A 72,089-nucleotide genomic window follows, 5' to 3' on the forward strand; every position below is an offset into this window, starting at 1 on the left:
TTATATATATTTATTTCTATAACAGCAATACATGAAAAATTGGCAAGTACACAAAGAGTAACACATGAGCGAGCAGCTCCCTAACTCTAAACCTGCATGTGATCTCCCCATACTTATCTGATTACCTGACCTCACCTCACTACAGGTCCCCCGCTTAGAAAATTTCTGGGTGTGCCCCTGACTCCTGCCCCTGTGACGGTGGGAAGAGGAGGTCGGATGAACTCTCCCGGCTCTTACCACAGCTCCAACGGAGCGCGCCCTCCTTCTGTAGGGGTTGGGATTCCTGTCCCGGTGCTGGTGGGAGGAAGAGGTTGGACGAACTCTTTCGGCCTTTGCCACAGCTCCGATGGAGCATGCCCTCCTGCCATAGGGGGATAGCAACCCTTGAGGCTCCTCCTGAGTCCTCTATTAAATAGGAGGCTGTTCCAGGGGACTTGGCATCCTAGGGTGTTCTTGGGACTTTGCCACTGCGAGTCCCACACCGATTCTGCTGGGTGTTTCCTCCGCTGCAGTGTAGTGTACTTTTACTGTACACTGCCCGGTGGTCTGGCTGCGGGGAAGAGGGGTGTAGGGTTACAGGGGAGGTAATCTGTTTACCCCCGGAAGGCTCGGCAGGTGAAACGAGCCTCTCTGTCATCACCTTGTGGGGTGGGGGTCACCTCCCTGTACCCTCCTCCTAATAATTAGAAAGTACTCAAAGAGCGCATAACTCCGCCAATGCAATTTCCATTAACCCTTTAACCGCGGGTATTGTTTTGGTCTGACTGTCCTCTCCCGCGGGGGTTTCAGCCAAATGTAAACAAACCTTTAAACCTTAATAACTCTGCACAGAATAAAGCTAGAGAAAAAAATAAGGTACCATTAGAAAGTACTAACCTTCAGCTTTCCATTGATGTAAATTTCATGACTTTGTTGACTTTCACAGGACGGGCAGTGCCGTTAGAAGTGAGGGGTGTAAAATCACTATTTTTCGCTCACACATCATTACCTTCGCTCATACACCATTACCAAATGCCAACCTCATTCTGATAATAATACTATAAACATATATGAACACTGCACATACGATAAACACCCACTCTGTGTTCACTGAGGCAGGTAAAAGGCACTGTAATTACCTGCACTTCACTGCCACATCAGCGGTGTTGTAATCACTATTTTTCGCTCACACACCATTACCAAATGCCAACCTCATTCTGATAATAATACTATAAACATATATGAACACTGCACATACGATAAACACCCACTCTGTGTTCACTGAGGCAGGTAAAAGGCACTGTAATTGCCTGCACTTCACTGCCACATCAGCGGTGTTGTAATCACTATTTTTCGCTCACACACCATTGCCAAATGCCAATCACATTCTGATAATAATACTATAAACATATATGAACACTGCACATACGATAAACACCCACTCTGTGTTCACTGAGACAGGTAAAAGGCACTGTAATTGCCTGCACTTCACTGCCACATCAACATGTGTTGTCACTCACACAGCTGGACAGATACTGATGCGCGCTTGGTCAGGGGTGGGGTGGGGGGCCCAGGGGGTGGGAGGTGGGGCCCCAGGGGGGGGAAGAGGGAGGTGGGGGTCGGCTGGAGTGAAAGAACTTAATAGCTACTCTCCCTTGAAACAATTGGCGCACGGAAAAAACGCGGGGTATTCAAAATATTCACAAACATTCGAGAATGACACCCGCGGTTTGGTCCAGTTTTTGCAATGTCATTCTGGAATGACACCCGCGGTTAAAGGGTTAAGAAAGGATCCGGATCCGGATCCGCCCCCAAATTTAATAAACTATTTTTTGGTCCATGGCCCACGTTTCCACAAAATTTCACTGAAAATCACTGAGAACTTTTGGATATACTGTGCTGGATTCTCCAGATCCGACTTCTCCCCAAAATTCAAACATATTTTCCTTGGCCCATGGCCCACCCTTCCACAAAACTTCATCAAAATCCGTTCGTAGTTTTTCAATAATTCTGCTAACAGATCCGTGGACATAGGATCCGGATCCGGATCCGCCCCGCAAATTTATTTTTTTCCCCTGACCCATGGCCCACCTTCTACAAAATTTCATCAAAATCTATTCATAACTTTTTGAATAATCGTGTTAACAGAGAGACAGACAGACAAACAACCAAACCAATGCGGGGTAAACATAACCTCCTTGGCAGAGGTAATAATAACTAGAGGGACACTCAGTGGAGCGCATCCCTCCAACAAGGGCAAAGTAATTTCTAAACCACTCTTCATAATGGGTTAGGTTTTCGCATCACTGATTAGGGTTTCACAAAAGGTGTTTTCCGGATCCAGAATCTGTAATACGATCCAGATCGATCCCAGAAGTTAATCGATTGTTCCCTGGGACATAGGCTATCAAACCACCAAATTTGGTTCAAATGTCTCTTTTATAAAGTTTCTGAGTAATTCTGCTAACAGACTAGCTAGCAATCATCGGTCCCAGAAGTTAATCAATTGATCCCTCGTATATGGGCTTTCTATCCACCAACGGTCCAAATCTCTATTTTAGTTTTTGAGTAATCCTGCTAACAAACAAACAAACTAACAAATAAACAAACAAACAGGGGAAAAAAATATACTCTCCTTGTTGGAGAGAGTAATATTAACGATAAATAGAAAGCGCTCACAGACCGCACACCTCCGCAATGTCATTGCCATTATAAGGGATCCGGATCCGTGATTATATGATCCGAAATCGGATCAGCCCAAAATTTAATCAATTCTTTCTTTGTCAATGGCCCACCATTCCACAGAATTTCATTGAAATTCATTTAGAACCTTTCGATATATTGTGCAAGTTACTTAGGATCCGGGTCTGGATCAACCTCTAAATTTAAAAATTTCTTTCTTGGACCATGGCTCACCCTTCCACACAGTTTCATTAAAATCCGTTCACAACTTTAATAGTTATTCCGGATCCAGATCCACCCCAAAATTTAATCAATTCTTTCTTGGTCGATGGCCCACTTTTTCCCAAAATTTCATTGAAGTTCATTGGAAACTTTTGGAGATACTGTGCTGGAAGCTCCAGATCCGGATCCAGATCCGCCCCAAAATTTGATATTTTTTCCTTTGCCTATGACCCACCCTTCCACAATATTTCATCAAAATCCGTTGATGACTTTTTGAGTAATTCTGCTAACAAACAGACAGACAAACAGACAAACAAACCACAGCAGGGTGAAACATAACCTCCCTTGGAGGAGGTAATAATAATAACTAGCAAGCTCTCAGAGAGTAATACCTCCGCCAATGATATTACAATTAAAAATGATCCTGATCCGTGAATATAGGGTCCACATCCGGATCCTGATCCTCACTCCAGTTTAATAAATTCTTTCTTGGTCTAGGCCCACCTTTCCATGAAATTTCATTGAAATTTATTACGGAAGTTTGGAGACATTCTGCGGGATACTGCAGATCAGGACCCTCCCTAAAATTTAATAATTTCTTCCTTGGCCCATGGCCCACCCTTTCACAACATTTCATCAAAATCTGTTCATAAATTTTTGAGTCATCCCGGATCTGAATCCGTGGATGTAGAATCCGGATCCGGATCCGTATCATCCCAAAAACTTAATCTGTTCTTTCTTGGCCTAAGGGGCACATTTCCACAAAATTTCATTGAACTTAATGGAGAACTTATGGAAATATTGTGCGGGTTACTCCGGATCCGGAGCTGGATCCAGCCTAAAATTTTATAATTTCTTCCTTGGCCAGTGCCCCACCCTTCCACAAAATTTCATCAAAATCCGTTGAGAACTTTTTGAGTAACCCTGCTAACAGACAGACAGACAAACAAACAGACAAATAAACTCAGGGTAAAACATAACCTACTTGGAGGAGGTAATAATGAAAGAATTTGATGATAATAATAATAACAACAACAACAATAATAATAATAATAATAATAATAATAATAATAATATCTAATGCAGCAGTCAGACAGCGCATACCTCCGCCACTGCTGGATCTGGATCGGCCCCCAAAGTAAATTCTTTCTTGGCCCATGGCCCATCCTTCCACAAAATTTCATTAAAATTAATTGAAAACTTTTGGAGATATTGTATGGAAGGATCCAGATCCGGATCCACCCCAAAATTTAAAGAATCCTTTCTTGGCCTTTGGCCCACCATTGCACAAAATTTCATTGAAATTCATTGAGCACTAGGAGATACTGTGCGTTAGGATCCACACCCTCCCACAAATTTAATCATTTTTTTCTTGGCCCATGGCCCACCCTTCTGCAAGATTTCATTGAAACTCATTGAAAACTTTTGGACATATGGTGTGAACAAACAAACAAACAGTTCTGGATCACAACCAAAATCTAATCGATTGTTCATTGGGCCATACCCTACCCCCCTGGAAAATTTCATGAAAATCCATACATAACTTTTTGAGTAATCCTTCTAACAAACAGACAGACAGACAGACAGACAAATAAACAAACAAACGCTCGGTAAAACATATACCTCCTGGTGTAGGTAAATAATGATACAAATAAACAAACAAACGCGGGGTAAAACATACCTCCTGGTGGAGGTAAATAATGGTAATGTACTCGGGTAAAAGATACTCGGTTTATGAACCTAAATAGGTAAATTCGTTTAACGTTAATGAAAGGTGTATGAAGAAAATATGTTCATTAATACAGTATCTGTCATCATTGTTTCATTTCATAGGATGGTACACATGGCCTATCTGTAAAATAACAATTATATTCCTGCAACTCATGTATAATAATGTGGCATTTACTGTGAGAGAAGACAAATTTGTCAGCATAAACATGAACTGGCTCTACACAGTACAAACTTAGCTATTAATGCAGATTTTCTAAAATATATTAATTATATGTGACACAAATATTACTCTCCATACCTTTATCATTAGCGACTAACTCGTATAAGTATAAAGCTGGCTCATACCTAGGTCACTCTTATGCAAGAGTTATCAATCACTCTCACTCCTTCATGTATGCAACAGGTCAACTTTGGAACCTTCTTCCTCTGTGTTTCCAACTGCCTATGATCTCCAGTCTTTCAAACGCAGTGTGTCCAGACAATCCGAAAATGAATGGATCATGAATTTGACTCTCTGTTATCTTGTTTTTTGTTTTTTCTTGGAAAGAACAATTTGCCGGCTCCTGGTCTTTGGTTCGTCCTTTCTCGCCAAAAAAAAAAAAAAAAAAAAAAAAAAAAAATCAGAACAAACATAATTTCTTCTGGGTGAGGTATGAATGGATATTATAGGTCACTGGGATTGCAGCTCATGTCACCTAAAAAGTGATTCAGCCTCCCGCTGAGGTTATGACCACGTGGAGACGTCTAAAAATAATGGCAAGCAGATCCAGACTCGACGGATACCAAACCTTACCCTCCAACACCTTACACTGCTATACATCATACATCCACATTTTACACTACTGGACCATATACTGCCACACATTACACTGCTGTACTTTACACTGTCATACTTACCATACCTTATACTGTCACACCCGACAGAACCATGCGTTATACTGCCACAACTTACGCCACTACACCTTACTTCACTACATCTTTCACTACTATTTCACTACTACACCCTACACTACCTCATCTTAGTGCTAACACACCTCCCAGCCAACAGTTTCCACTACTAAACCTAACTGAGTATCACATGTTACTACAACTCAGATTTTACACTTCACACTGTAAACATACACGAAGGCATTTAGTGCCGCATCTCATAAAGTTAGAACTCATCCCCTATTTAACAAATAGGGTGGCACATAAGCCCATCTCTTGTGGCACCTCCTTAGGGGTACCCCATCCCCATATTTTCCTCCAGGAACCAATCCTCACATTGACCAACTTCAACTCAAGGCCATATTTTTTCCCATGGACCTATTTTCAATATTGGTTTAATTTTACCCATGGATCATTTTTCCACTTAGACCTATTTTTGGCATGGTCCTATTCTTCCCTTTAGACCTATTTTCTTCCAAGAACCCATTTATGTCTATGGACCTATTTTCTGCTATACCTATTTAACCCCAGGAGCATATTTTCCTTCCATAGACCCATTATTCTTCATCAACCAATTACTCCCATGGACCTATTTCACACAGAATAGGTCATACCACCAGTCGAATAAGGCAGCATTGCCAAGGCGGATGGAAAGTTAGTGACAGGGAGAGCTGGAGAACCCGTTTCCTCATCCCTTGGAACTAGCTTTGTTGAACCTTTTCAGTGTTTCAGTAACACAGAGCGTAGGCCAGCATAGTCTTTTACACATATTCCTCTAACTGTGAACATCAAACTATGTGCATATTGCACATCACAGCTCCTATTCCAAAATCAGCAAAAATGGCATCTGAACACCCAGACAAGTCGCCGGGGGGGGGGGGGCATAAAAGCTCCCACCAACTGCCCATCTCCCAGTGACGAACAAGTAAGATGCATGGTATAATTGTCTGACTAACTTTCAGTTCATTTCTACAACATTTAAGGCGTTTCCTCTAATTTTCTCTCCAATGAACACCATATTTCTTCATGTAAGCCTTACCTTCTTTTCCTAACTGAGGCTCAACTCTCTGAGGGGACTGATAGCAAAACCTTCACTGTATCCTCCTTTAACTTCAAAGTCAAGGGTGGCTGTTGTGTCCATGTACACAGCAACATATCTTGCTCTCGTGTTCCTGAACTACAATACTTTGAATTCTCAACACTATGGCTTCAGCTATCCTGTCATTTTCTGACGAAATATATTTGTGCTGTATAATTATCCCCTAATTCTACCGACTATGAAAAATTCTTTGACTATCTTACTTCTGAGATTGAACACATTCTATCATTTTCTCTTTTCTCAGAATTATATCAGTTCTATGAGACATTAATGTTCACCATCACCTTTGGCCCTCCTTTCGAATCTGGTGAACAGCCTTGCATCTTTTCTATCTTTAATGACCTACAGCAGCTTGTGCAACATTCTACCCGTATCTCTGACTGCCTTGGAGTCTAATATACTTTATCTCTTTCTTACACCTAATCCTTGCGCTTACTGTGTTAATTTTTTCTACACTGAGCTCCTCCCATTACAAAATCACCTAAGCCTGACGTATCGTCCCAGCAAGGTCTGTGGATCATCCCAAGAAGCACCGGCTGTGGCACTTTGGAGTTGTTGATTGCAGGCTCTCAGACAGTCTTGATTTTCCCTGGAATGATTATTGCTTCCCTGTCCTAGAGTCAGTTATATGTGCCTCACACACTGCATTGGTTATTACATCTACTGGGAGCATAAATTTCATTTTCTTATCCTGTGACTGAAATAAAAAAAAAAGTTACGATTAGTTTAATGTTGTCCACAATAAAAAATTCCAGAGTCATTCCACTCCCGAATCTCATCTCTGCTATGTATCTGACCAGAACCAAGGTTAAGTCTGTTCTCTGTTCTGCTAAGAACAGTTTAATTGGTATCCTATGCTCTGAACTCTGCGACTAAAGTTCGTCCCACTCCTTCCGGCACCTTGCCAAGAAAACTTTGAACAACTTTTCTCCATGTTCCTCCTAGCTCATTTTCCATTCTGACTGTTCTGTAACTGCTTCTTCTACAGAAAGCAGAAGTCTTTGTTCAGACTGTCTCCTTCACGTCCACCTCAAACGATTCCAGTGCTGTTCTTCCATCTCTTCCCCCCCCCCCTCTGACTTCCTCAGTTGATGCATTATCTGTTCTCACTGGCCTCGGTACTAATGAGGCGTATAGGCCTGATGGAGTCCCGCCTGTTGTCATTAAAAAAAAAAAATGATTCTGTGCCTAGATAAACTTTTTTTTGCTTTTGACTGTCGACTTGCACCACTCCTTGCGGGAAGTTATTCCATTTGTCCCAAAGAATGGTTGCCATCCCCAGCCCTCTAACTATTGCCCAAATGCTTAAACATCCTGTGCTCTAAAGTTTTTGAAGGGTACCTTGACATCCGAAATTTTGAAGCACCATCCCTATCACAACCTTCTTTCCAATCGCCGGTATGGGCTCTGTTAGGGACGTTCCACTAGCTATCTTCTTACCTTCCTTTCAGAATCATGGTCATCGTCCTTTTGGGACTTTAGCAAAAGTTTTGCCGTTTGACATCTGACATCTGAAAGGCCTTTGATCGAGTGTGGCATAAGCCTTTAATTTCCAAACTGCACGTTTATTTTGTCCATCCTTCAATTTGTGCCTGGATCTCTAGCTTCGTTTGTGGTCGTTCTGTAGTTGCTGTTGCAGGCGGCCGCCATTCTTCTCCTAGAGCTATAAACAGAGATGTTGGTGTTTTTGAGGGTACTGACCTATCACCATCTCTCTTCCTTCTACACATTAATGGCCTTCCAAGCTGTACATCTCACCTTATCCACCCTCGTACTGATGAGCACCCTTCATCTTACCATTCATTTTCCACAGCTTCCATCTGAGCAGTTACATCAATAAAATGGGGATAAGGCTATGGCAGACCTTATGTCTGACTTGGCTTATATCTCTGATTGGGATAAAACTATCCTTGTTTTTAATTAATCAAAAACTCAGTTCTTACAACTTTTAACCCAGGAAGATTTCTGAAGGAGTGTGCTTTAATTATCTACAGTATCCAGCTCAATAATATATCATCTTTAAAAATTTCCCTCGGGAATCATATTGGAAACATTATATTACCGCTCTTGCAAAATCTGGCTCCACGAGATCAGATGTACTTAGCCGACTCCGTTTCTTCATTAACCCCATACAGTTTCTAAAGTTATTTACTTATTTAATTTGCCTCTGTGTAGAACTGTAAAACTCTCATGTGTGAGAATGCTCTCCACATACAGCTCTTCCCAACAAAGTGGCATCAAGGGCTTTTTGTATCATTAACTCTCTTCCTCTTAAAGGCTCCCTTCAACCTCTGTCTTTTTGCTGCACCATTGGATAATTCTCTCTTTTCTATTTGTACTTCAACGATTACAACTTATCTGAACTCTCTGCTTGCATCCCTCCAGTAGAATGATAGGCGCATAGCACCCATTTTATTTTTTTATTTTTTTGTATTTTTTGTGCTAGGAAGAAGGAACCAAAGGCCACGAGCCCGCACTAACTGCTCCTTCCAAGAGAAAAACAAAATATAAGAGAGAGCCAAACTCAAGATCTGATCATTTCGAGGTGCCTGTACACACTGCATTTGAAAGACTAGAGATCACAGGAAGCAGGAAATACAGACAGAAGGAGACAGTTCCAGAGTTGACCTATTGCATAAATGAAGGACTGAGAGTAACGATTAACTCTTGCATTAGAGAGCTGGACAGAAATGAGATGAGAGTTTGCTGCTAGACGGATGCTATGCACCCATTGTAGAGGTGGAGGAATGCAAGCAAACAGTTCAGAGGAGCAGTGACCATAGAAGTAGTGATAGAAAAGAGATAAAGATGCAACAGTGCGGTGAAGAGACAGAGGTAGAAGGGAGTCAGTAAGAGGAGGAGAGTTAATGAGACGAAAAGCCTTTGATTCCACCCTTTTGAGAAGAGCTGTATGTGGGGAACCTTCCCACAATGAGAGTTGTACTCTACACTGGGGCAGGTAAAACCCCTGTATAGAGTCAACAATTGTGCAGGGGTAAAGCAGGAATGGAGTCGGCTTAGAACACCAAATCTCTTGGAAGCAGATTTTACAAGAGATGTAATATGATCTTTCCAAGATAAGTCCCGAGTAAAGAAACCCCAGGCATGTTCAAGGATGATGCAGGATTAAGCTGAATATTATTAAACATTAGTGAGTACACCTGTGGAAGATTTTGTTGGGTTAATAGGTGTTAGAACTGAGTCTTTAATGCATTAAGAGCAACAAGATTATTTTTACCCTAGTCAGAGATACGAGCCAAGTCAGACATTAGGTGTGCCATAGCCTCATCCCTTGTTTGCTGAAGTATCTGCTTAGATGGACGTTGTGGGAACTGAATGGAAAGGTGAAGGGTGGAGTCATCAGCGTATGAGTGGATAGGGGTAGATGTACAGCTCAGAAAGTCATTGATGAATAAAAGGAAGAGAGTTGGTGACATAACAGAACCCAGGGGAACACCACTGTTGATAGATCTAGGAGAAGAACGATGGCCGTCTACAACAGCAACTATAGAACGATCAGAAAGGAAGCTATAGATGAAGGCACAGATGGAAGTATAGAAACCGTAAGAGGGCAACTTGGAAACTAAAGATTTATGCCAGACTCGATCGAAAGCCTTTGAGATGTCAAGTGTAATGGCAAAGCTTTCGCCAAAGTCCCGAAAGGAGGATGACCAGGAGTCTGAAAGGTAGGTGAGAAGATCGCCAGTGGAGCGTCCCTGACGGAACCCATACTGACGATCAAAAAGAAGGTTGTGATAGGAAAGATGCTTTAAAATTTTTCTATTAAGAATAGACTAGAAAACTTTTGAGATACAGGATGTTAAAGCAATCGGACGATAGTTTGAGGGTGTGGCAGCAAAGTCTTGTCATTTTTTCGTTCAACTCTCAACAGGGATTAACCGTTACTTCAGTCCTTCCGTATGCAACAGGTGAACTCTGGATCTCCTTTTCTGTCTACATTTCGTACTGCCTATGTCCTCCACTCTTTTAAACGCAGTGTCCAGGCATCCCGAAATGAACGGAATCGATCTCTAATTTGGCTGTGTCTTCTTTTTTTTTTTCCTTTGATGCAACAATTTTTCATGTTTCTACACTATGGTTTCTTCTTCCCTGAATAAAAAACGAGATAATTTCCTCTGTGGCCCTGTTTGTCCTCACGCTATTTTCATCCAACTGGAAATCACCGAAAACCCATAGGGACCTATTTTTTCTCATCGACCTTGTTTCCTCCAATGACCTATTTTGACCCAGTGGAATTAACGTATATTTCCACTTGGGTCAGTATCCTCAAGGGATCCTCCTGCTGCTGGTGGAGATTGATGGGCGAGTGAGTGGGTGGACACGTGGGATGAGTGGGATAGGTGGGCGGGGTGGTTGGAGAGGGCTGAGGTTGAAATGGGGGTGGATAGACTGGGTGGAAGGAGTGGATGGGTAAGTAGGCAGGGTGGGTAGGGAGACTAGGTAGGTGACTTTCATGGTGAGAAGGAAGGTGGGTGACTGGGCAGGGTGGGTTGAGCAGAATGGATTGGTGGGTAGGTGGGGTGGATAGGTACATGCGTGGCAAGATAAGTTGGTGGGTGGATGGGGAAAAATAAGTTCTGGGGAAATAGTTTCATGAACTGAAAAGCTTCAAGGATGGAATATATTCATGTAAGTAAATAGGTCCACATGAAGAGGAGACTAAAAAAATAGAAAGATAGCGAGAAAAGAGTGGATGAGAAGTTTGGAAGAACAATGAGTGTAAAGCTGAGAGAACATAAGAAACTGATATAGAAGCAGGTCAGTAAAGTTGAACAAGATAATAAGGGAAACACTAGAGGAGAGAATGGTACTAATGGGAGAATGCTGGTGGACATGGAAGAAAAAAAATCAGAGTGAGAGAACACTTTATCGAAATAATGAATATAGAGGACGGAAGTAGGCTGGGGAATGGCTGTGAGAAGAGATGCGAACTGGAGAGGAAGGGATCAGTAGGATGGAAGTATTTGAAGCAATGAAGAAGTTAAAAATGGAGAGAGCCCTAAGAATTGTGGAATGTGGCGAAATGGTGAAATACGGCGAAAAAAAGTAATAGAATGGGTATTGAAGAATTGGAAGAGGAGGAAGGAAGGGTTCTGGAGGTTTGGATATGACTGTTCCTATATGCAAAGGAAATGGGGTAAGTGAGGTGTGCGGCTGTCATAGAAGTATTTTTCTTTGTGTAATACGATAAATAATGGTCGAATAATTGTATATATTGTTGGAAATGTACTAATTTTCCAAGCAAAACAAGTGGTTACCTATTTCAGATATTTATTCTTGTATGTTCAGTGGAAATTATCAGAAGAATGAAAATTGTATCCTGCTTTCATTAATCGAAAAAAAAAAAAAAACAGAATAGATAGACATAGTAACTGGTAGTTATAAAAAGTATATGGAGTAGAGAGGAAGCTGCTGAATGCAGTAAAGAGTATGTATGAGGGCGCTAAGGCTGCAGTATTTGTGGATAGTGAATTTATTCAGTTCTTTGATCTACCTCACAAGGTGCGAAGATTTTTTCTGTGAATGACTTATTCATGTCTTCCACCTCTCCATTTGTTCCAGATCATATTTACCCCGCACCTCCTCCACTTCTCGCTTGTGTTCTGCTTTTTTTTTTTTTGTTATCTTCCCGCAGGTTTTCTACTCTCGCTACAGGAACTGTTTCGTCCCATCTTTCTCTGTCTTTGTCCAACAAAGCTTTTGCACTTTTACTTTGGACATGACTATGTAATGATCAGGTAGTCCACTCCCCAACCTCAATGCACTCTCGTGTGCATCATGCATATTCTCATTCACACATAAGAGCTCACTGCCTTCCGTTCATCGAACCTGCCAACCCATCCTCCTTATCACTCGCCATGTATACATGTGGATCATTTTATGACTAAAGAAGTTACTGTTATTGCTAAGCCCTTCCCTGCACCAAAGTCCACCAGTGGATGACCATTCCCATCCTCTTCAATGGGTACACCAGACTCACCAACCACCTCATCTAAGCTGACATTCCCCACTTTTCCATTCATATTTCCAATCAAAAGCTATCTCTCATTCCTCCCCAACTTTCCAGTGCTTGTTTTCATGTCTATGCTAAACTCATCTTTCACTCTGGCCGCTTGGTCCTCCATTGGGATATATACACAACCAGTCTTCCCAGTTATACCCATACAATCTGAGGTCCATTCGATCGATACTCCCATATATTCTCCTTCCATCCCCTGTATATAGCAATACTTACATCCTCTTTTTCTCTCTCTTCACATCTACTCCTGCATACAGTCATTTCTCGCTAAGCAGTAGGGTTGTGCCAAGTGAAAATCTATTGCATATTGATTTATTGCATAGTGAGGCAAATGTAATATAGGTTCAATGGAGTTACGGAGGGTGAACTTGACCCCGGAACCTAAAATGCCCCCCAAAACTCGGCCACCCACCTGAAGCTTGTCCTAGGCCGGTCTGAGTCGTTCCCAAGGGTCCTCCTTCCCAAGCTGGGGAACAGCTAGAGGGCTTGGACTGTCACTTCAGGTTCTTTGGAGGAGATGAAGAGAGATGGGGAGAGTGATATGGCAAAGCCAAAGGCAAGTAATGCGGTGAGGCCAATGTAGAGTGATGCAGTGAGGCCAAAGGAGAGTGGATTGATGAGGATGAGGGAGAGTGTGGCAGCATGGCATACGTTTGTGTCAGGCGGTGACGAAGACGAGACAGACATGCTGATGCAGAACTTTGCATTAGCATACCAATCGTTGATGGCACTGGTTCTTCCTCGGAGCTCTGGCAGGGGAGAAGGAGACGATAATGGTTCTTAGCTGCCAGGAGATCCCTGTGTACAACCTCACCGCAAGTGTTGCTCAGTGCAATGCGCTGCTGTGTTAATCCTCGCCAGGTTCGGGTCCTTATTCTTGATGAATGCAATGCCCTCGATCATTATCGCAAGCAACTCCTTCAAAGTGTTCATGTCCATAACACTAAGGTACCTATCCTCGCCACCATCCTCGCCACTTTCCTGTGCCTCTGCCGCTCATTTCCCGAGTTCAGCGAGTTCCTCTGTGGACAACTGCTTTGGGTGTGTTTCCAGGAGGTCTTGCATATCCTCTTGCTCGACTTTCTCAAAGCCACCCTCGTGGGAGAGGTCGATGATATCTCGACTGGTGTTTTCAACTTCTGGGAACCCCAAGAAGAAGTACACACACTTCAGCCACACCTTGTGTCACACGGCGTTTGGTTTGCCTCTCTGCACCTACTTCTATGCCACCCTAATACTGTCAATGGCATGTATGACGTTAAATTTCTTCCAAGAATGCCATGCCACATCGCTCACCCTAGAGTCACATGCTCTCACCAACTGCTCCATGGTGTGATGGAGGAAAAATGCTTGAGATCACAATGACACCCTGGTTCATAGGTTGCTGCAGTGATGCTGTGTTTGGAGGTAGGTGCACCACTTTAATTTTATCAACCCAGTCGTCCATGCTCTCAGAGTGGCATGGGGTGTTGTTCACTAACAGGAGGAAATTAGTTGCAAAGTTGTTCCTGCTGGCATAGTCACACAGTTGGAGGACAGGTACGATCTGCAAACCAGGGAGGTCAGCCAGGTCCTGCAGATACTTCTCCAAATGACCCCAAGTTTCTCCTTTAGGAACCCTGCTAGCACTCAGAGGTTCTCCTAATGATACACAAGCAATGGCTTGAGCTTCAAGTCTCCCTCTGCACTGACATCAAGGAGGGTGAGACAGTCCTTTGCGGCTTTGAACACAGGCTCACGTCATTCTTCCCAGCTGTAAAGCTTGTGCTGGCCTTGAACTCCTCCTTGTCCTCCAGACCTTCCTTTTCCATAAGATCATTCCACTGAAAGAAAGCCTTGGTGCAGATGAAGAAGCGATGAAGAGGCTGCTATGCTTGGTTTAGGATATCAACTTACAGAGCCACGATATATCCATTTCCTCAGTGATAGGCATCCTTTCTCTAGTTAAACGTTTTGCAGTCAGGGATGACACATTCTGTGATGCCATAATTATATCCTCAGATTTCTTTATAACTATTGAAACCACTGACTGGGGCAGCTTTAAGGCGTCAGTGATTTTGCTTAGTCCCTGACCCTCCTTATGCTGCTTAAGAATATCTAATTTCACGTCAAGGGATAGGCTATGCCTTGCCCTTTTAACCTTGTCATTGGCAGCATTACAGTAGTAGCATCACGCTTTCCACTGGGGGTAGCACCAGACATGATTGATGAGTTCAGAGTTTCATTATTTCACATTAAAAGTTCTCTCTGCACATCTGATCGCAAGCACACTATTTAAAGCATCCTTGCACAGTCAGGTTGTGTTAACAATTGCTTTGTGAGAGTCTTACACAAGCAAAGTATGGTTAACTCCGAGAGTGTGAGAGAGATGATCGTTGGCACGGGACACGTGAGTGAGTGGACAAACGAGACTAAAATGCTTCATGTGAAGACTGGTGTCTGCACAGACCCGAGATGAAGGTTCTGCTTATATACACGTTGGGCAGCCATCTTGGCTTTAAAGGCTGACTGCCGGCTCGCGTGTCACCTCATCCACGTTAGATTCTCTGACGGGGTTGTCGAAAACATTGTTCAAGAGACGTCGCAACCAATATTTGATTGTTATTCCAAAAAGCGGTAAATCTTTTGAATTACCAGTCTTGCAACCTATCACATACCAAACAGTCGTATAGAGAGACCAGACGGATATGCTCACTCCTTACTCTCACTCTCTCAGACACACTTCGCCATCTGTTCTCAGTTAGCCAACATATATCCACATTTCCTTCCTCAAGCACCAAAATAATCTCATTCACTTCATCGTTCATATTTCTCATATTCTTATTTGCCATCCGTATGTCCTTTGTCTACTTCATGATCGTCAATTGTACATCTATCCAGGTCTGAGTCTTGTCTGATGTATTTTTAGTTAGTATGTCAATAACACTCATCCACCCAGTTTGCTGATACGTCAGGAACACGATTGCGTAATGTATAAAATGTATATGAAGCTGATTTTTAAAAACGAGAAGATTATCAGGGGAGGGAAAACAAAAATGTTAACAATCCATATACAGACTACAGGTGTCCTTCATTCATCAGAAGTCTGTGACAGTTCGACTTGAAAGGCTGTAGGTTGAAGTATGGGGGAAAACTATTCTGGGGAATCGAGTTCCAAAGAAAACCAGTTTGGGAAATAAAGGAATTCTAAAAGATAGAAGTTCCGCAATATGGCAGTGTGACAGTCATGAGCACTACCATTTACCTGTGTAGCACGGGCAAAGGTGTTGAGAGATGCCACATTGGATGCAACTTCGTCTGAGCATTTGCCATAAAAGTATCAGTAAATAATTCCAAGGGAAGCAACATTCGGTCTGACTTGTAAGAGAGGTAGTTCATACGTAATTGCTGAGTTATTAAATATTTTTATAGCTTTGTTCTGAACTGTGACCCTGTTATTTTAGTGCAACCTCTCCACATCCACCCCACAGGGGTGAGCAATATTCGAGCTGAGAGCTCACAAGACTCTTGTAAATTATAGCTAACTGGTAGTCAGTGAAGAAGTTATGGATTCTGTTTCTTTGAGGTTGTATCAAGGGATCTAACATGAGAGTTCCAAGTGAGGGTATTGTTAAGCGAAAAACCAAGAATTTAAACACTTGTAGATATGTAAATATTGCTTGCACTGAAGGTAATATAGGAATCAGACAATATTTGTCTATTAATAAAATAGATATATTTGGTTTTCCAACCATTACGTGGACAATATTACTTTGTTACCCATCAGCGATCTTAGGTAAATCTTGATGTACCGAGATTACTGTGCTGAGTTGGGAGTTAGAGATCTTTAAAGGCCTATGTGAAAGAACTGTGAAGCGTTGAATCATAGACAATATTATTTTGTTACCCATCAGTGTTCTTAGGTAAGTCTTGGTTTACTAAGATTACTATGCTGAGTTGGGAGCTAGAGACAATTACACTTCGTGAATGTCAGACGTTCATGTATGAAAGAACGGTAAAGCGTAGAGTCATCCGCATGTGAGTGAATTGCTATGGTTGACAGACTAAGGATAATTATTATGAATGAGGAACAGGGTTGGAGCCACAACTGATCCTCGTGGTAAGCTGGCATCAATGGAGTGGAAATTGGAATATACATCATCTGCCTTTACTCTTACCATTCTGATGGAGATACGAGGAAATCAGTGGGACAGAAGGTGATAGGCCGTAGCAATGGAGTTTGGACAGCAGGGAATGGTGCCACACACTGTCAAAAGTTTTCGAAATCTCAAGGGCTACTTTATGGGTTTCTCCATGTAGGTCAGTTGACTGATGAATGGTATGAGTAAAGAGACTGAGTATATCAACAATGGATCTTTCGCAGCGAAAACCATACTGTCTGTCACTCATCACGCTGTACAGTAAGATTCAAGATGTTTTACTTTGATCGCTAATGATAGAGTCAAATACTTTACCAAAAGATCATGCGATAGCTATTGCTTTGTAATAAGAAAGATCAGAGGAGCTGCCTTTCGTTGGAACTGGGTGGTTGTTGGCTTCTGGCCAAGAATCAGGGGATGACAGAGTACGTTCGCATAGTCAGAAAAATTTAGTTAGAAGAGGAGCAAGTTCTGGGGAACACCATTTCCAAACTGTTGAAGGAATTCCATCTGCACTGGAGCTTTGTTGGTTTGCAAATTGTATAGAACAGACTTTATGCATGTAGTCTGCGTCTTTAGTCGAACACAGTCGGGAGAGTCAGGGGCTAGTTCAAGAACGTTTTGATTGACATCATCTAAAGTAGAATTTCTGGCAAATGTACTGGCAAGAAAGTTAACTTTTCCGCGAGATCATTTACAATGTTTCCATCTGAAGATTTTAGTGGGGGAATGGATGATATCTTGCCAAAGTTACTATTTAAAGAACTGAGAGTTGACCAGAATATTCTACTGTCACTGGGATTACTTAATAGTTTGGTAGCTTAGTTTTGAAGAAACCCTGATTTGGTGAGAATTAATACTGCCTTTGCGTGAGTTGTGGCAAATTTAAGGGATTAAGGGACTCAGTACTTTTTTGCTTTAAGTCTTAATTATGTGATAGATGGGCGCAGCCAACATTCACTCACTCAGTGGAGGGATGCCGTATGGTCTCTACACTGAGTGGCAAACCAAATGGTTTCTTGTACCCAGGAAACCATTTACTACGTTGGGTGGTAACCACATAACCGGGGTTTATAGTCAGGTTAAGTGTCCCCCAGATTCCCCTGTCTAAAATCACTTAATCATGGCTGTTGTTGCGTAGAGCCTCGGAGGGCACAGTGCCTGCCCAGGGCTCCAACCAAATGGGCAGATTCGTATGGCCATGTGGAATGTGAGAGGTGTGAATGAGGACAGCAAGAGAGTGGAGGTGGTGAATGTGTTCAAGAGTGCGAGAGATGCTGTGATGGCACTGTTTGAAACAAAGATGAAAGGGTGTGAAGTGGAGGAGTGGGAGAGTGTAAAATGTGTAAGGTCGGGTATGAATGGGCGAGGAAGATGCAGGGAAGGAGTAGCTTTCTTTATGAATGAGGTGTGGCAGAGTGGAATGACAGAGTACAAATGTGTCTGCTCGAGATGTATGTATGTCAAGTTCAAGTTTGAGAAGGAAAAAGTGGCTCTGATTGTAGCGTATGCACAATGTGATGATTAGAGTGAGATAAAGACAGGTTCTGGTATGAACTGGATGATGCAGTGGGAGAAATGCCCAGGAGCTATAAAGCGATCGTAATGGGCGATGTGAATGGAAGAGTAGGCACTGGTCCGGAAGATGACATAATGGGTTGTAATGGAGTACCAAAAGAAATAACAATGGGAAGTGACTGAAGGATATGTGTTAGGAAAGGAGATTGTGCATTTGTATCTCACATTTCAAACATAGAGATTCACATATTTGTAACTCATATTTCAAACATAAAGATTCACATAAATATACATGGTATAGAGGGAACAGGGATCGTACTGAAAGAAGCCTGATTGATTATGTGCTCTCAGAGAGGTCGATGCTGGGAATGGTTGCTGATACGAGGGCCGCGAGAGGACGATGTGGAGGTCTGTCAGATCATATGATTGTGGCATGCAAGATCAAGCTGAAAGGAGTGAGGTGGACCAGGAGAAAGAGGAGCAGTCATGGAGAAAGACAGAAATCGAGCAACTGAGGATCAAAGAAATGACAGATGGATACAGGAACAAAATAGGGGAGGAATTAGAATACGTGAATTGGAATGAAATGGATCTGGACAGCCTGTGGAATGAATATAGGGACTGCTTATTTAAGAATGTTGAAGCGGTGTGTGGCGTGGCAAGAGTAAGAACAAAGAAGAAAAGTACGGCATGGTGGGATGAAGAGATTATGAGAGCAGTGGAGGAAAAGAGGAAGAAGTGGCTAAAATTGTTGCAGGACAGGGGTTCAATTGAAGTAAGAACTGAGTATATTGAGAGCAAGAAGCACGTAAAGAGACTAGTGAAGAGGAAAAAGAATGAGGTAAATGATGACCTGGGAAGAAAAAAAGAATACACATTACTCTGGAAATAGGAAGTTATTCTGGAAAGATGTGCGGAAATGTAGAAGTGACAGCGGAAAGAAATATGAAAGTGTGAAGGATGTAAGTGGTAGTTTACTCGTATTAACCCATGCGGATGAAGTAAGGACCAGATGGAAAGAATATTTTGAAAGCCTGATGAATAGGAATAGAGAGAGCAGAGCCACTGTAAACATGATTGGTTTTGGGGGTGTGCAGAGAAGGAATGGATTGCCAGGAAATGTGACACTTGCACTGGTGAAAAGCGCTGTGAAGCGGCTGAAAAACAGGAAAGCAGCAGGGGTTGATGAGGTGTATGCAGAGATGATTAAGGCTAGTGGAGAGAGCGGAATGAACTGCTTGTTAGAGATATGTAAAAATGCATGGATGAGTGAAACTGTGCCAGCAGAGTGGAAAAAGGCTATGATTGTACTCCTGTACAAAAATAAAGGTGAGCGAAGTGAGTACAAGAATCATCGTGGCATAAGTTTATTGAGTGTGGTAAGGAAGGTATATGGATGAATTAGTTTTAGTGAAAGTAAGAGAGATATCAGAAGTCCTAGTGAGTGATGAACAGAGTGGCTTTAGGAGTGGTAGAGAATGTGTGTATCAAATATTTGCCACAGGACAGATAGTGAAGGCGACAGGGAGATTATGGAAGGTTTTCCGCATGTCTGATGTAGATGGTAAGCTGCTAGGTGCCGTCAAGAGTTTTTATAATTGCATCTGTAAGGGTAAATGGGCATCGAAATGAATGGTTCACGATCGGTGTGGGCGTGCGAGAAGGTTGTGTGATGTCCCCATGGATGTTCAATATACTGTATATATGGATGGGGTGATGAGAGAAGTAAAAACACGAGTAATGGAGAGAGGAATGGCGTTGGTAATGAATGGTGATGGATGGAATATCTCAGTATGTTGTATGTTGATGATTCACTGCTACTTGGAAATACCGCACAAGAATTTAGTAGGCTAGTGCAGAGTGTTGCTAATGTTTGTTAGCGTCGTGCCTGGAGAGTAAAAGTATAAAAGAGTAAAGTGATGGTTATTGAGAGAGAAGGTGAATCCCAGCGTGATGTTACAGTGAATGGAGAGAGACTGGAACTGGTGAGAGAGTTCAAATACCTGGGTACAGTGACAGAAAAGAGAGGAAAATGTGCCAAAGAAGTTGAAAATATAGTGAAACAATGAAGGAAAGTAGCTGGTACCATGAAGGCCTTGATAAGAAACAGAGGCTTGAGTGTTGCAGCTGCTCGAGGCTTACATGAAGGGGTGTTAGTGCCAACTTTAACATATAGATGTGAGACTATGGTGTGGCATGAAAATGAAAAGTCAAGAGTAACAGCAGTGGAGATGGGACTGCTGAGGAATGTATGTAGAGTACAGAGGGTGGATTGGATAGGAAATAATGTGATTCGTGAAAGATGTGTGGCAAAGAAGTCTGCGGACACCAGAATCGAAGAGAGTGTACTGAGATGGGATGGTCATGTGGAGAGAATGGATAACAATAGAGTGGTGAAAAAGGTATATCTGGGCGAATTTGAAGGAGGAAGGAGGCGAAGTAGGCCAAGAAGAAAGTGGAAGGATATGGTGGATGAGTGAGTGGGGAAGAGAGGTATGGAAGTCAGTGAGGCTAGGGAACTGACAAGAGATCGAGCTAGCTAGGTGAATGTTGTGAGGAGTGCATGATCAGGGATTTGGCACCCATTTTTAACGTGACAGCGTCCGGATTGACTCTATCGGATACTTGTATATGAAGCTAATGAATGTGGTGAATGTTTCTGGCGTATCAGATAGAGTCACGATTTCAGGGGCTTGAGTAATGAGTGAATGGAAGCCTGGGCCATTGTACTTGGCAAATTTAGGATTTCTGGACGTGCTACTCCTCACCCTGCCATAGGATGGGAAAGGAGGTCCGGATGATGATGGTATGATGATTAATTATAAGTTAAAGACTTTTGGGGAAATGCTTTGGCACATTGCAGTTGAACCAGTTTAGTAAGTCTGATCTTTAGTAAATTGTAGAATGAGTATGAATTATTCCACACCACCTTGTATGAAGTCATTTATGAAGGATTGGATAGAATCGATGCCAGTCTGCCCAATCAAAGTGCCTCTGGTCACCCTGACTGAATGTGGAAGTTTGAGTTGTTGAGAAATGTCAAGAAAGTGTAAAAGGGAAGTATAGCTGTCGTGCATGTGGACAGTGAATTAAGTGAGTTCTTTTATATGAATGTTGGTCTGAAACATGGATTTGTTAAGTCACCATGGTTGCTCAATTTATGTATGGATGGAATTATTGAAGTCATAACGACGTAGGGCAGTGGACGTTGCTGTGCTCCTAATGGGAACGGGAAGGGTTGGAAACTTTCTGTAATACTGTTTGCTGACGATACTTCACTGTCAGGTGAAGATTAATTGGGGCTTGAAGGGTTGGTGGATGAGTTCGGGAGTGTGAGAAACGATATCTAAAAGTGAATGTAGATAAAAGTAAAGTTATGGTCTTTAAGGGAAATTCAGTTACAGAACGCACAGTGTAACTGGATAATGAGGAAAAAGAATATGATGGGATTCAAGTACTTAGGTAGAGTGGAGAGTAGGGATGGATGTTTAGAGGATGATGTACGTGAAAGGGCACAGCGAGAAAGAAAGGTTGCTGGTTCACTGAAACAGTGAAAAGGAATAGGGAAGTAAGCGTGGACGTATAAAACTGTGGAAGCGAAGCTTGAATCATGTTGGAAGAACACAAGTCAAGAGTGAGAGCAGTGGAAATGAGTTATTTAGAGGGGCATGTGGCCTTACACAGAGAGACAGACAGACAAATGAGGATATAAGGAGTGAAGTGGTATTGATGTATATGTGATGAAAAGTGTTAAAAGAAATTCTCATGGGGATTTTGGCCGTATGTAGGGAATGGAGGCTGAGGAAGTATTAAGAAGAATGTAGGTGTGTAGGATGGAGAAGGAGACCAAGGATGAGAAGGAGGGGAAAGATACTTAACAGTGTGAGTTGTCAGTTGGGAAGAGGATAAGAAAATGGCAGAGGACAGGGCGACATGGAAGAGAAATTTGCTTCTGGCCATCCCTTACGGAAGTAAGGTGTAAGGGTATAGATACATAGGCAGCAAAGTCCCTTAGCAGAAAATGATGCATTGATTTTAGTTGTACACGACCAAGAATGAAGCGCCTTTGGTGTGTCACAATTTTCCCATAGGAAAAGTTTTTAATAACACTTTAGAAGGAAAAATTCATTTGTTACCCACGTAAAGTATGCCTATTCCTGTTCAAGATATTAATATATTCCGTAATATACTATGGATTACAGTGTTGTGGAGCTGTCTTTTTCGCTGTGATAAGAAGTTCCAGGAATATTTTACTATGGCAGGGGAGAAGGTAGTACGCAAAGCGACTGTTATGGGGCATAGTTATGTACCAATTGGTGGTGGAGGAACATCGACTTTGTGTTCAGTGAGAGTGGGGGAAACTGAGCGTGATGTGTTTAGTGTGGTGGAGGACACTGAGGGCGATGTGTACTGAGCGTTATGTGTTCAATGAGGTGAGGGACACTGACCACGATGTATTCAGAGGGGTTGTGGAAACTTACCATGACGTAGGCCAGACTAGTGCGGCAACGAGTGATGGTGAGGGTGTAGCCATTCCGTGTGACGCCCTTCAGCAGCTGGTCTAACGCCAGAGGAGAACGCACGTGGCGTGGAAGCTCGGGATCTGTAACTTCTGTTGGAAAAAAAGGGTCCTCAAGATCTGTGGCCTATTGTTAAGTAAAACTGATCTCCACCTGTTACCGTCATTATTAAGAACTCCACATTCTGTCGAGTTCTACTTGATACTGTAAATATTATTTCAGTTTTTTTGGGGAGAGAAGATCTAGAAGGCTGGCATTCCAACACAGTTCCAGATAGAGACTTGAAATTTTCAGGAGTTATGTATCTTGGTTGCCGGCCTCTTTTGGCAGAACATTTTTTTCCCTAGCACTATCATCCTCTGTATTTTTTTTTTTTTTAATTTTTGCCCTTCTGCACAGGAAAAGCTACTACATCAGTTGCCTTGATAATGTCCCAGTACGTAATTGTCAACATATTTAAGTGCACCTGGGTATTGATCTAACTAATACTTTTTGAGATATTGGGGAAAATCAAAATGACCACGTCATGCCTGAAAGTGCTAAATCAGGAGGTATTTGGCCGATTTTGACCAAACTCGGTGGAAGTATAGTGGGTCTTGAGTGAACATGATTTGCACAAGGTCACAGGTCAAAATCCGTAAAACAATTTGAGTCATACCAAAGGTCCTTTAATATTAGGTCAGCAATGATAAGAGTTTTTCTGGAATCTTAGGAGTGACCACTTTTTATGATTTCATAATAGCAATTATGGAAAATCAGTATTTTTCAACGTTTTTTGACGATTTTTGGAATGTAGCATTCATTGAATACTACTTCAGCAGCTTCAGAATTCTGTTTTTTGTTATTACTGATCTCCACCTATTACCCTTGGTGGAGGTCTTTGTATCCATCATTATTATTATTATTTTTATTAATCAGCTATTACCTTGCATGGACATATTTGTATCCATCATTGTTTTTATTAAGGAACGCCACCTATTGCCATAGGTGTAAATCTTTGTTTCCATTATCATTATTTTTATTATTATTATTACTATTATTATTATTACATCACTTTTTGCTTGAGATTTTTATCATATTAACTGAAGATGCACAGCAGCACCATGATCCTCTTAAACTGACCCTGTTTCATTGACCTTGACCTAGCTTTCAAAGTCAGGTAAAATAATGTAAAAAAATAATGACTTTTCTACTTCAATATACCCCGAAACTATTATAGATATAGTAATCCCTCACTTATCCAGACATGCAGTATCCAGACCTGTTCATTATCCGGATGCTGGACCTTGGCTGTATACATTTTCTGAATTTACTTGCTATATCCTGGACGTAAAAGTCCTGGAGAACTTCGGACGACCAGCCGACATGTTCAAACATTCAGTATTGTGGCCACTGGGATCGAGCCATGAGCAGAAAATAAGCCATAACCCACAACCAGACCTAAAATGTCCCTTCCCCTTTACTGAATGGTCAAAGTTGCATGCTGGTCTGATCACTGCCAGTGAACCTCCAACACCCGAGTAATACCAACTGTAACCCATAAGCAGTGTCAAAACATCTGTATGCATCCCCATCAAATGTCCAAAGTCGTGTGGCCAGCAGGTTAAGTCTTTCTCAACTGCTACTGTGCGTCGAACACAGACCACAAGCCATGAGTATATGTAGTGACAGCAGCCTCTCTACTGAACATCCAAAGTCACCCGGTCACCAGGAGTTGTGTTTCTGAATGGCCACCACGCATCTAACACAGACCACAAGCCACGAATAAATGTATGGTAAAAGAGCCCGTCTGCCTTGTGACAAAAGGGTGAAAATCCTGCCCACAGCCTCGCATCTCTCCCCCCTCTCGTCCCTCCTCCATACGCTTTCATGCTCCCCTCCTTGCTAGCCAGGCCTCCTGGCTCCCCCCTCACTCTCTCAGTTCCTCCCCTCTTTCAGGCTGAAAGCACTGACCCATGACTTTTTAACGTTTTTGGTGATTTATTCGAATACTATTGGTCACATCAAAATTCTGTGAAATCCACGAGAAAACTCATGAAATTTTTTATATCAACATATGCTTAACCTTTGCAAGGTGCTGGCAAAATTTTGCACTAGGTTCGTGGGAAGTTATATGAAAGTAAGTTTTAATCTTGAACACAACTTATTCTCACTGCAGCAGAGATGATGGTATACAATTTATACCAATGTAACGAATTTCGAGTGGCACATTTGGCAGTGGATTTTTGTTTCTTTTTTTGCCTCAGGAGCAGCTATCACTTGTGTCAATGATAACAGATTTTCCAACAGTCTTCAGTTTTTTTGTGTGGATTGTTGTTGTTTATGCATTGTTTTCATGGTGTTTAGCATTAACCCGAGACGTCCCATCGATGTATGGGTACATTGCAACATGTTGCATTTGCCAGTCCTGACGATGTACTGGTATGTCGTGCAATTGCAAGGTCCCTAATTTGCACAATTTTCAATTTTCATGCGTGATTTTTCATATGTATACACGGGACACCTTCCTCTATTCCTCTGCAAGATGCCAAGCAGGGACAATGCCTTACAGCACATAACCTCCCCTCCCCTCACACGCCATTGTCTCGGCAATTCACCTGTTACCAGTGACCTGGCCAATAAAGACATTCAGGGCCAGAGTGATTCCCCAGTCGATGACAATGTGGAGGACAAAGTTTACATAGCATTAGAGGAAGAAACAGTCAGAAATGATGATCAGGTAATGTGGCAAAAGAAGGTCAGGTATGGTGATGAGTTAGTGAGTGAAACAATGCTTATAATGCCTATATTACTGTTTGAAAACCAATATACTCTTGTACTACATATAAATTCGTACCAAGTAAATAAATAAATGCCGTTTATGAGTGGTGTGAAATAATTACCCTCCCATAGAACTCGTTTTCTATGGTGCCAGCCTGTTAGAAAACCCAGTCAGGTAAGGAGGTACTGCTACCTGGATCGAGTATTTTAAACCTCAGGTGAGCGATTTCTCTAAGAAATTTCGATGTTTCTCACCAAAAGCGGAGGTTTTAGCCAAAAAAAAAAAAAATCAAAAATACCTTAGGATTGGGGGGTGTCGGAGGTGCGAAATAGCTCGCGACGTGACGGGTTAATATGGATATTCCTATGTGTGTTTTAATGTCTCAATATGGCAGAATGACCAGAAAACAGTGCCAAAATTTATATATTTTTTTTGCATAGTTTTCTTGGTGTTAGGCATTACTCTGGGTATTTCTAAGTGTTTTGAATTCTAAATCAGGCATATTGACCTGTGGAGTGTGGGATGGGGACATACAGTGGTGTTAGGAGTGGAATCATTAGAAAAGTGCTGCAGTGAGTCAAACCTTCGACATGGAGGCAAAAAGTGTACATACAAGAGGCCAAGCTATGCAGGAGGAGGCATTTATGGTCACAGTTATGAAGCTATTACAATCACAAAGTGTACAATTACACGCACAGAATGAGGGACAGAAAGAAAGAACAATTACAAGCACAAAATGAAGGACAGAAAGAACTCAAAGAACAATTACAAGCACAGAATGAAGGACAGAAAGAAATCAAAGAACAATTACAGACACAGAATGAAGAACAGGAAGAATGACATGAGCGGTTTCAAGAGGCATTACAGAGCAAAAGAGGGAATAACAACTGTGGATGCAAGGACAGCTATACTCTTTCATGAGGCAAATGAATGAAGAGGAACAACAATTGAAGGAGGAAGTAAACGCTGAGGTAGGGCAGCAGAAGTACTAGGTAAGCAATAATGTGATGGAGTGCAGACAGCATGTAAATGACCAGCTGATGCATGTAGAAGGCCATTTGAAGATAATTAATGAGAGAACTGAGACTGTGGAGAAATATTGCACTACTGAACCTAAGGAAGGGCACTTCAGTTCTGACTGTCTGAAGAAGAAAAATGAAGATAAGAAGGCTTCAGAAGACCAGAAAGAAGCAGAAAACCAGAGAAGGCTGGTGTTAAGGGGCAACAACCAGCCATTTTTTTCTAAGTAGCCCCATGACTGAGAAAATGCAAGAGAACTGCAATTGAGTTTTTTTTTTTTCCGACTCCGAGCATAGCTCTTACAGCCTGTTTCCAAGGCCCAGTACTTCATCTCCATATCATATGCCTCCGCATGTCACCACTTTGGTGCTGACATCCACCGTTCATACTGAATACATGCTAGGGCTGTCTAATAAAGGACAGGTGTATTGGTATTAGCAGGAGTACTTTTATGACATGTTGGTGGGTCATTTGGTAGATCGGTAATGTCTCTTTTTATGAAATTCAAATCGTTAAACTCTTCTTTGTCCCTGTGGGGATACGAACCTGGGTCCGTTAGGACTGTAAACCACTTCTCTACAGATGCAGCAATCAGCAAGAAGCGTTTCCTGGTGACTGATTCAGCCTCAGAGCACATTTGTGAGGCCTGATGTATTACATCATCGGTATCTGCCTGTCATCAGAACAATTGTGTGGCATAACTGGGCACCGGGCGGAACTGAAGGACCCTTCGATGTCCGGATTGAATTGGCAGGGCAAGATGCTACACTTCAGTCCATACAGCCGAGATAGAGGATCCTTGTCTTCTTGATTTGGACCATCTGATGTCCATGGGATGTGAGCTGGACTTCTGCTCCATGAAGCTGAAGGTTCGAGGAAAGTCGGTTCCCATCACGGCAGTGAGATGTACCAGTTCTGGTTGAGAGGTGAGGGTGCTGCACACTATTGTGATACCCCCAAGTTCAGAACTATTGCTCCAGTGCAAGGTACGAGGCACTTTTGACAACTGTCTCGGGGTAGTGGAGCCTGATGTACAAAGCAATACGAACACTGGAGTGATGGCGTGGAGAACTTTGGTGGAAAAAGGTGCGGGTGAAGTGCCGGTTGTGGTGGTCAATTTCTCCTGTGAGCCACAGAAGATCAATGAAGGAGAAATTGTAGGACTATGCAAGGCAGTAGACTTTGAGTGGCATCAGAGGAAGGCCTGTAAAAGGAGTGCAGTCAAAGAAGATAGGTATCTGCTAGACCACCTGCAAAACCTATTTTCAAGGAGTTACCAATGCCTGAATAACTCACAAGTGCTGATGCTGAGTCAGCTGCTGACGAAGTTTACTGATATCTTTTCCAATGGAGGCCAAGACCTGGGGTGCATTAACCTGGTGGAGCATTATATAGACATCAAGGATCACTGCCCGATTAAACAGCCATAGCAGAGGATGACGCCAGCTCAACAGCGAGAAATGGAGAAGGTGATGGAGACTCTCTAAAGTCAAGGAGCGATTGAAAAGTCCAGCAGTCCTTGGGCATCAGCAGTGTTTCTGGTAAGGAAGAAGAATGGCTTGGTAAAGTGCTGCATGGATTATCAAGCTCTGAATGAAGTGACAGTGACGGATGCATACCCCTTGCCAAGGATTAATGACACACTGGATGATCTGTCAGTTGTCAAATGGTTCTCCACCCTACATATGAAAACAGGATACTACCAGGTTCAGGTTGCAGAGAAGGACAAGGAGAATACAGCCTTTTTGTATGGGAAGGGCTTCTGGCGGTTTAAAATGATACCATTTGATCTATGCAATGCCCCAGGTACTTTTGGGTGTCTCATGGATCGTCTACTGGAAGGCCTGCACCGGCAGACAACTCTCATCAATCTAGACAATGTAATTGTGTTTGGATGGACTTTTAAGCAGGAGCTGGAGAGGCTGCCACAGGTGCTCAACAGAATCTGAGCAGCGCACTTTAAGCTGAACCCCAAGAGGTGCTACTTGTTCCAGAAGGAGGTGAAATACTTGGGACACATTGTAGGCGAGTGTGGTGTACTGATCCAGAGAAGATGCCGGCTGTGGAAATCTGGCTGGTTCCAACTTGTGTGAAGGACCTATGGAGTTTCCTGGGCTTGTGTACCTACTATTGACGTTTTGTCAAGGACTCTGCAGTGATAGCAACACCTCTGCACAAGTTGTAGGGGAGGAGGCAGAAGTTTACGTGGAGTGCAGTGACTTAGAAGGCCTTCGATGAACTCACATTGGCGAGCTCTTCAGTGTTGCCATACCCAGATTGTAGTCAGTCATTCATGCTGGACTGTGACACTAGTGACCAAGGTATTGCTGGAGTAGTGTCACAAAAGAAGGATGACAAACAGCATGTGGTGGCATATTATGGCACTTCATCCAGTTTTGATTACTCATTGTTTAAACTAAATTGTGAAAATATTACTAAATACATCTGCTTAGTCTATCGTTCACCCAATGCTTCTTCGGAACCAAGGGTATTTGATTCCATATCCACACAGTTCAGTAACCTTAACTTTGCCCTTAGCACCGAAATTACCATTTTGGGTGATTTTAACATACATAATGTTGAATGGTTACCCAATCTCACATTTGCGACTCAATACAAGTTGGTATGGATATATTCATACCAAGTCAGGAGATCACTAAAAGATCGAACTCTCCAAAATGGTTTGATGGCAACTGTGCCAGAGCAACAGCCCAAAAGTCATTAGCATATAACTCTTACTTAAAATAAAAAACATCTGAATCACTCTCAATTTCAAATTGCTAGAAATCATGCAAAAGCTGTAATAAGTCTAGCTAAATCAAAGTTTTTTCAATGCAAGCATCAAAACTACTTAACAATCCTAATGGTAATGGAATAGTCTGGTCAACTCTTAATTCTTTCAATAACAACTTTAACAAATCAACATCCATTCCCTCACTAAAATCTTCAGATGGCAATATTACAAATGACCCACGTGCAAAACAGATATTTTTGGCAGTACATTTGCCAGAAAATCTATCATAGATGATGCCAGCCAGAACGTTCCATTACTAGAACTTAACTCTCCTGAAACTGATCCACTTAAAATACAGACAAGATATGTAAAATCCTTCCTAGACAATTTACCCACCAACAAAGCCCCAGGACCAGATGGAATTCCGCCAATTTTTTTGAAAAAATGTACCCCTGAACTTGCCTCTATTCTAGCTAAATTATTCAAACTATGCATACGTTCTTATTCATTACCAAATTCATGGAAAGAAACCAGAATCCACCCAATTCCGAAGAAAGGAAGTTCCTCTGACCCCTCTGATTACAGACCAATAGCTGTCACATCTTCTTTTGGTAAGGTATTTGAAACTTTAATTAATAAGCACATTGTTAAACATCTTGAATCCAACAACTTAATTATAGACAATATGGTTTTTGCCACGAGAGATCCACCATTGACATACTCAATCTCCTAACTCATACCATCCGTCAATCAATTGACCTACATGGAGAAACTCATGCAGTAGCCCTTGATATTTCTAAAGCTTTCGATAGAGTATTGCACCGTTCCCTGCTGTCCAAACTCCCTTGTTATGGACTAACGTCTTTTGTTCCTTTGATCTCCTCATATCTTAGTGACAGGAAAATAAGAGTAAAAGTAGATGATGTATATTCCAATTTCCACTTATTTAATGTCGACACGCCACAAGGATCAGTTCTGGACCCAACCCTGTTCCTGGTTCATATTAATGATCTCTTATCTGTCACCCACAACCCCATCCACTCATATCCAGATGACTCAGCACTACATAGTTCACTTACACTTAGACACCCAGTTGCAAAGTCTAATATCTCTACCTCTCAACTCGGTACAGCCATCTCCATAAATTAAGAACTATCTTCGATCAGTGAATGGGGACAAAACAACCTTGTCTCATTTAATGCTAGTAAAACTAAATATATACAATTTACTATTAGACAGATATTGCCAGATTCTTATATTACCTTCAGTACTACTAATACTCCCATCTCCAAAAGTACTGAAATTCTCGGCGTCTTCACTTAACAGTACCCTCAGCTGGACCTCTCATGTTAGATCACTTGATAAAACCGCCTCAAAGAAACTTAGATTAATGTACAGAGTCCGTAACTTCACTGACGAGCAGTTAGCTGTAATTTATAAGAGTCATGTGTGCTCTCAGCTTGAATACTGCTCACCCTCGTGGAATGGATGTGGAAAGATTGTAGTAAAACAACTTGACAAAATTGAGAACAAGGCTGCTATTAACAACCATGCCATTACAAATAAACTACCTCCCCTGCAAGTAAGAAGGAATATTGCCTCCCTTGCATTATTTTACAGATATTTTTATGGCAAATGCTCAGATGAAGTTGTGTCCATGGTGTCACCTCTCCTTGCCTTCCCTCGTCCTACACGGGCATCTGGTAGCGCTCATGACTGGAATGTCACTCAGCCATATTGCAGATCTTCTGCCTATCAGAATTCTTTCATTCCCTGTACTGCACATCTTTGGAACTCGCTTTCCCAGAGTTGTTTCCCTCCAAACTTCAACCAACAGCTGTTCAGGTCTAACTGTTAAAGATATTTTATGAACAGAGGACAAAAGTAAGCTGGTGTATGGATTTTTTTTTTTCCTTCCTTTGTTTTGTTATTATAAAAAAAAATGTTCTGCCCACCTGAGTGGAATTACTGTGTGACCTGTCAAGGGCTCTTGGCAGTGGTGAAGAGCCTTGATTTCTTTCATCCTTATTTGTATGGGTCCTACTTCATCATCAGGACAGACATGCAGGTCTCAAGCTGAAGACAAATCTGGAAGGACAACTGGCATGCTGGCTCGGGAAGCTGGACCAGGACAGTTGTGAGATGCAGCACCGTTCTGGGCAGGTACATGGCAATGCTGACAGCCTGAGTAGTTGGCCTTGGAATCCAGAGTGCTGGCAGTGTAGGAAAAAGGTGATCATAGCAAGAAATGTGGCCGTACTGCAGTGACAGAGTCAGCGTCAGCTGAAGAAGCCCTGAGGAGGATGCAGATGGAGGATGCAGGTTTACAACCATTGCTACAGTGGCTACAGAGGAGAACAGTGTGACCCAGTTTAGAAGAGGTTTTCAGATTCAACGAAGTGACTGAAAACTAATGGAGTCTGTAGGAACTTCATCATTTGAACATGAGTGGGAGGCACACGATGGCCTCAGCAAGTGTTGGTCACTGGTGGTTCCAAAGAAAATGAGGTCTGAGATCTTGAATGACTTTCATAACCAGATCGCTAGTGGGCACCTAGGAGTGAAGAAAACTCTAAGTCGGCTGCGGCAGAGGTTCTACTCAACTGGCATGTGTCACGATGTTGAAGAGTGGTGTCAGGCAAGTGATGTATGATGTGCTAAGAAGGGATCCAAGAAACGTGGTTGCGCCCATCTCCAGCTGTACCCAGTGGGTACATGGATGGAAAGAGTGGTGGTGGACATAGCTGGACCTCTGCCACTCACTGAAAGAGGAAACCAGTTTATATGTGTCATCATGGACTGCTTCACAAAGTGGCCATAAGCCTTTGCTACCAAGAGGCTGCGACTGTTTCTCAGATGTTGGTTGACCAGTTTTTCTGTCGTTTCTGGATGCCACAAGAGCTATATTCAGACCAGGATAGAAACTTTGAGTCTGCTGTGTTCCATGAGTGATGGAAGTTACTGGGGATCAAGAAGACCAGGACGACCTAACTAAGGCCACACTCAGACAGGATGGTGAAGAAATTCAACTGAACCCTGGGACAACCACTGACCAAGAACAGGGTTGCCAGGTCGTGCCATAAATGACGTTTTTTGCCAGAAATCTCGTGTTTCCCGAAAAATTGCCATTTTTTTATGGCACAAAATAATTAATTCCATGAAAATGCCATAATTTGTAGCAAGTTTGCTATTTTGTGCCAGAAATTGCCAGTGATATCCAAATTTATCTTGGGAGAATAAAAAAATAAAATTAACAATTAAAAATTCTCCACTGCCATTATTTACGTTTTTAGATTACATAGGTAAGTACTCGCCACTGAGACAGAGCGGCGACTATTGGTGGAGCGCGTGACACGTTCGGCTGTACTGTAGATGTGAGGCTCTGCATGCGTGAATAATGCCTGTTGCAAAGATTTTCTTGTTCCTGAAGAGATGCTGAGATATTTCAATAATAGTATGTATGAGAGTCAACATGAGGAATGGGATAGCAGTGAAGCTGAAGAAGCATTCCAAACATTGACTTAATGTTTTCAGAAATAGATGTCTATGTGTGTGTCTGAGTCGCAATAAAACATGTGAAATGTATGGTTAATTTTCAGTTCTATTCTCATTTTTGTAAATTTAAAAAAGACGGCCATTTTTTCCCTTCAATAAAGTACATCAAATATAGGATTCATTTTCAGTTTCCTATGTTAATTTTGTAATTGCCATAAAGACTGCCATTTTTCAAAGCTAGTTTGCCAGAAAATGCCATAAATCATACTCATAGATGCCACATGAGCACTGCAACACCTTCCAACCCTGGCCAAGAACTGCATAAAGGGACAGATGAAACAGGATCAGAAACTACTTGCATTGCTGATGGCACATAAGTCTGCATCCCATGAGTCTACAGGCTACACCCGTGCAAAACTGATGCTCGGTCGTGACTCACGTTAACCCGTTGACTTGTTAATGGCAAGACCACCTGGTGAAGAGCTGCCTACAATCTCCTCCAGCTATGCGAAGCATCTTCAGGAAAGACCATCTGAGGTACATTATCAAGCTTGAGGAGCTCTAAAGTTTTCAGACGAAGTGATGAAGTGCAAGTAGTCTGCTAAGACAAGTGAGGTGAGGTTGCAAAGATGGTGACAAAATTTGGTAATACAATCCTCAGCAGAAGAATGGACAGTTACCGAAGCTACAGAACCCATGGGACGGGCCTTCCACTGTGTTGGACCGCCTATCAGATGTAACGTACTGGATTCTGGAAGGCAGGAAGTCGTGTCCAAGGGTAAGTATATGTGAACTGTCTGTGGCAGTACCATGGGCCAGGACAGTACAGCTGCGACATCTCTGAGGAATCATGCTTTCCTCCAGCTGAGGATTTTGAGGAGAACCAAGGATCTGAAGAAAAAGAGGATGGCGATAATTTCCCAGGAGAAGTGCACCAGGAAGAGGACAAAGTCATTCCAGGAGGAGTGGATTGAGTGGAGGAACAAGGTTGTCGTCAGAAGCAGCATATGAGAAGACCTGATAAGCTGAAAGAATATTTTGTGTATAATTAGATAGTTCATTAGGATTAAGGATTTTGTTTGAATACATTGTATAGTTTTGTCGGGACGATAAAGAACTAGCGATGGAGTTGTGTTCAGAAGTAGACTTTGCTAGTTAGGTAGTGCTGGAGTATTCCCGACGATTCTAGAATTTTTCTGTTATGTGTCAGAGTTTCCAGTTAGCTTCCAGTTTGTGAGCGGACGCATTTCGTAAAGCTGTGCATTAAATTATACACCCCTTTTCTCTATAATGATTTATATATGTGATAGTTTGTTAAATTACATAATTTTGTATCAGTCTGTATGCTAAATACTATAGAGTGTTGTGTAATGTAAGAAAACTCTGGATATTTTGGATGTCTCCGTGTTAGTAGCGGTTGCTTCCTCAAGAATGTACAGTAGTAAATGATTCTAGTAAGTAGGGAGCTTATACAACGAGGTGGAAGAGCATAGGGGAGTCAGTTTCGTTTCAGTTCCGTTTGAGTTTAGTTCAGTGTCCTTTCAGTGTCAGTGCAGTTTGTGAAGATTGTATAGCTCCGGTACTTGTGAAAACAGTGAAGTTGGCAAGCATTAAGTGTAGTTATTTGGAAAATAAAGACAGCAAAATTAAGAAGCCAGCGTTTATTGAAAACGCCTGAGCTGATCTTGTTTTTGTACACCGTAAGGCTGACCATAGGAAGAACAACTCATTTGGCAATGTCCTTCCCATACTGAACTACTCTTGTTGGAGCCTGTGGCATTGTGGGACGGGAAAGTAACAGTACATACAGTAGTGCATAAGTAAAGTATATTTTGGTTTTCAATGTTTGTTGTTTCTGCATAGTTTCTTTGGTATTTAAAATTATTTTGGATATTCCTATCTGGGTTTTGATGTCTAAATATGGCAGAATAATCAGACAGCACTGCCAAAATTACGAGTGATATTATACATAGTGTAGTGTAAAGGAAGGGTGTTTTTTGGTTTTAATTTTTTTTGTACGGTTTTCTGGGTGTTATTTTCGATATTCGTATTTCTGTTTTGATGCCCAAATATGCCCGGATGACCGGAAAACACTGCCAAAGTAGGCAGAGGTTTTGAACGTATATCTGTAGGTTAGGTATAGATAGGAGGTTGGGTTTAGGTATAGTAAGGGGGATAATTGAGGGACTACTGTATATGACTATAAAAGGAAATACCGTGATAAAACTAGTTTCCAAATATTTTTGTAAAAAAAAAAAAAACGTCATTTATGCCTGATATTACGATATTTCATACACCCCACTTTTGGCCACTTTTCAGTTGCTCTTCCATACAGGAAAGCCAAAACATGATGCACGTCCTGGCCCTTGAAGTTTTATCTGATCCTGGGCCAGGTCTGTTCACTTTTGGTGGCACTTTGACAAACGGTTTTTGAGTTACTACAAGAAACATAAGTTGTTCCTGTATAAAACTTGACCTAGATCGCATTTTCAGCAGTTCAGGAATATTCTCATAGGTGACCAGTGACTGTCTGTGTTAGTTATTGTCATTATATACATATATATATATATATATATATATATATATATATATATATATATATATATATATATATATATATATATATATATAGATAGATAGATAGATAGATAGATAGATATTTGAGTGTGTGTGTGTGTGTGTGTGTGTGTGTGTGTGTAGTTACTGTCTATAGAAGTAACATAACACTGACACAGAATATGACCCAATGAGCAGGATAATTTAATATTATATTGTTTAATCAGTACGTAAATAGAAAAATACTTTTGGTTTTCATTACTACAAACACGAGTTAGATAACTACTGTTATGAATAGTTTTTAGATAATGCAACCTGGTATATTAGTATTTCCTAGGTTTCGGTGGTGCACGGCTTTCATGCTGAAAGCTATCATACATATATATAACAATACTATTTAGTTTTGTTTTGTTGTTTCTACAATCGTATTTATGTTTGGTTTGTGGTATTGGATTGTGTAACCACTCCCTTTGTTTTTATGCCACTGCCTTCTTTATATTATCATCCAGACAGCAGCAGACAGAAAAGATGCGGTGCAATAGTTTATCATAGAGGCAGAGCAAGGTTACTGAAAGCAAGACTGACAATTAAAGCACACAGTTTTGTGGGGCCTTGCCACCAAGTCAAAATGAAGGAGGGCCACAGGAGAAGAATTAGACAGAGAGGAAGGGAATTTTAAGTGAAGCAAGAAGTGTTGGTTCTTAGCCCAACATGTTAAGCAGTATTTCCACAACAGGGGGCAATAAGAAACACGTACAGCACAAGCATGACTGAGAAGGTGGGGGGGCCAAACATTCCTACAGAATAAGGCAGATAATAGTCGCTTTACAATCTTTGTTCTGGATTCACAGATGTCGCCCTGGTTTATCTTGTTCAGGTTGACTGATCTGAGTTCTGGTGCTATTACCCACGGTTAGGGCATGACACCGCATATATAAGCTGTGGCCACTGTAACTCCCGTACAGCAGCAGCTGACACTGGGTGTCTGTTTGGCGATGCATATCACGGTGCCAGCATATGGCAAAGGGAGGGGTTACCATAACGAGGTAAGTCGAAAGACCCTATGAGATACTTTTCATTTCTCTGAAAGAGGAACTTGAATGTTCCAGAAGTACTGCAACTAACACGTACTAAAAGAAAGGTACTGTACATAGGAACACCTGCTGAGTCACTAATCACACAATAATGCAATACTGTATAAGAACTTGAGATTCATTAGCAGCTGAATGTGTTTAGAGATGACATGAGCCCTTCTTGAATGGCACATCAAAACAGTATCATATATACCGGTATATTAAGAACTTCATTGTGTGAAATTCCATTAAATCTTAATAGATTTTCATCATTGACTCGAAGATATCTAAATTGGCTGCTTTAGGTTCTTTCATTGCTTATAACCTAACCTTTTAGTAACTGATCTTTCCTTGGGTATTTTATAGAATGACGAAAGTAGAGGTAGTGCTCGTAACCCAGAAGGTTGACTCTTTGACACCAGGCAGGGAGGGGAATTTGTATTATTATAGCACAAGTAATAATGAATAACGTAGAGGACTATGCAAAACTGGGTTGAATTATTGCTTAAATCATAATGAAAGATGTAAAGTCCAACATATTAAATATTTTTTTTGTGTGTAAATGCCTCGACTGATTATATGAGTGTGAGACTTATGTTTTTAACATGTCTAACTGTGCTGATATAATTTCAGCCAAAATGAAAGTGTGATTATGATGAGAGATCTGAAACAAATGTGGGTATGAGAAAGTGGACAAGTATTCAGTGTCTTTAGATTGCCAGGCATTAAGCAGAATGGAAATACTCTGGCTGACATTCATGCTGGAAAAGGTCTGCCTGTTACAAATATTTTTGTTTTTGTTTTTTCACAAAGTAATACATAGTTATACATGGATAATGAAAAAGATATTGTAAGGCAGTGGCAGAAAGAAATGTTTAGATATAAGAAAAGCCATAGGGATGGGGAATTGGTAGTACGATTGACAGATTTTCATATTTCGCATATTTTCGGAAGGTAATAATTTCCAATCCTACCCAGTCTATGAAACACGTTAATTAATACTTTAAATCAGTACACTTTAGAAAAAGTATCTCGTGTTGAATGAGATAATGAAAATTACATTCAACTTCACTTTGAAAAGTCTTAAGAAAAAAAAGCGTTAAAAACTTAGTGTAGCAATCCCATTTAACCTGTTTTAATTTAGTACCCACGTCACTCCAATGCCTTTTAGCCATTAGTTAATATGGTCATTAACCCGCGGCGTCCCATCGACGTTCTTTAACGTCCTCACGTTTTGTCATTGCCAATCCCATCGACGTACTTTAATTTTCACAATTTTCAAAATTCGCACGAGATTTTCGATTCGCCCACCTACCCAAGCCTCCCCTACCTGCCACCAGGCAGGCAGCCTCCCAGACCCCGCGTGACCTGCGCGTGCCCTTGTCTCGGTCACTCACCTGTTAGCAGTGACCCAGGTCAGATATGGCGCGTAAAGGTCTCTCTGAGGACGAGATACAATCCGCCCTGGATACCTTCACTGGAGATAGTGATTCTTCACTTGATGACAATGTGGAGGATCGTGATTATGTGCAGCCTGAGGAGGAAATAACTAGCAGTGATGAGGAGATCCCTTCGCCGCGGAAAAAGTGATATGTTACGTATCATAAGGTGAGGGAAGGCCAGCCTGCACCCAAAACACCTGCACGGACCTCTCTCCATCCCCTAGAGAGAGAATCTGATGAGGACGAGGACGAGGACGAGGATGGCGGCTTAGGACGTGATGTTGCCTTGTGGTTGGGGAAGGAGAAAATCTCACCCCGAGGATCAGAAGGTGGGGCGAGAAGGCAAATCAGGTATGGTCCTTGTGTTTTGTCTGGGGAAGGCGAAAGTGATGTGGTGGGAGTGCGGGGTGAAAGGGAAAGTGGTGTGGCGGGAGTGCGGGGTGAAAGGGAAAGTGGTGTGGCAGGAGTGAGCGGTGAAAGGGAAAGTGGTGTGAGTGAGGCAGCACGAGCACGTGGTGTACGTGGGCATAGGGGAGACGAGGTGGTGCCGCTCCCCAGCAGGTCTTTTGCCCCACAATATTCCTAAACTTCCTCCCAACAGCCCCAGGATGTGGGGAAAGGAAAGAAAGGGAAGGGAAAGGGTAAAGGAAAAGGGAGAGGGAAGAGAAGTGCGAGTGATGAAGGGCGCTGCTCTCCACCTCCCCAACCTCCCCCACCGCCCTCACCTCCCGACCCTGATGAAGGCGACGATGGGGACGAGGCTGGAGACGGTAGTGTCTCGTGGAACTGGGAAGATGGGAGTAATTTTACTCCCATCATTTACCCTTTCACAGAGGAGTGGCGGTCTGGTTGCACGGCTCCAGGTGTGCATGTGGGTTCCACTAGGGTGGATTTCTTCCACCTGTTCTTTGGGGAGGCGTTTGTGGGGCGCATAGTGGAGCAGACAAACCTCTTTTCAAGAATACAGCGCCGTGAAGCTGAACGTCTGAGTACAACTAGCAGGCACTCCCAGCAATATGACTATCCTGTAACAATTTCTGGGATGTTCTTATTTTTTGCCCTGGTTCTCCTGATGGGTGTTGTCAGGAAAAATCAAATACCGGCATACTGGACCACTGACCCAATGACCATCACACCTTTCTTTGGCAAGGTCATGAGTCGTAATAGATTTCAGCAGATTCTCGGCCGCCTCCACTTTTTTGATGCAGAAGATCCCGCTAATGCAAATAACACTGATAAAATGAGGAGAATTAGGCTTGTATTTGATCACCTTCGGGAAATGTTTCGCTCCTCATTTTATCCTTACAGAGACCTCGTCATAGACGAGAGTCTTGTGTTGTGGAGAGGCAATATTTCCTTTCGCCAGTACATACCCAGCAAGAGACACCGTTTCGAGTTCAAGATCTTTGTTATGTGTGACTGTAAGACTGGTTATTTGCAAGACATAGTCTTGTACACGGGCGCTCAGACAGACATAACAGAAGATCGTAGTATTGGACTCTCACGGGCCATGGTGAAGACAATGATAGAGGAGTACCTTCATCGTGGTCATGTGTTGTACCTGGACAACTGGTACACTAGCCCTCTTCTCGCTCGGTTCCTCCACCAACACGACACCAGAGTCTGTGGTACAGTCAAGAGAAACCGTTGCCATATGGTCAAGATAGGGAGGAAACTTGACAAGAACGAGGTGGTTTTCTTCCAGGCAAATAACATTCTTGCCACCCTGTGGAACCACAACAGGGAAGTTTGCCTCCTATCAACTGTACACAGCCCTCTGATGCACCGCACAGACTCCGTGGATCACCGTAGCGAGAGGAGGCGCCACGTCTGGAAACCTGAGTCTGTACTTGACTATAATCTGAACATGAGGCAAGTGGATCAGTCAGACTCCATGATTTCCAGTGTGGGCTGTGCCAGGACCACGATGAAGTGGTACAAAAAGCTCTTTTTCCACTTGCTCGACATCACAGTCCTCAACGCACACTACCTCCAAGCCATGACAACGGGAATCTCTGAGACCTTTGAGTGGTTTGTGAGGGAGCTGTCACGTGAAATTATCGCCAGGTACGCACAGGACAGGCCCACACACCGCACATGCAACCCCATGGCTGCCCAGACTCCCCTACGCCTCGCAGGACGCCACTACCCTAGCACAATCCCTTCCCAACCAAACCATCGTAAACCCCAGCGCCGCTGCCATGTACGCAAGCACTCGACAGTCAGACCAGCTACTCAGAGAAAAGACACAAGGTACGAGTGTGCAGAGTGCAATGTTGCGTTGTACCTTCAGCCCTGTTTCAAGGAGTATCATATCTTCCTACACTACTGAAACTGTGTTGGATGGCGATATGACGCTCTGTATAATGGTAAGGCCAGTCAGTATGTCCTAAGTCTTATATAAAGTTGAAACGGGTGTAATGTTAGCAGGAAAGTAATGTATAAGGTGAGAAATAGCGTAAGTTGAAAGAAGTGATATCAAAACTACACCCACTGTGTAAATCTGCGAAAATATGACGCTCAGTATAACACTCTGGTCAGTAAATATGTGATAGCAAGAATATAAAGTGGAAACGGGTGTAATGTTAGCAGGAAAGTAACGTATAAGTTGATAAATAGTGTAAGCTGTAACAAATGATATCACGAGTACACCCACCGTGTAAATCTGCGAAAATATTACGCTCAGTAGAACATTCTGGTCTGTAAGTATGTGATAGGAATGATATAAAGTGGAAAAGGGTGTAATGTTAGTAGGAAAGTAATTTATAAGTTGAATACTAGTGTAAGATGAAACAAATGATATCGCGATAACACTCACTGTGTAAATATGCGATATGACGCTCAGTAGAATAGTAAGGTCTCCAATTATGTGATAGCAATTATATCAAGTGGAAACATGTGTAATGTTAGTGGAAAAGTATTATATAAGTACAAAAATAGGTTGTAAGTTGAAATAATAGTCATAGCGACTTCACCCTCTGTGTTATTATGCGCTATTATTACACTAAATATTATCGTAAGGCCTGAAACTATCTCAAAACAGTTCTCTAAAGTGGAAAAGTGTATAATGTTATTAGGAAAGCATTATGTAAGTTGAAAAAACACAATGCGAGTTGAAACAACAGTCAGGAGTAGACTGTAGCACCAGTCGAGCAGGGCAGTACTCCCGAGGTGGATGGAAAGCTGATGACAGGGAGTGCTGGAGCTCCCGTTTCATCAGCCCTCAGGACTAGTTCCTGACCATCCCCCTTTGCTGTACTTTTTCAGTGTCTCAGTTACACAGAGATTAGGCCAGCATGCTCTCCAGTACAAATTTCTCTAACTATCTACATCAAACTACATGCACAGTACACACTACACTTCCTATTCAAAATTTACCAAAATGGCGTCGTCTTATCAAGCCTCGGAGTCCCCAGGGGGGGGGGGACCATAAATGCCCCCACCATCTGCCCGTCTCCCGGTGACGACTCAAGGTGCCTGGAACCACGGTCTGACTCTCTTCTTCTTCATTTCTGCAACATTCGTGGCCTTTCCTCTAACTTTCGTTCTGTTGAGCACCACCTCTCCTCCTCTAAACCTCACCTTCTTTTTCTAATGGAGACTCAGCTGTCTGAGGCAACTGAGAGCAAACCCTTTTCTGTATCCTCCTACTTTCTCTATACTCATTTCAAAGCCAAAGGTGGCTGTTGTGTATATATACGCAACGACTTATCTTGCTCTCGTGTTCCTGAACTTGATTCTTCTGAATTCTCCACACTCTGGCTTCGGCTTTCCTGTCATTCTCTGACTAAATATATCTGTGCTGTTTACTTATCCCCTAATTCTACTGACTATCAAAAATTCTTCGACTATCTTATTTCTACGATGGAACACATTCTATCCATTTCTCCTTTCTCTGAAATCTCCATTCTTGGAGATTTCAATGTTCACCACCACCTTTGGCTCTCCTCTCCTTTCACGGATCCACCTGGTGAACAAGCCTACATCTTTTCTATCCTTAATGACCTAGAGCAGCTTGTACAGCACCCTACCCGTATCCCTGACCGCCTTGGAGAGAGCTCCAACATACTTGACCTCTTCCTCACAACTAATCCTTCTGCTTACTCTGTTAATCTTTTCTCTCCGTTGGGCTCCTCCGATCACAACCTTATTACCTTAACCTGTCCTATCACTCCGGTACGGCCTGTGGACCCTCCAGTGAAACGTCGTCTGTGGCATTTTGGAGCCGCGGACTGGGAGGCCCTCAGGCAGTACTTCTTTGATTTTCCCTGGAATGATTATTGCTTCCATGGCCGTGAGCCATCTGAGTGTGCCTTGCGCATTACGGAGGTTATTCTCTCGGGCATGGAAGCATACATTCCTTTCTCATATCCTTTGACTAATGCAAGAAACCCTTGGTTTAATCACGCTTGTTCTAATGCTGTCCGCAACAAGGAGAGGGCCTACAAAAGGTACCGGAGCTAACCCACCCCTGAATCACACCATCTTTACGTTTCTGCCCGGAATCGTGCTAAGTCTGTTCTTCGCTCTACTAAAAACAATTTCATCCATACTAAATGCTCTCAACTCTCCGACTCGAATTCTTCCCGCTCCTTCTGGCATCTTGCCAAAAATCTTTCTAACAACTTTACCTCATCATCCTTCCCTCCTCTTTTCTACTCTGATGGTTCTGTAGCTATTTCTTCTACTGATAAAGCAGATCTCTTCGCACAGACTTTCTCCTCCAATTCTACCTTAGACGATTCCGGTGCTGTTCCTCCTTCACTTCCCCTCTCTGACTTCCTCATGGCTGACATTAAAATTTCTTCAGTTGATGTATTTTCTGCCATCACTGGCCTCAGTACTAACAAGGCATATGGGCCTGATGGGGTCCCTCCTGTTGTTCTCAAGAACTGTGCTTCTGTGCTTACACCCTGCCTAGGTAAACTCTTTCGCCTTTGTCTGTCAACTTGTACCTTTCCTTCTTGCTGGAAGTTTGCTGTCATTCAGCCATTCCCAAAGAAGGGTGACCACTCCCAACCCTCCAACTATCGTCCAATTGCTTTAACGTCCTGTATTTCAAAAGTTTTCGAGTCAATTCTTAATAGAAAAATTTTAAGGCATCTTTCCTATCACAACCTTCTTTCCGATCGTCAGTATGGGTTCCGTCAGGGACGCTCCACTGGCGATCTTCTCACCTACCTTTCAGACTCCTGGCCATCCTCCTTTCGGGACTTTGGCGAAAGCTTTGCCATTGCACTTGACATCTCAAAGGCTTTCGATCGAGTCTGGCATAAATCTTTAATTTCCAAACTGCCCTCCTACGGTTTCTATCCTTCTATCTGTGCCTTCATCGCTAGCTTCCTTTCTGGTCGTTCTATAGCCGCTGTTGTAGACGGCCATCGTTCTTCTCCTAGATCTATCAACAGTGGTGTTCCTCAGGGCTCTGTCCTATCACCAACTCTCTTCCTTTTATTCATCAATGATCTTCTAAGCTGTACATCTAACCCTATCCACTCATACGCTGACGACTCCACCCTTCACCTTTCCATTCGGTTCCCGCAACGCCCATCTCAACAGTTACTTCAACAAGCAAGGGATGAGGCTGTGGCACACCTAATGTCTGATTTGGCTCGTATCTCTGACTGGGGTAAAAATAATATGGTTGTCTTTAATGCATCTAAGACTCAGTTCTTACACCTATCAACCCGACAAAATCTTCCACAGGTATACCCACTAATGTTTAATAATATTCAGCTTAATCCTGCATCATCCTTGAACATGCTTGGGGTTTCATTTACTCGGGACTTATCTTGGAAATATCATATTACATCTCTTGTAAAATCTGCTTCCAAGAGATTGGGTGTGCTAAGCCGACTCCGCACTTTCTTCACCCCTGCACAATTGTTGATTCTATACAGGGGTTTTATCCGCCCCTGTGTGGAGTACAACTCTCATGTGTGGGGAGGCTCCCCACATACAGCTCTTCTCAATAGGGTGGAGGCAAAGGCTTTTCATCTCATTAACTCTCCTCCTCTTACTGACTCCCTTCAACCTCTGTCTCTTCACCGCACTGTTGCATCTTTATCTCTTTTCTATCGCTACTTTAATGGTCACTGCTCCTCTGAACTCTCTGCTTGCATTCCTCCACCTCTACGACGGGCGCGTAGCACCCGTCTGGCAGCAAACTCTCATCCTTTTTCTGTCCAACTCTCTAATGCAAGAGTTAACCGTTACTCCCAGTCTTTCATTTATGCAACAGGTCAGCTCTGGAACTGTCTCCCTCTGTCTGTATTTCCTGCTGCCTATGATCTCCAGTCTTTCAAACTCAATGTGTCCAGGCATCTCAAAATGATCGGATCTTCAATTTGGCTCTATATTGTATTTTGTTTTTCTCTTGGAGGGAACTGTTACTGCGGGCTCATGGCCTTTGGTTCCTTCTTCCTCGCATTAAAAAAAAACAAAAAAAAACAGCGAGTTCACTCACTACGTAAATATGCGCTAACATTATGCTAAATGTTATCAAAAGGTCTGTGAATAGGTAAAAACAGTTCAATAAAATGTAAAATGGTATAGTGTTATTGGAGATGTATTATGTAAGTAGAAAAAATGATGTGTATCATGATTCAGCAATGTTAGCGATTCATCAGTGAACAGTTTGGCCGATTTCGCTTGATTCGCCCGATGGAACAATGCTTATTTCACCTCTATTATTGTATAAAATCCAATTTACTCTTGTATCACATGTTTTTTTGTTTGTAATAAATACATACCTACTTACTTTTATTGGTTTCCCAGACATATAATACCATAGAAAACGTGAGAGCCTTAGACCAACTCCACAGAACACGGTACCAGGCGTAACGAAGGTATACCTGTTTAGGCCACTTATGGACCCCGGTGAACACTTTCTTGGTGATTGATCATTGTTTCTGACCAAAAGCGAAAGTTTTAGCAAAAAAAATTTGGGTCCAAAAATGGTCGGGATTGGGGGGCACCAGTGGTGAAAAAGTGGTTGGGACGGGGCGGGTTAATATCCGTTCCTGCCTTTCTCTTGCAGCTTTTGTATTAACGCCTCTTTTCATTATCAAGGTAATCATATCGGGTAGTATCAATCACCTTACTTCCTCACGCTAATGTACTATATGTTTCTTTCACACATTTAAATATTTTCTATCACGCACCCGAGTTATTAATCACTTCCATTAATTCTAGTATATCCCCATTCCACAAACCTACACACTGTCAGTTCCCTTTCCTCCTAACAGCCATATATTTAACCTTTTCCAATTATTCTGCTCCCAAACATCTATTAAACTTTGTTCCAGTCTTCAAGTATCACATTCACAACTAATTATCATTCCTCTTCTCAAACTATTTATTACATCAGTCAGTTCATCTATCACGTAAGGAAGCTATGCCTCATCTGGTTTCTGACTTATTTTTTGTTGAATGAAGGAAAGAATGTTTCACATAGGCTGGGGGAAGTATGATTCACTCAGTCAGTGTAGGGCTAACCTAGGTGACCCTACATTAACATACAAGATAAATGGCTTCCTGCAAACTGGAAAAATATTTACTGTGCTGAGTGTTTTCTACATACTATACAGTAATTACGACAAGGTATGGTAGATCTACGAAGGGGTCAATGATCCATCCAGTAATAAAACAAATTCATAAAAAAAATGACATGAAAATTCACAGACGTAGATGGTCCAACAGTAAAGAAATGCCAGACCAAGGACAGTCTGAGGATGGCAACGTGGAATATTACAGACGTAATGAATGAAGTAGAAGAAAGTGCTATAGTGCACGTGCTTAACCCTTAGGCTATGATGAACCTTCCACGTCTGTATGCACAGCTGTGACAGAACTTCCAGAAGTCAGCAGAATTTATTGTATATTACACGGTCGATATATCTCCTAACTCCTGATTATGGTTGGTAAGTGGGTCACGTGGATCCCTCCTAGGCTGAAGGAGGTATTGCACCAGTCAGTTTGCCATTGGTCACCATCAAGTGAAGATATGGTCCTGTGTCTCTCAAATACCCCCCTTCCACTATCAATCAACTGGGCGGGAAGAAAGCCCAGCCGCCTGAGTGACGCCACATCATGCCTAGAGGTAACCATGACAACAATGTTAAAGGAGAAAAGGTGGAACTGAGAGCAAAAGTGCCATAACGGGAGTACATGATACTGCTTTACTGTACCCTGCCTTGCTTTTCCCTTCCCTACCATACCATACCATTCCCTGCCATGCCTTGTCTTTCCCTACCCTACCGTATTTCTCCCTACCCTACCCTGCATCTCCCTACTCTACCCTACCTTTCCCTACATTTCCCTACCCTACCTTGCATCTCCCCACTCTACCTTGCTTTTCTCTGCCTAACCCTGCCATTCCCTGTGCATACCTAAATCTCCCTCCTCTACACTGCCTTTCCATACCCTACCCTGCCTTTCCCTGCCATGCTTTGACTTTCCTACCCAACCCCGCATCCTCATAACGTACCTTCATCTCGCTGCCCTGCCCTACCTTTCCTTGCCGTACTCTACCCTGTTTTTCCCCATCCTACCATATATTTCCCTACTCCAACCCACCTTTCCATACCCTACTCTGTCTTTCCCCACAATCCTCTGGCTTTTCATGTCCAACCCTGTGTCTCATTACCCTTCCCTGGATCTCACTACACTATCATGCATCTCCCTTTTCTACCCTGCCTTTCCCTACACAACCCTGCCCATTCCTAGTCCAAGCTGCCTCTCCCTATCCTACCCTACCTTACCTTACCGTACGCAGCTTTTCCCTGTCATGCCTTGTCTCTCCAACCCTACCCTGCATCTCCCTACTTTGCCCTGCCTTTCCCTACCCTATTCTACCCTGCATCTCTTTAATATATCCTGCCTTTCCCTACCCTACTCTTCATTTCCCTACCCTAACTTGCTTTTCCCAATTCTGCCCTACCCTTCCCTACCTTACCCTGCTTTTCCCTGTCATGCTTTGGGTTTTCGTATTCAACCCTATATCTTTTTACCCTAACTTGCATCTCCCTATGCTAATCTGCCCCTCCTTACCATACCGTGCCTTTCTCTGCCATGCTTTGCCATTCCCTTCCCACATCTCCTTAGCCAATCTTTCATCCTCCTATTCTACCCCTCCTTTTTCTACCCTACCCTGCAACCCCTACTCTACTCTACTTATCCCTTCCCTACCTTGCTTTTCCTTGCCATGTCCTGTTTTTTCCCACATAACCTTGCATCTCCCTACTCTATCCTGCCTTTCCCTACCCTGTCTTGTCTTTTCCTACTCTACCATGCCTTTCCCTACCCTAACCTACCTTTCCCTACCCTATCCACACTTTCCCTGCCATGTTTTGTCTTTCCCTACTTACATCACCTTACCCAACCCAACACATCCCTATTCTACCTTGCCTTTCTCTACCCTGCCCTTCATCTCCCTACTCTACCCTGTCCTTCCCTGCCATGGTTTGTCTTTCACTACCCTAACCTCCGTTTCCTAACACAGAGGACACACGAATGCTTCGGAAGATTACCTGAACATGTATAAAGACTTTGTTGGGGACAATAGCGAGTGATATAGCTGTAGTATACACTATACAAAGTAAGTATATTGCTTGGTGTGGATAAGTTTGACAGGATGTATGCACTGACGTATGCAATTAATGGATGGAAATTATAAAGCAGGGGTGGGGAACGTTCGCCCACCGGGCCGTATAAGGCCCGTAAGACCATTTGATCAGGCCTGCGAGGCAATTCATAAATGCAATATCATAAACTGATGAACGAATATATATATATATATATATATATATATATATATATATATATATATATATATATATATATATATATATATATATATATATATATATAAATGAAATGTAGGAATACCAGCATGTATGGCTTCATTTATGGATGCTCTCACTTAAGACTGGGCAGCTATAATGCAGGAGGTCAGCCGTGACGTACAAGCATGCCTGGAGAAGACTGGGATTGAAAAAAGTGTTTTTTGCTGCAGATATTAACACAATACTGTAGATATTAACACAATAATGACCAATTCTAGAACATGTAGGGTGGTTAGATAGTGGGGTGTACTCATGAAAGTGCCCTGGGGAACAAGCTGCTGGGAGGGGTTTAGCAATATTCAGTACCTTTTATTGGCAGGAGAACAACCATATGGAAACATGACGAGGAAAAAGGACAGATTGGAGGTAAGTTGGATAAGCATAAGACAATGCTTGACTGCTTATGTTTGCATCTGTCTGGGGCACTGAAAAAAGTGAAACTGAGGGAAGCACCATATAATGACTGAGTTTGTGATGAAATGTTGATTTGAGGTGAGACTGCGATAGAATGGGTGTGAAAAATGTACACTCGCAATCCAAAGAAAGTATCCAGGACTTGTCGATGCCATAGCCAGGAAACCAAGAATGGTCTGGTGTTCAGACACAGCTTCAAACCCCCTCCCCTCCTCCTCCCTCCTTTCATATGAACTACCAACACCTCCCTGGATCGAGAGGCATTTCAGTCCTTTGCTTCACGGCTTCAGACACACACACACACACACACACACACACACACACACACACACACACACACGCAAAGAGAGAGAGAGAGAGAGAGAGAGAGAGAGAGAGAGAGAGAGAGAGAGAGAGAGAGAGAAAGAGAGATGATAAAATAAGGAAAGAAGACAGGTCATTAAGAGCTTAACTCAATCCCGGTAACAAATAACACCCGATCTGTCTTCTACAGCGTCAGTATAATTTATGCAATTCAGTCAGTAGAAATATCAGTGTCACAGGTGAGGCGTGTTCAACCCTAAGCTAAATAAAACTATGAGTCAATAGCAGGATTAAAACTGCACTTTACTAATGAACTGCACTTCATAAATGAACAACTGTGTCTGGGGAGTGTCTGTATGTTATTCAGTGTGTCTATATAATTATGTTTTACGTCTTCCTTATCGGGAGAACCGTATTTTGATTAAGTTTAATAAACTCATCTGACAGTTACAATAATAGCCTACATTACCAATTAATATGAAATGATAATTCCAGTTCATTTGAAAATATTTCGGAAACTGTCTGGCGCACTATCATTCTGTTCACTCTACCTCTTTGTCTTTCACGTCTTCATCAATAGAAAGAGTTTATTCACACGTATGCTGAATAAAATTGTTTGCTTTCAGCAGCATTGGAAGAGCAATCAATATGAAATGATAAATGAGAAAGTGTCTGCGTTTCCCTCTGTCCCTCTATCCTAGTGTCTGTCACATCTTCCTCTACGACAGGGTCTGTTAGCACTTAATCTGAATCACGTCATCTGCTGTAGCCAAAAATGAAATAAGTCAACATGAATCAATACTCCAAAGTCTGTTTCTGTCTGTTTATCTTACTTACAGTAAGAGACAATTTCCTTCCGAAGATGGATGTAATCCTCTGTCTTTAGTATTAATATTATCGCTGTCCCTGTGGATAGAACCTGGGTCCGTTAGGACTGTAAACCACTTCTCTACTGATGCAGCCACCGGCAAGAAGCGTTTCCTGGTGACTGATTCAGCCTCAGACCACTTTTGTAAGGCCTGATGTGTTACATCATCGCTATCTGCCTGTCATCAGAACAACTGTGTGGCATAACTGGGCACCGGGTGGAACTGAGGGACCCTTGGATGTCCGGATTGAATTGGCAGGGCAAGAGACTACGCTTCCAGTCTATGCAGCCGAGATAGAGGATCCTTGTCTTCTTGATTTGGACCATCTGATGTCCATGGGATGTGAGCTGGACTTCTGCTCCATGTAGCTGAAGGTTCGAGGAAAGTCGGTTCCCATCACGGCAGTGCGATGTACCAGTTCTGGTTGAGAGGTGAGGGTGCTCCACACTACAGTGATACCCCCAGGATCAGAACTCTTGCTTCAGAGCATGGTACGAGGTACTTTTGACAACTGTCTAGGGGTAGTGGAGCCTGATGTACGAAGCAATACGAACACTGGAGTGATGGCGTGGAGAACTTTGGTGGAAAAAGGTGCGACTGAAGTGCCGGTTCTGGTGGTCAATTTCTCCTGTGAGCCACAGAAGATCAATGAAGGAGAAATTGTAGGACTATGGAAGGCAGTAGACTTTGAGTGCCGTCAGAGGAAGGCCTGTAAAAGGAGTGCAGTCAAAGAAGATAGGTATCTGCTAGACCACCTGCAAAACCTATTTTCAAGGAGTTACCAATGCCTGAATAACTCACAAGTGCTGATGCTGAGGCAGCTGGTGACGAAGTTTGCTGATATCTTTTCCAATGGAGACCAAGACCTGGGGTGCATTAATCTGGTGGAGCATTGTATAAACACCAGGGATCACTGCCCGAGTAAACAGCCAGAGCAAAGGATGACGCTAGCTCAACAGCGAGAAATGGAGAAGGTGATGGAGCAATTGAAAAGTCCAGCAGTCCTTGGGCTTCAGCAGTGGTTCTGGTAAGGAAGAAGAATGGCTTGGTAAACTGCTGCATGGATTATCAAACCCTGAATGAAGTGACAGTTACGGATGCATACCCCTTGCCAAGGATTAATGACACACTGGATGCTATATCAGGTGTCAAATGGTTCTCCACCCTATATATGAAAACAGGATACTACCAGGTTGAGGTTACAGAGAAGGACAAGGAGAATACAACCTTTTTCTATGGGCAAGGCTTCTGACGGTTTAAAATAATACCATTTGAGCTATGCAATGCCCCAGCTAATTCTGAGTGTCTCATGGATCGTCTACTGGAAGGCCTGCACCGGCAGACAACTCTCATCCATCTGGACAATGTAATTGTGTTTGGATGGACTTTTAAGCAGGAACTGGAGAGGCTGCCACAGGTGCTCAACAAAATCTGAGCAGCGCACTTCAAGCTGAACCCCAGGAGGTGCTACTTGTTCCAGAAGGAGGTGAAATACTTGGGACACATTGTAGGCGAGTGTGTTCTCTGTACTGATTCAGAGAAGATGGCGGCTGTGGATATCTGGCTGGTTCCAACTTGTGTGAAGGACCTATGGAGTTTCCTGGGCTTGTGTGCCTACTACTGACGTTTTGTCAAGGACTCTGCAGTGGTAGCAACACCTCTGCACAAGTTGTAGGGGAGGAGGCAGAAGTTTACGTGGAGTGCAGTGACTTACAAGGCCTTCGGTGAACTCACATTGGCGAGCTCTCCAGCGTTGCCATACCCAGATTGTAGTCAGTCATTCATGCTGGACTGTGACACTAGTGACCAAGGTATTAGTGGAGTCCTGTCACAAAAGAAGGATGACAAACAGTATGTGGTGGCATATTATGGCACTTCATCCGGTTTTCATTACTCATTTTATAAACTAAATTGTCAAAATATTACTAAATATATCTGCGTAGTCTATCGTTCCCCCAACGCTTCTTCGGAACCAAGTGTATTTGATTTCATATCCACACAGTTGAGTAACGTTGACCTTGCCCTTAGCACCGAAATTACCATTTTGGGTGATTTTAACATACATAATGTTGAATGGTTATTGCATTCTTCCAGGACTGATGATGCTGGCCTAGAGTGTGAGGTATTTGCAGAATCGTTTAATCTCACCCAGCTGGTAAAGAAACCAAACAGAATACCTGATAATCCTGACCGTAATGCCCATCTCTTTGATTTATTCCTGACAAATAATCCAGATCACTACATGATAGAGGTATTGTCTCCCATTGGATCCTCTGACCACAATCTCATCAAAGCCTCATTAGTTAGCACACCCCCTCCTCACCCGTTCTGAACCTGTCAGGGTGACCTGATGGCACTTGAATAGGACAAGCTGGGATGGATTTAGAAATTATCTTGTTGACATTCCATGGCAGTCTTTCTTCTCTAGTGATCCGAATTCTACCCAATCCCACATTTGTGACTTAATTCTAGCTGGTATGGATATATTCATACCAAGTCAGGAGTTCACTAAAAGATCGAACTCTCCAAAATGGTTTGATGGCAACTGTGCCAGAGCAACCCCAAAAGTCATTAGCATATAACTCTTACTTAAAATAAAAAACATCAGAATCACTCTCTCAATTTGCTAGAAATGACGCAAAAACTGTAATAAATCTAGCTATATCAAACTTTCTTCAATGCAAGCAGTAAAACTACTTAACAACCCTAATGACAATGGAATAGTCTGATCAACTCTTAATTCTTTCAATAACAACTTCAACAAATCATCATCCATTCCCCCACTAAAATCTTCAGATGACAATATTACAAATGACCCACGTGCAAAACAGATATTTTTGCCAGTACATTTGCCAGATATTATACCATAGATGATGCCAGCCAGAACGTCCCAGCACTAAAACTTGACTCTCCTGAGACTGATCCACTTAAAATCCAGACAAGATACCTAAAATCCGTCCTAGATAATTTACCTACCAACAAAGCCCCAGGACCAGATGGAATTCCGCCACCTTCCTTAAACAATGTTCCCCTGGACTTGTCTCTGTTCTAGCTAAATTATTCAGACTATGCATACGTTTTTCTTCATTAACAAATTCGTGGAAAGAAGCCAGTATCCACCCAATTCCGAAGAAAGGAAGTTCCTCTGACCTCTCTGATTACAGACCAATAGCTGTCACATCTTCTCTTGGTAAGGTATTTGAAACTTTAATTAATAAGCACATTGTTAAACATCTTGAATCCAACAACTTAATTGGTGATAGACAATATGGTTCTCGCCACGAGAGATCCACCATTGACATACTCAATCTCCTAACTCATACCATCCGTCAATCAATTGACCTACATGGAGAAACTCATGCAGAAGCCTTTGATATTTCTACAGCTTTCGATAGAGTATAGCACCGTTCCCTGCTGTCCAAACTCCCTTTGATCTCCTCATATATCAGTGACAGGAAAGTAAGAGTAAAAGTAGATGATGTATATTCCAAATTCCACTTAATTAACGCCGGCACGCCGCAGGGATCAGTTCTGTCCCCAACCCTGTTCCTGATTCATATTAATAATCTCTTATCTGTCACCCACAATCCCATCCACTCATATCCAGATGACTCAACACAACATAGTTCATTCACACTCAGACACCCAGTTATAAAATCTGATATCTCTACCTCTCAACTCAGTACAGCCATCTCCATAAATCAAGACCTATCTTCGATCAGTGAATGGGGATAAAACAACCTTGTCTCATTAAATGCTAGTTAAACTAAATATATACAATTTACTAATAGACAGATATTGCCAGATTCGTATATTACCTTCAGTACTACTAATACTCCCATCTCCAAAAGTACTAAATTCTCGGCGTCTCACCTAACAATGCCCTCAGCTGGACCTCTCATGTTAGATCACTTCCTAAAACTGCCTCAAAGAAACTTGGATTAATGTAAAGAGTCCGTAACTTCTTCACTGACCAGCAGTTAGCTGTAATTTATAAGAGTCATGTGCGCTCTCAGCTTGAATATTGCTCACCCTCGTGGAATGGATGTGGAAAGATTGTAGTAAAACAACTTGACAAAATTGAGAACAAGGCTGCTATTAACAACCATGCCATTACAAATAAACTACCTCCCCTGCAAGTAAGAAGGAATGTTGCTTCCCTTGCATTATTTTACAGATATTTTTATGGCAAATGCTCAGATGAAGTTGTGTCCATGGTGCCACCTCTCCTTGCCTTCCCTCGTCCTACACGGGCATCTGGTAGCGCTCATGACTGGAATGTCACTCAGCCATATTGCAGATCTTCTGCCTATCAGAATTCTTTCATTCCCCGTACTGCACCTCTTTCGAACTCGCTTCCCCAGACTTGTTTCCCTCCAAACTTCAACTTACAGCTGTTCAAGTTTAACTCTTGAAAATATTTTATGAACAGAGGACACAAGTAAGCTAGTGTATGGATTTTTTTTTTCTTTTGTTTTTCCTTCTTCTGTTCTGTTATTATAAAAAAAAAAAAAATTCAGCCCACTGGAGTGGAACTACTGTGTGACCTGTTAGTGGCTCTTGACAGTGGTGAAGGGCCTTGATTTCTTTCATGCCTATTTGTATGGGTCCTACTTAATCATCAGGACAGACATGCAGGACTCAAGCTGAAGACAAATCTGAAAGAACAACTGGCATGCTGGCTCGGGAAGCTGGACCAGCACAACTGTGAGGTGCAGCACCGTTCTGGGCAGGTACATGGCAATGCTGACACCCTGAGTAGTTGGCCTTGGAATCCAGAGTGCTGGCAGTGTAGGAAAAAGGTGATCATAGCAAGAAATGTGGCCGTACTGCAGTGATAGGGTCAGCCTCAGCTGAAGAAGCCTTGAAGAGGATGCAGATGGAGGATGCAAATTTACAACCATTGCTACAGTGGCTACAGAGGAGAACAGTGTGACCCAGTTTAGAAGAGGTTTCCAGATTCAACGAAGTGATTGAAAACTAATGGAGTCTGTAGGAACTTCTTCATTTGAACATGAGTGGGAGGCACACGGTGGCCTCAGCAAGTATTGGCCACTGGTGGTTCTGAAGAAAATGAGGTCTGAGATCTTGAATGACTCTCATAACCAGATCGCTAGTGGGCACATAGGAGTGAAGAAAACTCTAAGTCGGCTGCGACAGAGGTTCTACTCAACTGGAATGCATCACGATGTTAAAGAGTGGTGTCAGGCCAGAGATGTATGATGTGCTAAGAAGGGGCCCAAGAAACGTGGTTGCGCCCATCTCCAGCTGTACCAAATGGGTGCATGGATGGAAAGAGTTGTGGTGGACATAGCTGGACCTTTGCCACTCACTGAAAAAGGAAACCAGTATATATCTGTCATCATGGACTGCTTCACAAAGTGGCCAGAGGCCTTTGCCATCAAGAGGCTGCGAATGTCTCTCAGATATTGGTTGACCAGTTTTTCTGTCGTTTTTGGATGCCACAAGAGCTATATTCAGATCAGGATAGAAACTTTGAGTCTGCTGTGTTCCATGAACGTTGTAAGTTACTGGGGATCAAGAAGACCAGGACGACCTAACTAAGGCCACACTCAGATGGGATGGTGGAGAAATTCAACTGGACCCTGGGACAAGAACTGGCCAAGAACAGGGTTGCCAGGTCGTGCCATAAATGTCATTTTTTGCCAGAAATCTCGTGTTTCCCGGAAAACTGCCATTTTTTTATGGCACAAAATAATTGATGCCATAAAAATGCCATAATTTATAGTCAGCTTGGTATTTTGTGCCATAAATTCCCAGTGATATCCAAATTTATCTTGGGAGAATAAAAAAATAAAATTATCAATTAAAAATTCTCCACTGCCATTATTTACGTTTTTAGATTACATAGGTAAGTACTCGCCACTGAGACAGAGCAGCGACTATTGGTGGAGCGTGTGACACGTTCGGCTGTACTGTAGATGAAACAGGACCAGAAACTACTTGCATTGCTGATGACATATAAGTCTGCATCCTATGAGTCTACCGGCTACACCCATGCAAAACTGATGCTCAGTCGTGACTCACGTTAACCCGATGACTTGTTAATGGCAAGACCAACTGGTGAAGAGCTGCCTACAATCTCCTCCAGATATGCGAAGCATCTTCAGGAAAGACCGTCTGAGGTACATTATCAAGCTTGAGGAGCTCTAAAGTTTTCAGACGAAGTGATGAAGTGGAAGTAGTCTGCTAAGACAAGTGAGGTGAGTTGCAAAGATGGTGACAAAATTTGGTTATACAATCCTCAGCAGAAGAATGGACAGTTACCGAAGCTAGAGAACCCATGGGACGGGCCTTCCACTGTGTTGGACCGCCTATCAGATGTAACATACTGGATTCTTGAAGGCAGGAAGTCTTGTCCAAGGGTAAGTATATGTGAATTGTCTGTGGCAGTACCATGGGCCAGGACAGCACAGCTGCGACATCTCTGAGGAATCATGCTTTCCTGCAGCTGATGATGTTGAGGAGAACCAAGAAGTTGAAGAACAAGAGGATAATGATAATTTCCCAGGAGAAGTGCACCAGGAAGAGGACAAAGTCATTTCAGGAGGAGGGGATTGAGTGGAGGAACAAGGATGTCGTCAGAAGCAGCATAGGAGAAGACCTGATAAGCTGAAAGAATATTTTGTGTATAATTAGATGGTTCATTAGGATTAAGGATTATGTTTGAATACATTGTGTAGTTTTGTCGGGACGACAAAGAACTAGGGAGGGAGTTGTGTTCAGAAGTAGAATGTGCTAGTTAGGTAGTGCTGGAGTATTCCCGACGATTCTAGAAGTTTTCTGTTATGTGTCAGAGTTTCCAGTTAGTCTGCTGTTTGTGAGCGGACGTATTTCGTAAAGCTGTGCATTAAATTATACGCCCCTTTTTCTCTATAATGATTTATATATGTGATAGTTTGTTAAAGTACATAATTTTATCTCAGTCTGTATGCTAAATACAATAGAGTGTTGTGTAATGTAAGAAAACTCTGGATATTTTGGGCGTCTCCGTGTTGGTAGCGGTTGCTTCCTCAAGAATGTACAGTAGTAAATCATTCTAGTAACTAGGGAGCTTATACAAGGAGGTGGAAGAGCCTAGGGGAGTCAGTTTCGTTTCAGTTCAGTTTGAGTTTAGTTCAGTGTCCTTTCAGTGTCAGTGCAGTTTGTGAAGATTGTATAGCTCCGGTACTTATGAAAACATTAAGTGTAGTTATTTGGAAAATAAAGACAGCAAAATTAAGAAGCCAGCATTTATTGAAAACGCCTGAGCTGATCTTGTTCTTGTACACCGTAAGGCTGACCATAGGAAGAACAACTCAATTGGCAATGTCCTTCCCATACTGAAGTACACTTGTTGGAGCCTGTGGCAATGTTGGACGGGAAAGTAACAGTACATACAGTAGTGCATAAGTTGAGTATATTTTGGTTTTCAATGTTTGTTGTTTCTGCATGGTTTTCTTGGTGTTTAAAATTATTTTGGATATTCCTATTTGTGTTTTGATGTCTAAATATGGCAGAATAATCAGAAAGCACTGCCAAAATTACGAGTGATATTATACATAGTGTAGTGTAAAGGAAGGGTGTTTTTTGGTTTTAATTTTTTTTTGTACGGTTTTCTGGGTGTTATTTTCGATATTCGTATTTCTGTTTTGATGCCCAAATATGCCTGGATGACAGGAAAACACTGCCAAAGTAGGCAGAGGTTTTGTACGTATATCTGTAGGTTAGGTATAGATAGGAGGTTGGGTTTAGGTATAGTAAGGGGGATAATTGAGGGAGTACTGTATACGACTATGAAAGGAAATACCGTGATAAAACTAGTTTCCAAATATTTTTGTAAAAGAAAAAAAGAACGTCATTTATGCCTGATATTACGATATTTCATACACCCCACTTTTGGCCACTTTTCAGTTGCTCTTCCATACAGGAAAACCAAACATGATGCACGTCCTGGCCCTTGAAGTTTTATCTGGTCCTGGGCCAGGTCTGTTCACTTTTGGTGGCACTTTGACAAACGGTTTTTGAGTTACTACAAGAAACATAAGTTGTTTCTGTATAAAACTTGACCTAGATCGCATTTTCAGCAGTTCAGCAATATTCTCATAGGTGACTAGTGACTGTCTGTGACAGTTATAGTCATTTCATTATCATTATCATTATATATATGTATTTTTTTGGGTGTATGGCCTAGTTACTGTCTATAAAAGTAACATAACACTGACACAGAATATGACCCAATGAGCAGGATAATTTAATACTATGTTATTTAAACAGTACGTAAATAGAAAAATACTTTTGGTTTCCATTACCACAAACACGAGTTAGATAACTACTGTTATGATTTTTTTTAGATAATACAACCAGGTATATAAATATTGCTCAAGTTTCAGTGGTGCACAGCTTTTATTCTGAAAGCTATCATACATATATGTAATAATACTATTTTGTTTTGTTTTGTTGTTTCTAAAATCGTATTTATGTTCGATTTGTGGTATTGGATTGTGTAACCACTCCCTTTGTTTTTATGCCACTGTCTTCTTTATATTATCGTCCAGACACCAGCAGACAGAAAAGATGCGGTGCAATAGTTTATCATCGAGGCAGAGCAAGGTTACTGAAAGCAAGACTGACAATTAAAGCACCACAGTTTTGTGGGGCCTTGCCACCAAGTCAAGATGAAGGAGGGGCACAAGGGAAGAATTAAACAGAGAGGAAGGGAATTTCAATTGAAGCAAGAAGTGTTGGTTCTTAGCCCATCATGTTAAGCAGTATTTTCACAACAGGGGGCAGTAAGAAACACGTACAGCACAAGCATGACTGAGAAGGTGGGGGGCCAAACATTCCTACAGAATAAGGCAGATAATTGTCGGTTTACAATCTTTGTTCTGGATTCACAGATGTCGCCCTACTTTATCTTGTTCAGGTTGACTGATCTGAGTTCTGGTGCTATTACCCACGGTTAGGGCATGGCACCGCATACATAAGCTGTGGCCACTGTAACTCCCGTACAGCAGCAGCTGACACTGGGTGCTTGTTTGGCCACGCATATCACGGTGCCAGCACAGGGCAAAGGGAGGGGTTACCTTAACGAGTTAAGTCGAGTTTACCTACAGCTGTGGAAAGGCCCTATCAGATCCTTTTCATTTCTTTTAAAGAGAAACTTGAATGTTTCGGAAGTACTGCAACTAACAAGTACTAAAAGAAAGATACTGTGCATAGAAACACCAGCTGAGTCACTAATCACACAATAATGCAATACTATATAAGAACTGGAGAATCATTAGCAGCCGACTTTGTTTAGAGATGACAAGAACCCTTCTTGACCCGTACATCAAAACAGTATATGATGCAAGTTTCACGTATATATTAAGAACTTCATTGTGTGAAATTCCATTGAATCTTAATAGATTTTCATCACTAACTCGAAGATATATAAATTGGTAGGTTCTTTCATTGCTTATAACCTTACCGTTTAGTAACTGATCTTTCCTTGGGTATTTTATAGAATGACGAAAGTAGAGGTAGTGCTCGTAACCCAGAAGGTTGACTCTTTGACACCAGGCAGGGAGGGGAATGTGTATTGTTAAAGCACAAGTAATAATGAATAACGTAGAGGACTATCCAAAGCTGGGTTGAATTATTGCTTAAATCAGGATGAAAGATGTAAAGTCCAACATATTAAATATTTTTTTTTGTGTGTAAATGCCTCGACTGATTATATGAGTGTGAGACTTATGTTTTTAACATGTCTAACTGTGCTGATATAATTTCAGCCAAAATGAAAGTGTGATTATGATGAGAGATCTGAAACAAATGTGGGTATTAGAAAGTGGACAAGTATTCAATGTCTTTAGATTGCCAGGCATTAAGCAGAATGGAAATACTCTGGCTGACATTCATGCTGGAAAAGGTCTGCCTATTACACATACTTTTGTTTTGTTTTTTTCACAAAGTAAAACATAGTTATACATGGATAATGCAAAAGAAATTGTAAGGCAGTGGCAGAAAGAAATGTTTAGATATAAAAACAGCCATAGGGATGGGGAATTGGGAGTACGATTGGCAGATTTTCATATTTCGCATCTTTTCGGAAGGTAATAATTTCCATTCTACCCAGTCTATGAAACACCTTAATTAATACTTTAAATCAGTACAGTTTAGAAAAGGTACCTCGTGTTGAATGAGATAATGAAAATTACATTCAACTTCACTTCGAAAAGTCTTAAGCCAAAAAAGCGTTATTAAAACTTAGGGTAGCAATCCCATTTAACCTGTTTTAATTTAGTACCCACGTCACTCCAACGCCTTTTAGCCATTATTTAATATATATATATATATATATATATATATATATATATATATATATATATATTTACGTGTCCGACTCTGGGCAAAGGCTTCAGAGCCTATTTCTCGGGGGCAGTGACCCATCCCAAGCCCAGTAGTCCTCCTACACCTCCACATGTCACCACTTCGGCGCTAACACCCACCGTCCATATTGAGTACATGCTAGGGCTGTCTCATACAGGACTGGTGTATTGGTATTAGCGGGAGTATTTTTACGACATGTCGGTGGGTCACCTGGTAGATCAGGAAAGTCTGCTTTTAGGAAATTCAAATCCTTAAACTGTTCCCTGCCCCAGCCGGGATTCGATCCTGGGTCCATTAGGACCGCAAGCTGCCTCTCTACCGATTCAGCCACCGCCTCCCCCATGGTCATTAATATCCGTTCCTGCCTATCTCTTGCAGTTTTTGTATTAACGCCTCTTTTCACTATCAATGTAATCATATCGGGTACTATCAAGGTCCTTACTTCCTCACGCTACTGTACTGTATGTTTCTTTCACACATTTACATATTTTCTGTCACGCACGAAAGTTATTTATCTCTTCCATCAATTCTAGTATATCCCCATTCCACAAACCTACACACTGTCAGTTCTTTCCTCATAAAAACCATATATTTAACCTTTTCCAATTCTGCTCACCAACATCTATTAAACTTTGCTCCACTCTTCAAGCATCACATTCACAACTAATTATCATTCCACTTCTCATAGAATTCATTATATCAGTCAGTTCATCTATCAAGTAAGCAAGCTATCCCCCATCTGGTTTCTTGATTTATTTTTTGTTGAATGAAGGAAGGATGTTTCACATAGGCTGGGGCACTTATGATTCACTCAGTCAGTGTAGGGCTACCCCTAGGTGACCCTACATTAACATGCAAGATAAATGGCTTCCTGAGAACCGGAAAAATATTTATTGTGCTGAGTAGCAACTATAATCAAACTCAAGTGTTTTCTACATACTATACAGTAATTACGACAAGGTATGGTAGATCTATGTAGGGGTCAATGATCCATCCAGTAATAAAACAAATTGATAAAAAAAATGACATGAAAATTCGCAGACGTTGATGGTCCAACAGTAAACAAATGCCAGACCAAGGACAGTCTGAGGATGGCAACGTGGAATATTGCAGGCGTAATGAATGAAGTAGAAGAAAGTGCTATAGTGCAGGTGCTTAACCCTTAGGCTATGATGAACCTTTCACGTCTGTATGCAAAGCTGTGACAGAAGTTCCAGAAGTCAGCAGAATTTATTGTATATTACACGGTCGATGTATCTCCTAACTCCTGATTATGGTTGGTAAGTGGGTCACGTGGATCCCTCCTAGGCTGCAGGAGGTATTGCAGCAGTCAGTTTGCCATTGGCCACCATCAAGTGAAGATATGGTCCTGTGTCTCTCAAATACCCCCTTCCACCATCACTCAACTGGGCGGGAAGAAAGCCCAGCCGCCTGAGTGACGCCACATTATGCCTAGAGGTAACCATGACAACAATGTTAAAGGAGAAAAGGTGGAACTGAGAGCAAAAGTGCCCTAACGGGAGTACATGACACTGCTTTACTGTACCCTGCCTTGCTTTTCCCTTCCCTACCATACCATACCATTCCCTGCCATGCCTTGTCTTTCCCTACCCTACCGTATTTCTCCTTACCCTACCCTGCATCTCCCTACTCTACCCTACCTTTCCCTACATTTCCCTACCCTACCTTGCATCTCCCTACTCTACCTTGCTTTTCTCTACCTAACCCTGCCAGTCCCTATGCATATCTACATCTCCCATGTCTACACTGCCTTTCCATACCCTACCCTGCCTTTCCCTGCCATGCTTTTACTTTCCTACCCAACCCTGCATCCTCATAACGTACCTTCATCTCCCTGCCCTGCTCTACCTTTCCTTGCCGTACTCTACCCTGTTTTTCCCCATCCTACCCTGCATTTCCCTACTCCAACCCACCTTTCCATAACCTACCCTGTCTTTCTCCACAATCCTCTGGCTTCTCATGCCCAACCCTGTGCCTCATTACCCTAGCCTGCATCTCCCTACACTATCATGCATCTCCCTTTTCTACCCTGGCTTTCCCTACACTACCCTGCCTTTTCCTAGTCCAAGCTGCCTCTCCTTATCCTACCCTACCTTACCTTACCGTACGCAGCTTTTCCCTGCCATGCCTTGTCTCTCCAACCCTACCCTGCATCTCCCTACTTTGCCCTGCCTTTCCCTACCCTATCCTATCCTGCATCTCCTTACTATATCCTGCCTTTCCCTACCCTACTCTTCATTTCCCTACCCTAACTTGCATCTCCCTATTCTGCCCTACCCTTCCCTACCTTACCCTGCTTTTCCCTCTCATGCTTTGGGTTTTCGTATTCAACCCTATATCTTTTTACCCTAACTTGCATCTCCCTATGCTAATCTGCCCCTCCTTATCCTACCGTGCCTTTCTCAGCCATGCTTTGCCATTCCCTTCCCACATCTCCTTAGCCAATCTTTCATCCTCCTATTCTACCCCTCCTTTTTCTACCCTACCCTGCAACCCCAACTCTACTCTACTTATCCCTTCCCCACCATGCTTTTCCTTGCCATGTCCTGTTTTTTCCCACATAGCCTTGCATCTCCCTACTCTATCCTGCCTTTCCCTGCCCTGTCTTGTCTTTTCCTACTCTACCATGCCTTTCCCTACCCTAACCTACCTTTCCCTACTCTATCCACACTTTCCCTGCCATGTTTTGTCTTTCCCTACTTACATCACCTTACCCAACCCAGCACATCCCTATTCTACCTTGCCTTTCTCTACCCTGCCCTTCATCTCCCTACTCTACCCTGTCCTTCCCTGCCATGGTTTGTCTTTCCTTACCCTAACCTCGCTTTCCTAACACAGAGGACACACGAATGCTTCGGAAGATTACCTAAATATGTATAAAGACTTTGGTAGGGACAATAGCGAGTGATATAGCTGTAGTATACACTATAGAAAGTAAGTATATTGCTTGGTGTGGATAAGTTTGAGAGGGTGTATACACTGTCGTATGCAATTAATGGATGGAGATTATAAGGCAGGGGTGGGGAACGTTCGCCCTCCGGGCCATATAAGGCCCGTAAGACCATTTGATCAGGCCAGCGAGGCAATTCATAAAAGCAATTTCATAGACCGATGACCCAATATATATATATATATATATATATATATATATATATATATATATATATATATATATATATATATATATATATATATATATATATATATATATATACTATTTACTTGGGTACAGTTCATTTTAAGTTGATAATTTAGTATGGCCCGGGAATGATGTTAAAAATATCCTAATGGTCCATAATAGGAGAAAGGTTCCCCACCCCTGTTATAAGGACTATGGACAAAGTTGGCTTAAAGAGTGTATAGGTAAAAATGAAATGTAGGAATACCAGCATGTGTGGCTTCGTTTCTGGATGCTCTCACTTAAGACTGGGCAGCTATAATGCAGGAGGTCAGCCGTGACGTACAAGCATGCCTGGAGAAGACTGGGATTGAAAAAAGTGTTTTTTGCTGCAGATATTAACACAATACTGTAGATATTAACACAATAATGACCAATTCTAGAATAGGTAGGGTGGTTAGATAGTGGGGTGTACTCATGAAAGTGCCCTGGGGAACAAGCTGCTGGGAGGGGTTTAGCAATATTCAGTACCTTTTATTGGCAGGAGAACAACCATATGGAAACATGACGAGGAAAAAGGACAGATGGGAGGTAAGTTGGATAAGCATAAGACAATGCTTGACTGCTTATGTTTGCATCTGTCTGGGGCACTGAAAAAAGTGAAACTGAGGGAAGCACCATATAATGACTGAGTTTGTGATGAAATGTTGATTTGAGGTGAGACTGCGATAGAATGGGTGTGAAAAATGTACACTCGCAATCCAAAGAAAGTATCCAGGACTTGTCGATGCCATAGCCAGGAAACCAAGAATGGTCTGGTGTTCAGACACAGCTTCAAACCCCCTCCCCTCCTCCTCCCTCCTTTCATATGAACTACCAACACCTCCCTGGATCGAGAGGCATTTCAGTCCTTTGCTTCACGGCTTCAGACACACACACACACACACACACACACACACACACACACACACACACACACACGCAAAGAGAGAGAGAGAGAGAGAGAGAGAGAGAGAGAGAGAGAGAGAGAGAGAAAGAGAGATGATAAAATAAGGAAAGAAGACAGGTCATTAAGAGCTTAACTCAATCCCGGTAACAAATAACACCCGATCTGTCTTCTACAGCGTCAGTATAATTTATGCAATTCAGTCAGTAGAAATATCAGTGTCACAGGTGAGGCGTGTTCAACCCTAAGCTAAATAAAACTATGAGTCAATAGCAGGATTAAAACTGCACTTTACTAATGAACTGCACTTCATAAATGAACAACTGTGTATGGGGAGTGTCTGTATGTTATTCAGTGTGTCTATATAATTATGTTTTACGTCTTCCTTATCGGGAGAACCGTATTTTGATTAAGTTTAATAAACTCATCTGACAGTTACAATAATAGCCTACATTACCAATTAATATGAAATGATAATTCCAGTTCATTTGAAAATATTTCGGAAACTGTCTGGCGCACTATCATTCTGTTCACTCTACCTCTTTGTCTTTCACGTCTTCATCAATAGAAAGAGTTTATTCACACGTATGCTGAATAAAATTGTTTGCTTTCAGCAGCATTGGAAGAGCAATCAATATGAAATGATAAATGAGAAAGTGTCTGCGTTTCCCTCTGTCCCTCTATCCTAGTGTCTGTCACATCTTCCTCTACGACAGGGTCTGTTAGCACTTAATCTGAATCACGTCATCTGCTGTAGCCAAAAATGAAATAAGTCAACATGAATCAATACTCCAAAGTCTGTTTCTGTCTGTTTATCTTACTTACAGTAAGAGACAATTTCCTTCCGAAGATGGATGTAATCCTCTGTCTTTAGTATTAATATTATCGCTGTCCCTGTGGATAGAACCTGGGTCCGTTAGGACTGTAAACCACTTCTCTACTGATGCAGCCACCGGCAAGAAGCGTTTCCTGGTGACTGATTCAGCCTCAGACCACTTTTGTAAGGCCTGATGTGTTACATCATCGCTATCTGCCTGTCATCAGAACAACTGTGTGGCATAACTGGGCACCGGGTGGAACTGAGGGACCCTTGGATGTCCGGATTGAATTGGCAGGGCAAGAGACTACGCTTCCAGTCTATGCAGCCGAGATAGAGGATCCTTGTCTTCTTGATTTGGACCATCTGATGTCCATGGGATGTGAGCTGGACTTCTGCTCCATGTAGCTGAAGGTTCGAGGAAAGTCGGTTCCCATCACGGCAGTGCGATGTACCAGTTCTGGTTGAGAGGTGAGGGTGCTCCACACTACAGTGATACCCCCAGGATCAGAACTATTGCTTCAGAGCATGGTACGAGGTACTTTTGACAACTGTCTAGGGGTAGTGGAGCCTGATGTACGAAGCAATACGAACACTGGAGTGATGGCGTGGAGAACTTTGGTGGAAAAAGGTGCGACTGAAGTGCCGGTTCTGGTGGTCAATTTCTCCTGTGAGCCACAGAAGATCAATGAAGGAGAAATTGTAGGACTATGGAAGGCAGTAGACTTTGAGTGCCGTCAGAGGAAGGCCTGTAAAAGGAGTGCAGTCAAAGAAGATAGGTATCTGCTAGACCACCTGCAAAACCTATTTTCAAGGAGTTACCAATGCCTGAATAACTCACAAGTGCTGATGCTGAGGCAGCTGGTGACGAAGTTTGCTGATATCTTTTCCAATGGAGACCAAGACCTGGGGTGCATTAATCTGGTGGAGCATTGTATAAACACCAGGGATCACTGCCCGAGTAAACAGCCAGAGCAAAGGATGACGCTAGCTCAACAGCGAGAAATGGAGAAGGTGATGGAGCAATTGAAAAGTCCAGCAGTCCTTGGGCTTCAGCAGTGGTTCTGGTAAGGAAGAAGAATGGCTTGGTAAACTGCTGCATGGATTATCAAACCCTGAATGAAGTGACAGTTACGGATGCATACCCCTTGCCAAGGATTAATGACACACTGGATGCTATATCAGGTGTCAAATGGTTCTCCACCCTATATATGAAAACAGGATACTACCAGGTTGAGGTTACAGAGAAGGACAAGGAGAATACAACCTTTTTCTATGGGCAAGGCTTCTGACGGTTTAAAATAATACCATTTGAGCTATGCAATGCCCCAGCTAATTCTGAGTGTCTCATGGATCGTCTACTGGAAGGCCTGCACCGGCAGACAACTCTCATCCATCTGGACAATGTAATTGTGTTTGGATGGACTTTTAAGCAGGAACTGGAGAGGCTGCCACAGGTGCTCAACAAAATCTGAGCAGCGCACTTCAAGCTGAACCCCAGGAGGTGCTACTTGTTCCAGAAGGAGGTGAAATACTTGGGACACATTGTAGGCGAGTGTGTTCTCTGTACTGATTCAGAGAAGATGGCGGCTGTGGATATCTGGCTGGTTCCAACTTGTGTGAAGGACCTATGGAGTTTCCTGGGCTTGTGTGCCTACTACTGACGTTTTGTCAAGGACTCTGCAGTGGTAGCAACACCTCTGCACAAGTTGTAGGGGAGGAGGCAGAAGTTTACGTGGAGTGCAGTGACTTACAAGGCCTTCGGTGAACTCACATTGGCGAGCTCTCCAGCGTTGCCATACCCAGATTGTAGTCAGTCATTCATGCTGGACTGTGACACTAGTGACCAAGGTATTAGTGGAGTCCTGTCACAAAAGAAGGATGACAAACAGTATGTGGTGGCATATTATGGCACTTCATCCGGTTTTCATTACTCATTTTATAAACTAAATTGTCAAAATATTACTAAATATATCTGCGTAGTCTATCGTTCCCCCAACGCTTCTTCGGAACCAAGTGTATTTGATTTCATATCCACACAGTTGAGTAACGTTGACCTTGCCCTTAGCACCGAAATTACCATTTTGGGTGATTTTAACATACATAATGTTGAATGGTTATTGCATTCTTCCAGGACTGATGATGCTGGCCTAGAGTGTGAGGTATTTGCAGAATCGTTTAATCTCACCCAGCTGGTAAAGAAACCAAACAGAATACCTGATAATCCTGACCGTAATGCCCATCTCTTTGATTTATTCCTGACAAATAATCCAGATCACTACATGATAGAGGTATTGTCTCCCATTGGATCCTCTGACCACAATCTCATCAAAGCCTCATTAGTTAGCACACCCCTCCTCACCCGTTCTGAACCTGTCAGGGTGACCTGATGGCACTTGAATAGGACAAGCTGGGATGGATTTAGAAATTATCTTGTTGACATTCCATGGCAGTCTTTCTTCTCTAGTGATCCGAATTCTACCCAATCCCACATTTGTGACTTAATTCTAGCTGGTATGGATATATTCATACCAAGTCAGGAGTTCACTAAAAGATCGAACTCTCCAAAATGGTTTGATGGCAACTGTGCCAGAGCAACCCCAAAAGTCATTAGCATATAACTCTTACTTAAAATAAAAAACATCAGAATCACTCTCTCAATTTGCTAGAAATGACGCAAAAACTGTAATAAATCTAGCTATATCAAACTTTCTTCAATGCAAGCAGTAAAACTACTTAACAACCCTAATGACAATGGAATAGTCTGATCAACTCTTAATTCTTTCAATAACAACTTCAACAAATCATCATCCATTCCCCCACTAAAATCTTCAGATGACAATATTACAAATGACCCACGTGCAAAACAGATATTTTTGCCAGTACATTTGCCAGATATTATACCATAGATGATGCCAGCCAGAACGTCCCAGCACTAAAACTTGACTCTCCTGAGACTGATCCACTTAAAATCCAGACAAGATACCTAAAATCCGTCCTAGATAATTTACCTACCAACAAAGCCCCAGGACCAGATGGAATTCCGCCATTTTTTTTTAAACAATGTTCCCCTGGACTTGTCTCTGTTCTAGCTAAATTATTCAGACTATGCATACGTTTTTCTTCATTAACAAATTCGTGGAAAGAAGCCAGTATCCACCCAATTCCGAAGAAAGGAAGTTCCTCTGACCTCTCTGATTACAGACCAATAGCTGTCACATCTTCTCTTGGTAAGGTATTTGAAACTTTAATTAATAAGCACATTGTTAAACATCTTGAATCCAACAACTTAATTGGTGATAGACAATATGGTTCTCGCCACGAGAGATCCACCATTGACATACTCAATCTCCTAACTCATACCATCCGTCAATCAATTGACCTACATGGAGAAACTCATGCAGAAGCCTTTGATATTTCTACAGCTTTCGATAGAGTATAGCACCGTTCCCTGCTGTCCAAACTCCCTTTGATCTCCTCATATATCAGTGACAGGAAAGTAAGAGTAAAAGTAGATGATGTATATTCCAAATTCCACTTAATTAACGCCGGCACGCCGCAGGGATCAGTTCTGTCCCCAACCCTGTTCCTGATTCATATTAATAATCTCTTATCTGTCACCCACAATCCCATCCACTCATATCCAGATGACTCAACACAACATAGTTCATTCACACTCAGACACCCAGTTATAAAATCTGATATCTCTACCTCTCAACTCAGTACAGCCATCTCCATAAATCAAGACCTATCTTCGATCAGTGAATGGGGATAAAACAACCTTGTCTCATTAAATGCTAGTTAAACTAAATATATACAATTTACTAATAGACAGATATTGCCAGATTCGTATATTACCTTCAGTACTACTAATACTCCCATCTCCAAAAGTACTAAATTCTCGGCGTCTCACCTAACAATGCCCTCAGCTGGACCTCTCATGTTAGATCACTTCCTAAAACTGCCTCAAAGAAACTTGGATTAATGTAAAGAGTCCGTAACTTCTTCACTGACCAGCAGTTAGCTGTAATTTATAAGAGTCATGTGCGCTCTCAGCTTGAATATTGCTCACCCTCGTGGAATGGATGTGGAAAGATTGTAGTAAAACAACTTGACAAAATTGAGAACAAGGCTGCTATTAACAACCATGCCATTACAAATAAACTACCTCCCCTGCAAGTAAGAAGGAATGTTGCTTCCCTTGCATTATTTTACAGATATTTTTATGGCAAATGCTCAGATGAAGTTGTGTCCATGGTGCCACCTCTCCTTGCCTTCCCTCGTCCTACACGGGCATCTGGTAGCGCTCATGACTGGAATGTCACTCAGCCATATTGCAGATCTTCTGCCTATCAGAATTCTTTCATTCCCCGTACTGCACCTCTTTCGAACTCGCTTCCCCAGACTTGTTTCCCTCCAAACTTCAACTTACAGCTGTTCAAGTTTAACTCTTGAAAATATTTTATGAACAGAGGACACAAGTAAGCTAGTGTATGGATTTATTTTAACTATAGTTTTTCCTTCTTCTGTTCTGTTATTATAAAAAAAAAAAAAATTCAGCCCACTGGAGTGGAACTACTGTGTGACCTGTTAGTGGCTCTTGACAGTGGTGAAGGGCCTTGATTTCTTTCATGCCTATTTGTATGGGTCCTACTTAATCATCAGGACAGACATGCAGGACTCAAGCTGAAGACAAATCTGAAAGAACAACTGGCATGCTGGCTCGGGAAGCTGGACCAGCACAACTGTGAGGTGCAGCACCGTTCTGGGCAGGTACATGGCAATGCTGACACCCTGAGTAGTTGGCCTTGGAATCCAGAGTGCTGGCAGTGTAGGAAAAAGGTGATCATAGCAAGAAATGTGGCCGTACTGCAGTGATAGGGTCAGCCTCAGCTGAAGAAGCCTTGAAGAGGATGCAGATGGAGGATGCAAATTTACAACCATTGCTACAGTGGCTACAGAGGAGAACAGTGTGACCCAGTTTAGAAGAGGTTTCCAGATTCAACGAAGTGATTGAAAACTAATGGAGTCTGTAGGAACTTCTTCATTTGAACATGAGTGGGAGGCACACGGTGGCCTCAGCAAGTATTGGCCACTGGTGGTTCTGAAGAAAATGAGGTCTGAGATCTTGAATGACTCTCATAACCAGATCGCTAGTGGGCACATAGGAGTGAAGAAAACTCTAAGTCGGCTGCGACAGAGGTTCTACTCAACTGGAATGCATCACGATGTTAAAGAGTGGTGTCAGGCCAGAGATGTATGATGTGCTAAGAAGGGGCCCAAGAAACGTGGTTGCGCCCATCTCCAGCTGTACCAAATGGGTGCATGGATGGAAAGAGTTGTGGTGGACATAGCTGGACCTTTGCCACTCACTGAAAAAGGAAACCAGTATATATCTGTCATCATGGACTGCTTCACAAAGTGGCCAGAGGCCTTTGCCATCAAGAGGCTGCGAATGTCTCTCAGATATTGGTTGACCAGTTTTTCTGTCGTTTTTGGATGCCACAAGAGCTATATTCAGATCAGGATAGAAACTTTGAGTCTGCTGTGTTCCATGAACGTTGTAAGTTACTGGGGATCAAGAAGACCAGGACGACCTAACTAAGGCCACACTCAGATGGGATGGTGGAGAAATTCAACTGGACCCTGGGACAAGAACTGGCCAAGAACAGGGTTGCCAGGTCGTGCCATAAATGTCATTTTTTGCCAGAAATCTCGTGTTTCCCGGAAAACTGCCATTTTTTTATGGCACAAAATAATTGATGCCATAAAAATGCCATAATTTATAGTCAGCTTGGTATTTTGTGCCATAAATTCCCAGTGATATCCAAATTTATCTTGGGAGAATAAAAAATAAAATTATCAATTAAAAATTCTCCACTGCCATTATTTACGTTTTTAGATTACATAGGTAAGTACTCGCCACTGAGACAGAGCAGCGACTATTGGTGGAGCGTGTGACACGTTCGGCTGTACTGTAGATGAAACAGGACCAGAAACTACTTGCATTGCTGATGACATATAAGTCTGCATCCTATGAGTCTACCGGCTACACCCATGCAAAACTGATGCTCAGTCGTGACTCACGTTAACCCGATGACTTGTTAATGGCAAGACCAACTGGTGAAGAGCTGCCTACAATCTCCTCCAGATATGCGAAGCATCTTCAGGAAAGACCGTCTGAGGTACATTATCAAGCTTGAGGAGCTCTAAAGTTTTCAGACGAAGTGATGAAGTGGAAGTAGTCTGCTAAGACAAGTGAGGTGAGTTGCAAAGATGGTGACAAAATTTGGTTATACAATCCTCAGCAGAAGAATGGACAGTTACCGAAGCTAGAGAACCCATGGGACGGGCCTTCCACTGTGTTGGACCGCCTATCAGATGTAACATACTGGATTCTTGAAGGCAGGAAGTCTTGTCCAAGGGTAAGTATATGTGAATTGTCTGTGGCAGTACCATGGGCCAGGACAGCACAGCTGCGACATCTCTGAGGAATCATGCTTTCCTGCAGCTGATGATGTTGAGGAGAACCAAGAAGTTGAAGAACAAGAGGATAATGATAATTTCCCAGGAGAAGTGCACCAGGAAGAGGACAAAGTCATTTCAGGAGGAGGGGATTGAGTGGAGGAACAAGGATGTCGTCAGAAGCAGCATAGGAGAAGACCTGATAAGCTGAAAGAATATTTTGTGTATAATTAGATGGTTCATTAGGATTAAGGATTATGTTTGAATACATTGTGTAGTTTTGTCGGGACGACAAAGAACTAGGGAGGAGTTGTGTTCAGAAGTAGAATGTGCTAGTTAGGTAGTGCTGGAGTATTCCCGACGATTCTAGAAGTTTTCTGTTATGTGTCAGAGTTTCCAGTTAGTCTGCTGTTTGTGAGCGGACGTATTTCGTAAAGCTGTGCATTAAATTATACGCCCCTTTTTCTCTATAATGATTTATATATGTGATAGTTTGTTAAAGTACATAATTTTATCTCAGTCTGTATGCTAAATACAATAGAGTGTTGTGTAATGTAAGAAAACTCTGGATATTTTGGGCGTCTCCGTGTTGGTAGCGGTTGCTTCCTCAAGAATGTACAGTAGTAAATCATTCTAGTAACTAGGGAGCTTATACAAGGAGGTGGAAGAGCCTAGGGGAGTCAGTTTCGTTTCAGTTCAGTTTGAGTTTAGTTCAGTGTCCTTTCAGTGTCAGTGCAGTTTGTGAAGATTGTATAGCTCCGGTACTTATGAAAACATTAAGTGTAGTTATTTGGAAAATAAAGACAGCAAAATTAAGAAGCCAGCATTTATTGAAAACGCCTGAGCTGATCTTGTTCTTGTACACCGTAAGGCTGACCATAGGAAGAACAACTCAATTGGCAATGTCCTTCCCATACTGAAGTACACTTGTTGGAGCCTGTGGCAATGTTGGACGGGAAAGTAACAGTACATACAGTAG

Source organism: Coenobita brevimanus, chromosome 60, assembly GCF_032717465.1.
Source record: "Coenobita brevimanus isolate Jiangsu-jjx chromosome 60, ASM3271746v2, whole genome shotgun sequence".
Lineage (NCBI taxonomy): Eukaryota > Metazoa > Arthropoda > Malacostraca > Decapoda > Coenobitidae > Coenobita > Coenobita brevimanus.